General features: G+C 38.9%; 3 protein-coding genes across 3 annotated transcripts in view; 2 read left to right on the forward strand and 1 right to left on the reverse strand.

Moving 5' to 3' along the window:
• Window positions 1–7,966, reverse strand: part of tma7 (translation machinery associated 7 homolog) — an 8,165-nt gene extending 199 nt beyond the window's left edge. Inside the window, exons 1-4 of the mRNA XM_061977598.1 lie at window positions 7,803–7,966; window positions 7,515–7,570; window positions 4,154–4,241; window positions 1–139 (exon numbers count right to left, since the gene is read on the reverse strand). The exon at window positions 1–139 is cut by the window's left edge and continues 199 nt beyond it. Coding sequence (XP_061833582.1) covers window positions 105–139; window positions 4,154–4,241; window positions 7,515–7,570; window positions 7,803–7,818 — 195 coding nt within the window. The 5' untranslated portion in view covers window positions 7,819–7,966 and the 3' untranslated portion in view covers window positions 1–104. The remainder of the gene's footprint in view (window positions 140–4,153; window positions 4,242–7,514; window positions 7,571–7,802) is intronic.
• A 4,798-nt stretch (window positions 7,967–12,764) lies between these two features.
• Window positions 12,765–28,630, forward strand: ccdc51 (coiled-coil domain containing 51). The gene is made up of 7 exons (XM_061977599.1): window positions 12,765–12,916; window positions 16,252–16,305; window positions 16,392–16,566; window positions 18,450–18,587; window positions 18,705–18,869; window positions 24,841–25,047; window positions 28,017–28,630. The coding sequence occupies exons 2-7, from the start codon at window positions 16,301–16,303 to the stop codon at window positions 28,506–28,508; spliced, it is 1,182 nt and encodes a 393-aa protein (XP_061833583.1). The 5' UTR covers window positions 12,765–12,916; window positions 16,252–16,300; the 3' UTR covers window positions 28,509–28,630.
• A 35,442-nt stretch (window positions 28,631–64,072) lies between these two features.
• osgn1 (oxidative stress induced growth inhibitor 1) overlaps window positions 64,073–72,089 on the forward strand; it is a 30,585-nt gene continuing 22,568 nt past the window's right edge. Inside the window, exon 1 of the mRNA XM_061977601.1 lies at window positions 64,073–64,251. The gene's annotated coding sequence lies outside the window, so the exon portion shown is untranslated. The remainder of the gene's footprint in view (window positions 64,252–72,089) is intronic.

The raw sequence follows: 72,089 nt of genomic DNA on the forward strand, positions 1-72,089 counted from the left end.
AATGACCTTTGACTTGTGGAAAAAGCTAACTGGGAACTGTGGCAAAACAAAGAGGTGGCTCAAGGAGCAAAGATACACGGCAGTCATGGGGAACAAAAGCAGGGTCACTTCTTGCCGGATTTCTTGATGCCGCTGCCACCTGCAGGAGAACACAGATACTGTTCATAAGAAATGTAAAGTATAGTGGTCCCATGTGCTGAAACGTGTTGAGCACTATAATAAGGACTCTTTCACCATTGTTCAGAGCCAAAGTTGGTAGCAAACATGGCGTCCTGTAGTCACTTGAGCAGCTTTTGGCCATAGGCTCTCCTAAATGATTGGTTGAAAGAACAAACCATTTAACTACAGGGCGCCATGTTTGCTACCAACTTTGAAAACAAGTTGGCTATACTCTGTAATATAAAAATATCTGTTTCTCAGCAGTAGGTTGTCTGGGCTGCAGTTGTAATACCATTTTCCTAAAGTAACGGTAGAGTGGAAAAACAAGTTGCCTGTATAGTGAAGCTATTATCATACAGTATATATCTGATGTATGACACCAAAAGAGTTCAAAGTTTGTGAATAAATAGATATGATCAAAATAGTATCAATCTCACGGAGATTACCGAGGCATTTAGAGAGCTTATGAGCAAGCTAGTCACGTGATCTGCGACGTGGAGGAGGAACCACGGATCCCTTCCCCATCAACAACAATGTTAATCAAGCAGACTTTGTGAGAGCCAACGATTACTTTGGGACAAATGATGACCCAGAACCTTCTATTTTTGAGCCTGAACACAAAGAGGATGAGTAATAAGTTTTAGAAGCCGAGTGCTAAACAAATGTAGCTTTATTGTGACACTATAGCATTAGCAGCATTATTAGGTGCTAAACATACAAACTAGAGGTGTAACGGTACTCAAACATTTGGGTTCGGTTCGTACCTCGGTTTAGAGGTTAGGGTTTGGTTCATTTTCGGTACAGTAAGAAAACAACAAAATATACATTTTTGGGTTATTTATTTACCAAATTTGCAAAATCTTGCACCAAAAATATTTATGTTAGTGCAATATTTGATGTGAAGTAATGGGAACCTTGGATAGGTCAATCATTCATAATACCGTATTTTCCGCACTATAAGGCGCACCGGATTATTAGCCGCACCTTCAATGAATTACATATTTCATAACTTTGTCCACCAATAAGCCGCCCCGGATTATAAGCCGCGCCTACGCTGCGCTAAAGGGAATGTCAAAAAAACAGTCAGATAGTTCAGTCAAACTTTAATAATATATTGAAAACCAGCGTTCTAACAACTCTGTCCCAAAATGTACGCAAATGTGCAATCACAAACATAGTAAAATTCAAAATGGTGTAGAGCAATAGCAACATAATGTTGCTCGAACGTTAATGTCACAACACACAAAATAAACATAGCGCTCACCTTCTGAAGTTATTCTTCATTCGTAAATCCTTCGAATTCTTCGTCTTCGGTGTCCGAATTGAAAAGTTGCGCAAGCGTGGGATCCAAAATGGCCGGTTCCGTCTCGTCGAAGTCATCGGAGTCAGTGTCGCTGTTGTTGTCCAGTAGTTCTGTGAATCCTGCCTTCCGGAAAGCTCGGACCACAGTTGTGACCGAAATATCTGCCCAGGCATTTACGATCCACTGGCAAATGTTGGCGTATGTCGTCCGGCGCTGTCTGCCCGTCTTAGTGAAGGTGTGTTCGCCTTCGGAGCTGTGTGAAAAAAGCCACCCGGCCTCTTCGCGTAAACTTCCCTTAACCACTCGCTCATCTTTTCTTCATCCATCCATCCCTTCGAGTTAGCTTTTATGATGACGCCGGCTGGAAAGGTCTCTTTTGGCAAGGTCTTCCTTTTGAATATCACCATGGGTGGAAGTTAGCATGGCAAGCTAGAACCACAGTGAAGGATGACTTCTCATTCCCTGTGGTGCGAATATTCACCGTACGTGCTCCCGTTCCACAGTGCGGTTCACAGGAATATCAGTTGCTGTGAAATACGGTAGTAATCCGTGTGCGGATGGAGAGATTGCGTCTTTTTATGAACCGGATCCTTGTCGCTTAGTAGGAGCCATTTTGTGGTCTTTACAGATGTAAACAGGAAATGAAACGTACGGTGATATCCGCGCGTTTTTTCTTCTTCTTCCGGGGGCGGGTGGTTGCTTACAGTAGAAGAAGAAGCGCTTCCTGTTCTATGGGGGCGGGTGCTTTCCTTGGCGGTTGCTTGCGTAGAAGAAGAAGCGCTTCCTGTTCTACCGGGAAAAAAGATGGCGGCTGTTTACCGAAGTTGCGAGATCGAAACTTTATGAAAATGAATCGTAATAAAGCGCACCGGGTTATAAGGCGCACTGTCAGCTTTTGAGAAAATTTGTGGTTTTTAGGTGCGCCTTATAGTGCGGAAAATACGGTAACATTGATTTTGATTCAATATTATGTTTTGAGCAATGACAGTTTGAAAGAAAAAAACAAACAGCTTTGTTTTATTAGTCAACATTGCAACTTTTTCTAAATGACATTTAACCTTTAAACTTTTTTATTTCACTTTTTGTTTATTTGAATAGTATTTTTAGAATGTGCCGTGGGCCTTTAAATCATTAGCTGTGGGCCGCAAATGGCACACTTTTGACACCCCTGCTATAGATAATAAAACATTCAATCTGATATATCTCTCGAATGCTGCTGCGCGCACAATTTGTTTTGTTTTTAACCCCTTCTTAACCCTGAACGTACATTGAAAATACACGCAACCCTAACTCAAAATGCCGGACATTTGAGGCATTTAAGAAACTCCGCCCTGACAGCTCTGCAAAAGAGGACATGTCCGGTGAAAAGAGGACGTATGGTCAGTCTATCCTAGCCCGTTAGCTGCTAGCATGCCGTGTGTTGTGCCTCGGTGTGCATTGTTTACACAACGTGCGTTACGCTACTTAATATGTCCGTGTGGAAACTCGTTCAGTACACCTCCGAACCGAACCGGAACACCCGTACCGAAACGGTTGGATACAAATACACGCACCGTTACACCCCTAATACAAACTAACCATAATAAAACAAACACTGACTGTAATATTTGCAGTCTTGCTGGGATGCCGACCAACAAGACGCTCACAAAATTCTGTTTAGATGAACAATCAATCACAATCTTCAAGAAGGGATAAAAAAAGTTGCTGCAACTAGCGTCTTTTTTGTCTTTTGCCATCTCGGGGGATGTGAAAGTGGTCCATGGCCACATTTGTCTACTAGCAGGTGAGAGATGCATGAATTATGATCTAGAATTTAGAAGCAGCTGTTGGCTCTGTGTGTATAAAATAGCAGCGTAAGCTAGCATTAGCTCACTGCTATCAATGTTGGCACTCATATTTGGTTCAATTTTCAGGTCACGACATGTAAATGGAGTATTGTTGGCACTTTCTGGATGTTTTTAGAGGGTTCCATGAGCACAACAGAGGACCCTCCATATGTTGACTCAATTGCTAGCTATTTATTTACAATTTGGAATGCATTAAAAAGCCAAGCATATGTGTTCTTGTCTTACATAAGGATGGTGAATGACAAACAGCACATCTCTTTACAATGTTTGCGTATTTCCAGTATGACTGATCTGATAATATGGTCAGAGTGCAGAAGTGTTACTACAGTGACGTAAAATCTACTGAAATGAAGGAAGGTAGTGGGAGTAGAATATTCAAAATGGCAGACTGAATTTGTGGCATTTTGTGATGTTGAGACAATATTTTCACTTACTTTGCTGATTGTAAATACAATGAAACATAATTAAGTCAACTAGTTTTTCCACTTGACTGGTACTTTAAGTTAAGTGCAAAAATGATGATTTAAGTGGTGAAGCTGTATTTTCCTTTACCCTTTAATTTTATTGACTCTTTAGGTAAGAAAAAATAATTATTAAATTACATAATTCAATGTAAATAAATGTTTTGTCAGTTATTTATGACTCCTTTTTACACAGTATATTTGGTTGGTACTTATATTTGTAATCAGTCTGACCGAAGCCTAAGGTTTGTGTTAAATAAATAATATTTGTGATTAACACAGATATAATTATTGAATACGATTACAATGAGTAATTCAGTGTTGATATTTGAGTGGAAAAGTTGGGCCTTGAGGTCAGAAAGGTTAAGAAGCCCTGTTCATACCTAGCGGTCCTTTTCCAGATGCTTTGGCCTTCAATAATTCCATGGCTTTCTGCTCCTCCTTCTGCTTCTGCTTGAAGGCCACGTCGTCCTGCACACATTGTTACATGTTTTAAAACACAAAAGCAGTGAAGTTGTCACGTTGTGTAAATGGTAAATAAAAAGAGAATACAACAAATCATTTTCAACTTATATTCAATTGAATAGACTGCAAAGACAAGATATTTCATGTTCACACTGAGAAACTTTCTTCTTTTTTGCAAATATTAGCTCATTTGGAATTAGATGCCTGCAACATGTTTCAAAAAAGCTGGCACAAGTGGCAAAAAAGAGTGAGAAAGTTGAGGAATGCTCTTATTTGGAACATCCCACAGGTGAACAGGCTAATTGGGAACAGGTGGGTGCCATGATTGGGTATAAAAGCAGCTTCCATGAAATGCTCAGTCATTCACAAACAAGGACGGGGCGAGGGTCACCACTTTGTCAACAAATGCCTGAGCAAATTGTTTAAGAACAACATTTCTCAACAAGGAATTTAGGGATTTCACCATCTACGCTCCGTAATATCATCAAAAGGTTCAGAGAATCTGGAGAAATCACTGCACGTAAGCCATGATATTACACACCTTCAATCCCTCAGGCAGTACTGCATCAAAAATCGACATCAGTGTGTAAAGGATATCACCACATGGGCCCACAGAAACCCACTGTCAGTAACTACAGTTGGGTCGCTACATCTGTAAGTGCAAGTTAAAACTCTACTATGGAAAGCCATTTATCAACAACACCCAGAAACGCTTCGCTGGGCCCGAGCTCATCTAAAATGGACTGATGCAAAGTGGAAAAGTGTTCTGTGGTCTGATAAGTCCACATTTTAAATTGTTTTTGGAAACTTTGGACCAAAGAGGAAAAGAACCATCCGGACTGTTCTAGGGTGAAAGTGTAAAAGGCAGCATGTGTGATGGTATGGGGGTGTATTAGTGCCCAAGACATGGGTAACTTACACATCTGTGAAGGCACCATTAATGCTGAAAGGTACATACAGCAACATATGTTGCCATCCAAGCAACGTTATCATGGACGCCCCTGCTTATTTCAGCAAGACAATGCCAAGCCACGTGTTACAACAGCATGGCTTCATAGTAAAAGAGTGTGGGTACTAGACTGGCCTGCCTGTAGTCCAGACCTGTCTCCCATTGAAAATTTAAAATTATACAATGTGCCAACTTCGCTGGTTTTGTGTTTTGTATATAATATTTCTGTGAAAAAAACAGATTAATGTAGCATTTAAAATGTATGTCATGCAAACAGATGCTGAGTTTCAAATTACTTCTTGGTGAAATTGGATGGTTGATAGTTGGTAGACGCAGCATAAAATGGGAGTTTTTTTGCAATTATTTGTTAGTACAGCTAGTTAATTAATCTGATTAATCTGCATGACAGCTGGCTGCACATATGTTCATTAAAGGTGTAGTTTATTCACCTGCATGACACCTGGCTGCACATATGTTCATTAAAGGTGTAGTTTATTCACCTGCATGACACCTGGCTGCACATATGTTCATAAAGGTGTAGTTCATTCATCTGCATCACACCTGGCTGCACATATGTTGATTAAAGGTGTAGTTCATTCATCTGCATCACACCTGGCTGCACATATGTTCATTAAAGGTGTAGTTTATTCACCTGCATGACACCTGGCTGCACATATGTTCATTAAAGGTGTAGTTTATTCACCTGCATGACACCTGGCTTTTCATTAAAGGTGTAGTTCATTCATCTGCATGACACCTGGCTGCACATATGTTCATTAAAGGTGTAGTTTATTCACCTGCATGACACCTGGCTGCACATATGTTCATTAAAGGTGTAGTTTATTCACCTGCATGACACCTGGCTGCACATATGTTCATAAAGGTGTAGTTTATTCACCTGCATGACACCTGGCTGCACATATGTTCATTAAAGGTGTAGTTTATTCACCTGCATGACACCTGGCTGCACATATGTTCATTAAAAGTGTAGTTTATTCACCTGCATGACACCTGGCTGCACATATGTTCATTAAAGGTGTAGTTGATTCACCTGCATGACAGCTGGCTGCACATATGTTCATTAAAGGTGTAGTTTATTCACCTGCATGACACCTGGCTGCACATATGTTCATTAAAGGTGTAGTTTATTCACCTGCATGACACCTGGCTGCACATATGTTCATTAAAGGTGTAGTTTATTCACCTGCATGACACCTGGCTGCACATGTGTTCATTAAAGGTGTAGTTTATTCACCTGCATGACACCTGGCTGCACATGTGTTCATTAAAGGTGTAGTTTATTCACCTGCATGACACCTGGCTGCACGTGTGTTCATTAAAGGTGTAGTTTATTCACCTGCATGACACCTGGCTGCACATATGTTCATTAAAGGTGTAGTTTATTCACCTGCATGACACCTGGCTGCACATATGTTCATTAAAGGTGTAGTTTATTCACCTGCATGACACCTGGCTGCACATATGTTCATAAAGGTGTAGTTTATTCACCTGCATGACACCTGGCTGCACATATGTTCATTAAAGGTGTAGTTTATTCACCTGCATGACACCTGGCTGCACATATGTTCATTAAAGGTGTAGTTTATTCACCTGCATGACACCTGGCTGCACATATGTTCATAAAGGTGTAGTTTATTCACCTGCATGACACCTGGCTGCACATATGTTCATTAAAGGTGTAGTTTATTCACCTGCATGACACCTGGCTGCACATATGTTCATTAAAGGTGTAGTTTATTCACCTGCATGACACCTGGCTGCACATATGTTCATTAAAGGTGTACTTTATTCACCTGCATGACACCTGGCTGCACATATGTTCATTAATGGTGTAGTTTATTCACCTGCATGACACCTGGCTGCACATATGTTCATTAAAGGTGTAGTTTATTCACCTGCATGACACCTGGCTGCACATATGTTCATTAAAGGTGTAGTTTATTCACCTGCATGACACCTGGCTGCACATATGTTCATTAAAGGTGTAGTTTATTCACCTGCATGACACCTGGCTGCACATGTGTTCATTAAAGGTGTAGTTTATTCACCTGCATGACACCTGGCTGCACGTGTGTTCATTAAAGGTGTAGTTTATTCACCTGCATGACACCTGGCTGCACATATGTTCATTAAAGGTGTAGTTTATTCACCTGCATGACACCTGGCTGCACATATGTTCATTAATGGTGTAGTTTATTCACCTGCATGACACCTGGCTGCACATATGTTCATTAAAGGTGTAGTTTATTCACCTGCATGACACCTGGCTGCACGTGTGTTCATAAAGGTCTTGGAAGGTGGACTCTTACCTCATCCATGTCCTTGCCCTGTTTCTTAGGAGCCTTCAGCGGTTTCTTTTTGCCTCCTGATGATGACATTACATGTTTTGGTGATTTTCGGCACAGACTACAATTTAGGATATGATGCCCTTTTTTATATAAGCCGGTGATTAATCGATGATTAAAATAACACACATGCAACATATAATACTTTAGCATGTTAGCTTACTAATACGCATTTACGTGGAGTTTTTTGACTCTAGCGTTTACACCCATTATAATGACACACATTTGTAGAGATTCAGAACAAGGTCTCACCCTCCCTGCCGGACATGGTGCGATGCTAAATAAGGTGAATTGAGGAGAAATACTTGAATGTTCGGATAAGAAAACCGCACATTTGCTTTGGCGGAGCCGCGCTGTAAGGACCCAGGAAGTAGAATCCTGAACCGGAAATAGCAAGATGAATATATGCCGGAACAAAAATCTCGTGACCTGCCGGGGCTACTTTGTTTCATTTGACATTCGAATGATGACTCGGCGGCCAAAATACTGTCATGGTGACATGTCTATTTTTAAAAACAAAGTGGAATATAGTTATGTGTTCCGTTTATTGTTATATAGACAGCTTTTAAACAATATAGCGCCCAGGAACGTGGTGCTAAATGCTAACTAGACATTTAAAGTGCATTGTAATTAATGTGAATGTTTATTGACTGAATATAATGACACACATTTGTAGATATTCAAAACAACGTCTCACCCTCCCTGCCGGACATGGTGCGATGCAAAATAACGTGGATTGAGGAGAAATATTTGTGTGTTCGGATAAGAAAACAACACATTTGCTTTGGCGCAGCCGCGCTGTAAGGACCCAGGAACATTTTCTATACTGCCTACTGGCGCGGACGAGACGCGGGGCCGCCATCTTGGAGTGGTGATCCGCTCCACTCAGTGCATTTCATTTGGCAGGAGCAATGAACTGTCAGCGCATTTAATTCATCTTACCTCACTGAATACCACTGCTTTTCACGCGCGTTCTTTGTCATACGTGTAGCTATGATAAAGGACACACGTTTTGGCGTGTTTTATTATTCATAGTTTGCTCAACTGTAATAGAATATTATTATACCTGTATGCTATAAGCAGAGGTGTGGACTCAAGTCACATGACTTGGACTGGAGTCAGACTCGAGTCATGAATTTGATGACTTTAGACTCAACTTGACAAAATGTAAGGAGACTTGCAACGAGACTTAGACTTTAACATCAATGGCTTGTGACTTCAGAATCAGAATACCTTTATTGTCATTGTATGGAAACAACGAAATTGGACAGCACTCCAGCTCAGTGCTTTTAAAACAAACCTACATGATATAGTGTTAAGACAACAACAATAATAAAACAATTTAAAATTTAAAAACATAATAAAATGTTAAAAAAACATATTGCACAGTAGATCTTTATCAGAGGTAAGCAAGTAATAAAGTGGTGAGTGTTCAGGTAAGTGCAGAGTTTAGGGCAATAACAGCTCTTGGATAAAAACTGTTTTTCAGTCTATTTGTGCTTGCTTTGATGGTCTTATAGCGTCTCTCTGAGGGCAAGAGTTCAAGCCAGTGGTGACCTGGGTGGGATGAGTCCTTGAGGATGCTGTTTGCTCTCCTGTTGCAGTGTCTCTTATGCAGGTCCTCGAGAGATGTAGAGGACATGCAGTGATCTTCTGGGCCGCATTTATGACCCCCTGTAATCTCTTTCTCTCTGCCACCGTGCAGCTAGAAAACCACACGGAAATGCCGTAGGTCAGTATTGACTCATTGGAGCAGCGATAGAAGGACAGGAGCAGGTTATCAGCCAGATCTATTTTCCTCAGCCTTCTCAGAAAATACAGTCTTTGCTGACCTTTTTTCTGGAGTGCAGTGGTGTTGCTTTTCCAGGTCATGTTGCTTGAGATGTTCACGCCCAGGAACTTGCACTCTGAGACCCTTTCCAGACATGTTTTATTATTCATAGTTTGCTTAACAGTAATAGAATATTCTTATATGCTATAAGTCAGTGGTCCCCAACCTTTTTTGCACCACAGACCGGTTTAATGTAGGCATTATTTTCAGCGACCGGCTTCCCACTTGTGAAAACTACAACTCATTATAATGCTGAATTAGTGGGAGCCCTAGACTTATTTCTTTGCAATGAAATGCTGATGGAAATCAGCCTTTGGCTACAATCTGTCACATTTGTCTCATTACCATGAATTGATTTACGTGGACCCCGACTTAAACAAGTTGAAAAACTTATTCGGCTGTTACCATTTAGTGGTCAATTGTACGGAATATATACTGAGCTGTGCAATCTACTTATAAAAGTTTCAATCAATCAATCAAAATGTATATTTGATATGTTCATTAATGTGCATTGCATCATGTCACAAAGTTACAACAAATGGCAAATTCCTATGAGGAGTTTTATTGTACATCATTGGTGTGTCTAGTGCACAGGTGTCAAACCCAAGGCCCGCGGGCTAGATCTGCCCCTCCACGTCCTTTTAAATGGCTGCAAAAGCTTAGAAATAATATGTGTCAATATAATACCATATATTTTCTTTCTCTACTTTCTTATTTTCTTACTGAAGGTATTAGGTTTTTTTCTTAGTTTGACAGGAGAAAAAAGATAGTGTCCAATATTGCAACAAATATTATAGTATCTAACTTGTATGGTCAAAATCCAAATAAATACTTAAATATCTGCTTAACTTATGGTTTCGAAGCAAGTTATCCATCAAATTGTACACTATAAAAATGACCAATGGATTTCACTGTAAAATGTAGGGAGTTTTTTTTACAGCATATTACTGTAAATTGAAAAAAAAAAAAGACCAATATTTGTTTTTCTACAGTAAAATTATGTCGACTGAGCTGTCATTTTGTTGTTGTTTTTAAATCCACGGTTGAGGTTTTTATGGTACCACATTTTATCTTGGTAAAAATCTGGCAACTGAGTTGCCAAAATAAAATCAAACAGCGGTACTGTATTTCTATTTACAGTAATAAGTTGTAAAAAAAAAAAATAATACAATAACACCATATATTTTACAGTAAAAGTCTGGCAACTAAGCTACCAGTTTTTCTCTGTAAAAAACAGTGGTCAAATCCACAGATTTTTTTACTCTTTACGTAAAAAAAAAGTAAAATATTTAAATTTGGAGGCAAATTCATTAATAATTTACTGTTACAAGCGGCCATCTATTGGCAGCCATGACTGCGATGTGGCCCTCAATGAAAACAAGTTTGACACCCCTGGTCTAGTGGGACAGGCCTAAGTTAAGTCGGAGAAAATGCAGTCCTTTATAAATTATTTAATGTTTCTCTCCGGCCCGGTAGAAAATGCTTCATGCTATAAGTGACCAGACGTCCCAGATCAAAACTGGGAATATAATCCCAGAGAAGAGGGAAAAAACGGTCAGCTATTTTTAAATTGAAGAAACAATATGATGAGGTTATATATACATGCTACATAAACAATGTATGAATACATTAGATATCTATATATCTTATAAACTGTATCTCTGTTGCTGCAGCAGCAGAGAGTTTATTCTGTCTTGACACTTTGTATTGATATTTTCTATTACATTCTCCCCTTAAATGATCATGTTTACACTGATTGTTTTTTATGTATGTCGCTTTGGATAAAAGCGTCTGCCAAATACTTAAACATAAACATATATAAACACCTGAAAGTCTTTATATCAGCTAAAACCACCAATCTGTTTCACTGGATTCAGAATAAAACCAAATTCTGTCTTAATTCTGTGTTGGCTTTTACAATCTTTATCTTCATCATTTATTTCAACTTTATGTTATTCAAGTATGACATTTTTAAATGTAATTAATTTCACTGACAAGCAATTCTATTATGGTCATACTCTTGTTTGCCAGCGGCTACGATTGAAGATCTTTGCTCCTTCTCAACTCTGTGCTAATATTATATAATAATACTTGTGAAAAGTAATCCCCCGATTCCTATTTTCAACAGTCCGCTCATTTGAGCAGAACACTGCAAAAAGTCAGTGTTTAAAAACAAGAAAAAAAAAGAAAAAAAAATGAGGGGTATTTAACTTGAACTAAGCAAAAGTATCTGCCAATAGAACAAGAACATTTGGCTTGTCAAAACTTTTCAAAACAAGTCAAATTAGCTAACTTCAATGAACCCAAAAATACTTTAAAATAAGTATATTCTCACTAATAACAAGTGCACTTTTCTTGGTAGAAAAAAAAGAGACCTTTTTGCCCAATATGTTGAAAAATATTCTTAAATGAAGTAAATGCTAGTGCCATTATCTTGACATAATGATATGCGCTCGGCATTACATTTCTTGAAAGCAGCAAACTTATACTAAAAACTAATTTATTGTTCTTAATGGAAAGGCAACAAGGCAAGCGCTTGTTACTCTCGGGGTCTCCTAGCCGCTCAGGCAAATCATATTGTCTAAAAATGCATTTTTCCATCGACAACATGACATCATCGCGCCAAGTGCGTGCTCTTTCAGTCAATTAGTGCGCATATATACAGCCCGGCCCCTGGCCAAAAAATGTTTAATTGTCATTTTGAAGAATTCATCTGAATGTGTATGAACTATTTCTGTTCAAAATGGTTAGAAATGTCACATGTTAAATGTTTAAATATTAACTGTCAGTTTACTGTACTGTGCCAACTGTACTACTATATGAGTACACATTTTCTATTGTTTCATTGAAAATAAAACAGCAAAGTCCATTTGGCTGTCATCCGTTTTAATTATGAGACAAAATTGTGTCAAAGTCATGATTTTTAATTTCATGCTTGAAATAAGAAATTATGACTTTAAAAAAGTAGTTTTATACTTGTGAGTGTTGATGACACAGCTTTGCAACACTTGATATTCTAGTTTCAAGCATGTTTTACTCAATATAGGTCATCACATCTCAGCAACAAGCTGTAATATCTTACTAAGATCATTTAGAAGCAAAACACTTAAAACAAGTAAAACACTCTAACATAAAATCTGCTTAGTGAGAAGAATGATCTTATCAGACAGAAAATAAGCAAATATCACCCTTATTTGACATATTTCATCTTACTTAGATTTCACTTTTTGCAGTGTGAACACCATCTTTGTTTTCCACCTGTCAACTGTCAGTTTAGGCTGCTCATCACCACTTCAAGATGGCGGCCCAATTTCTCGCGTCACAGCAGCCATGCTGCGTTTACTTATAACATGTCTATGGTAAGGACCCTCACCCCCGGAAGTAGAATCCTGATCCGGAAATAGGAGAATGAATATATGCCGGAACAAAAATCTCGTGACCTGGCTAGGCTACTTGCTTCATTTGACTGATGACTCTTGGCGGCCAAAATACTGTCAAGGTGACATGTCTGTTTTGAAAACAAAGTGGAATATAGGTATGTGTTCCGTTTATTGTTATATAGACAGCTTTTAAACAATATCACGCCCAGGAACGTGGTGCTAAATGCTAACTAGCCATGGTAATGTGTGAGGCATTAGCAGCTAGCAAGCTAATCGTGTATTTAAAGTTTATTGTATTTAATGTGAGTGTTTATTTACTGAATATATTCATGGAACTTACATGTTTAAAGTTGTAGCTAATGTGGGATTTTTGATGAGGTTTATGAAAGTCGACCGGTTGATTCATTTGTAATCTTCTTAATCGCACAATATTTATTAGTTTTTATTTTAATTTTATGTATTGGACAGCAAACATACATTTATAATTCACTCAACAGTCAAGGCACTTTCAACAACAAGGACAGAACACAAAAGCAAATACAGATGGAGCATTAAATGTTAATAAATAATAATAAGACAAAAAGGGTTACCGAAATCACTTTAAATGTTTTTAACAAACAATTACATTTTGCTGGGAAACATGGCGGGGTTCATAAAGGAAACAATCCACTCATGGTGGTGTTTTCAATTTGATGTACCAGAAAAAAGAGATGATATTTTGCAGCAGATAATATGGATCAACTCTAATATTGTAATAGATGGAAAGCCTTTCTTTTGGAAAAATATTTTTGAAAGAGGAATCCTTTTTGTCAATGACATTATCAATGAGAATGGTAAAATGATGAAGTATGATGAATTTACAACTATGTATGGTGATGCTTGTTCAAGCTTTTCATTTCATCAACTAACTCAGTGGTTCTCAAACTTTTTTTGTCATCCCCCACTTTGGACAAGGGGGAGTTTTCAAGCCCCACCTGCCCCCATCGCCCCAACAGAGCGCTAATGCCAAGCTTTAACATTTTCAAATTTATTGAACATCAAGTTGTATACATTCGAACTCAATAACATAAAATAACATTAAGTTCAATAATAAATAAAATAACTGTGCAGCTGTGGTATAACTTGCATCAAGTTCAATAATAAATAAAATAACTTCCATCAAGTTCAATAATAAATCAAAAAAAGTGTTATAACTTGCATCACGTTCAATAATAAATCAAAAAAACTGTTGTAACTTGCATCAAGTTCAATAATAAATCAAAAAAAGTGTTATAACTTGCATCACGTTCAATAATAAATCAAAAAAAGTGTTATAACTTGCATCAAGTTCAATAATAAATCAAATAAAAGTGTTATAACTTGCATCAAGTTCAATAATAAATCAAAAAAGTGTTATAACTTGCATCAAGTTCAATAATAAATCAAAAAAGTGTTATAACTTGCATCAAGTTCAATAATAAATCAAAAAGTGTTATAACTTGCATCACGTTCAATAATAAATCAAAAAGTGTTATAACTTGCATCACGTTCAATAATAAATAAATAAAAAGTGTTATAACTTGCATCAAGTTCAATAATAAATAAAACAAAAGTGTTATAACTTGCATCAAGTTCAATAAAAAAAAAAAAAAAAGTGTTATAACTTGCATCAAGTTCAATAATAAATAAAACAAAAGTGTTATAACTTGCATCAAGTTCAATAATAAATCAAATAACTTGCATCAAGTTCAATAATAAATACAATAAAAGTGCCACCTTCCTCCCGTTCCTCGCGCCCCACCTGTCATGTCTCTATTCCCCACCAGTGGGGCGCGCCCCACACTTTGAGAAACGCTGAACTAACTGGAGTCATTGGGAAGAGATGGAAAAAAATAATTAATTATGGAACTACTAAATCATTAGTTTGTAAACCCCTAATAAGAAATTCTAGTTGGCAAAAAGGAACTCAAATAAATAGAAAAATATATAATTTTTATTTAATAAAGAAATCATACAACACATATGGAAAATGGGAGGACTTTTTTGACTGCCCGTTGCCGTGGAATGCCATATTCAAACTAATCTACAAAACTACTATCGATATGCAAAATCGCTATTTTCAAATTAAAATTATTTATACTTTCTAACCACGGGAAAAATGTTAAAACTATGGAAGATGGCAGTCAGATGATTGCCGATTTTGTTGTCAGGAGCCTGAATCCACCCTACATTTGTTTTGGTATTGTCATATTGTGTCTTCGTTTTGGGTGGAAGTTGAAAAAATGTGTTTAAAGATTGGTTTGTTTATGAAGCTTGATGTGGTTTCCGTTATTTTAGGAGAGTTCATTGACAGTCATGATTTAGTAAGTAAGTAAATTATAGTACTCGGTAAAAGGTTTATTTTTAAGGCCAAAAACAGATATTCACTTAGTATTTCTTTCTTTAAAACATTTATTCAGTATTTTTTAACTTTAGAAAATTATATGGTTGAAAACGATAATGATGCTAAAAAACATAAAAAAAAGATGGGAAGTCCTCAAAGGCTTATTTTGAAAATTTAATTTTGTTTATATATGATATGCAATCTGTTGTAGTGTTTCCTATTTTAAGTGTACATAAATGAGGGTATGTGTTGCTGAGTCTGACTTGGATGTGATCTGGACTGTACATGGGTGCTTAATTTGAAAATGTATTTTTGTTTGTGGATTGTATGCAACCTGTTGTGTTCCCTGGTTTTCAGTGTACATGGGTGAAGGTGTGTGTTGTTGAGCCCGATCTGGACATAATCTGAACTGGGCCTGGTTTTAAGAACCCTTTTAAACAATCTGATTTCATTGACAACCCGGTCTGGTGAAGATAAGGTCCTTTATTTATTTATTTATTTATTTATTTTTAGATAAAATAGAATGAGATAAATAAATTAAAAAAACCAAAAAAAACTTTTTCTTGAATAAAAAAGAAAGTAAAACAATATAAAAACAATTACATAAAAAAATAGTAATTAATGAATATGTTAGTAGACCAGTAGCACACACAATCATGTGTGCTTTAAAGACTGTATCCCTTGCAGACTATATTATTCTATAGTGTAGGAACCAGAAGTTTTTAATAACAGAAAGAGACAGCCCCTTTTGTGTCATTGAGTGTGGATGGGGGAGGGAGGGTTTTTTGGGTTGATGCACTAATGGTAAGTGTATCTTGTGTTTTTTATGTTGTTTAAAATAATAATTTAAAAAAAAGTTCAATTTAAGGGCTTTTGTACTCTTAATCATTCTCCGAGATTTGATTGCTAATTGTAAACCATTAAGCCAATTAGAAAATGTAGGCCTTACTTTCATAAATTGACATTTATGTAGAACATCTTTTGCCTGGAGCATAATAATGTTGACAAACATTTCTATGTTACAGTCGTTTATAAAAATACCAAATTTGATATCTTCTGTAGTGAATGAGGACATTGCCACATCCTTGTTTCTCAGCCAATCTCTGATCTCCTCCATCTTTATTACAGTTGCTGGGGAGACTTTGCGGCTTAGACAGTTTTCCTATTGCGTGTCTCGATGAGGTACCGTTTTTCACTGAATTTAGTTGTCTGTAATTCATCACAATCACGTCATCAGTGCTGACTAACATTTGTGTTCATTGTGTCAGGTACAGAGGTCATGGCTCGTGTTGTCTGTCCCGCCTCTTCCTGCTTGGACCTCGGCCAGACCGGATGTGTGTGGTCCGCAGCTACAGTGCCCAACACCGGCCGAGTGGCCCGGGGCGTCCTGACGGGAAGGATGGACCCGAGAGTGCGAAGGAACGTGCGGTGTCAGCCTTACAAGTAGGACTACGAATCATACGACAACTGACGATTCGATTCAGATTCATCAGGCGACACTTACATTCAGAATTGATTCTCGATTCACTCACTGTATTATTTGGTATCAAATTGTAACGAAGCCCTTTCAAAAGTCTACAGGTTTAGAAGCTCATCTTGGCTGCTGACATGACGTACACACAGAGCGATTAAGCACCAAGATTGCCTAAAAAAAGATTTGAAAAAACAAAACAAAACATTTTTTAGACCGATTCCAGAAAATTAGGAATCGATTTAAAATCGAAATAAAAAAGAACTACGTTTTGGATTTTTGCACCTTTTTTTTTAGCACCCCTGTGGAGTGAATATACTGCCAAAACTCCACAAACACACACAAATATTACAGCACCAGTTACTCACTCTGTAATATAACGATTCGCAGGTAAAAAAAAAAAAAAAAAAAAATTTTCAGGCAAAAAAACAATTTTCTGCAAGTAAAAAAACATTTTGCACGTATAAAAACAATTTTCTGCAGGTTAAAAAAACGATTTGCAAGTATAAAACACGTTTCTGCAATTTAAATTAATGTTAAAAAAAAATGTTTCTGCATGTAAAAAAAAAAGATTCACAAGAAGAAAAATAATTTTCTGCAAGTAAAAAAAATAGTTTGCAAGTATTAAAAACACATTTCTGCAATTATTAAAACAATTTTCTGCAAGTATGATTTGCAGGTATGAAAAAAAAAATCAAGTTAAGTTAAAACTTTTGGCAGTAATATTCCACCCTGCGCAATCCACACACTTGCACTCAGCGCACCCGTAATTCGCTCTCTACAACGACAAGTGGTGCTGCTGAGACAATTTAACTGCTAGCAACTTTAAATAATTTTACTGTTATTTGCGCATGGTGCCATCCGTCAAAAACAGAAAAGAAGAAGTAGAGTGGGGAGTAAAATGGCGGACAGAAGAGAGGGGAAACAAGCTCAAAGTGTCCCTCTCTTCTGGCCCCACCTTGCTTATTCTTCTTTATTTTTGGCGGACAGGACCATGAGCAAATAACAGTAGCAGTGTATGAATGGCACAGGTTGGAATATTACTGCAAAAAGTTTTAACTTGAAAAACATGTTTTTAATACTTGTGAATCATTTTTTAATTGAAGAAAAAATGTTTTTATACTTGTGAACCTTTTTTTTTTTGTAGAAGAAAATGTTTTTTTTACTTGTGAGTCAATTATTAATTCAAGAAAAAAAATGTTTATACTTGCGAGGCATTTTCTTACTTGAAAAAAATTGCTTTTATACTTGTGAATCATTTTTTTAATTGTAAAACATTTTTTTATACTTGTGGATCATATTTTTAATTGAAAAAAATGTTTTTTATACTTGGAAATCATTTTTTAATTGAAAAAAAAGTTTTTATACTTGCGAGTCATTTTTTTTCTTGAAAAAAAATGTTTTTATACTTGCAAATCATTCTTTTAATTGAAGAAAATGTTTTTTATACTTGGGAATCATTTTCTTAACTGAAGAAAGATGTTTTTATACTTGAGTCAAATGTTTTTATACTTGTGAGTAATGTTTTTAATTGAAGAAAATGTTTTTTTGTTAACTTGCAAATTGTTTTTTAATTGGAGAAAATAGTTGTATTTACTTGCAAATTGTTGGGCCTGACTAAAAGCATTTTTGTGTATTTGTGGAGTTTTTTCAGTAATTTCACTCCATACGAATAAGAACCATCTCAGGTCAAACACAAGCACTTACCTGCTGGTTGACCTCTAATTCGTTCTTGTCCCATAAGAAAATAATGTCAGTAGAAATAATGTGTTCCAGGGTCAAAGTGTTTTGCTGCAAAAGAGAAAAAATAATCCAGTAACAGCGACATCATAACGGCTCCCTTTCTCTCCTCCAGCATGCAGGTCAGTTGGGGCATCAGTGGGGTCAAAGGTCGGCACAGATGGCCACTGCCGCCATGAACCGTTGGTGGGAGAGGTATGAGGAGTTTGTCGGCCTCAACGAGGTCCGCGGCGCTCAGGCAAATGTCACAGAGGTCAGTAGACGAGTCCGCTTTGCTTCCAACTGTGATACCCGAACTGCCGCCACACAAGACCAAGCAAGCCGGTTTTATCCGGATCTGATTCAGATTTGCCCTCGATTTGTTTCTTAGGCTGAGGCGGCGTTCATGGTTTCCAGGGGGATGGTGCGCGAGGCTCACGGCAGCCTGGAGACCCTGCAGGCCCGGCTGAAGGAGGTCAGGGACAGGCTGGACAGAGTCTCCAGGGAGGAGGCGCACTACCTGGAGCTGGCCACGCTGGAGCACAAACTGCTGCAGGTGAGCTGAGGCCTCACAACGTCGAGAGCGCCACAAAACAAAACATTCACAGCTGCTTGTCATGACACGAGGTACGGGAATGCAAAACCACTTCCAACTCCTTGGAATCCCTTGCCATTCTCCCAAATGATTCCTTGGAATGGCGTAATTACGCAACGTCACAGCAACATGGCGCCCCGGCCACGTATACACTAAAGTTTAGCTACATTTTACCAGAAAACATTGCAACAGCGCTACTTGTAATACCTGCAAGGCTGCTATTTCATCAAGAGGACATAGGAGCAAAATGCTGAAACACAGCATGCAATAACTCAAAACCAACGTCACATTTTTATATCATGCTGATGTCATCCTCTGGCCTAAACACAACAGCTACTAACCAACACGCTGATAATGCTAGGGCTATTATTTGTTGAATTGAAATGAATGTCTTCTCACCCAAATGAACATGACGAGAGACAGATTCTGACTGGCTCCGAGGGGGGGCAGTTAGTACCTCGCTCCTTTTACACTCAGGCCAGGACAGACGAAATTCACCGAGCAGTGACTAAGTTTGTGGTCAAACGCTTGCACCAATTTGCCAAAGTGCTCCTTATTTTCGGTAGGTAAATGTTCAATTGTAGTCAAAGAAAAGGTTCATGTTTTCCTTATCATATTAAACAGGTGGAACATTAGACATTAGAATATTGTGTCAAAGTTCATTAATGTTTGCAATTCAACTTCAAATGTGAAACTAATATGTGATATAAACTCATTACATGCAAAATATGTCAAGCCTTTATATATATATATATATATATATATATATATATATATATATATATATATATAAGTTTGATTAACATAGCTTACAATTTTTGAAAACTCAAACATTTTCTGACATTTTCAATTCAAGGTTTTCATTCATAAACTGTAAGCCATAATCATCCAAATTGAATTGAGAAGTCTTAAAATATTGTGAGTTGCATGTTAGGAGCCTGTGTCATATATTAGTTTCACCTCTTAAATCTAAACAAACATCCATCCATCCATCCATTTCTACCGCTTATTCCCTTTGGGGTCGCGGGGGGCGCTGGAGCCTATCTCAGCTACAATCGGGCGGAAGGCGGGGTACACCCTGGACAAGTCGCCACCTCATCGCAGGGCCAACACAGATAGACAGACAACACTCACATTCTTAAATTGCATGTTAGGAGCCTGTGTCATATATTAGTTTCACCTCTTAAATCTTTGCACCATATTCAATTTTTTTTAGGTTCACCAGTATATTTTCTAGGGAAATGACAATGATTCTCAAAAGTTTTATAAATGTTACTAAATGTTACATTCTTGTGTAATTGCCACATATTTGTTTTAATTGGTAAATTCTACCGAATAATATTTATTTCTTATATTTATTTTCAAGAAAAAATATATTTTCCTAATAAAGGGGAACTGCTCTTTTTTTTAATGTTGCCTATCGTTCACAATCATTATGAGACACAAAAAAGTTTTTTTTTTTTTTTTTTTGCATTCTAACATGTAAAACTCGGCTTGTTCTTGGTGGCCAGCAATGCAGCTAATAGAAGCAATCAATTCTACCTCTAAATCACTTAAAAAATGCATTCAAAAACCGTCAACAATACTTCGGTGTTATCCGTAAAAGCTAACTGCTGCCAGCGATAAGCCAGCTTCTACGTTAGCACGGAACACATTTGAGTTTGTCATGGACAACAATGTGATAAGTCACTAATCTGTACTGAGTGACAAACATGAACAATCATATTATTAAAGTATTATTTCAAGTTTTGTTTGTACACAGCTAGCCAGACAGTGTATGTAGTGTAGTTGTAATAACATGCATGATGTGCTGCGTGTATCATGAGCAATATAAAGTGTGACTCACTCCATGGACACTTGTCTGTTTGGTCCAGCTGGCAGGGGACATTTGTTTCCAGTTCATTTGGGTAAGCACTCCGTTTATGTTGAAATAGGTAGGCTTCAAATCCCACATTTTGCAGCTTCAGAGTCACTTTCACCTCACTCGGCTTCCGTCTGCTCCAAGGTCTCACCCTTCCTTCATGCTCGCTTCTTGAAGCAGTAGTTCAACCTCAGTATATTCAACTTCAAAAAGATAAGGTTGTGAATTCTCATTTGTCCAAAAATAGTTGTCTTCGTTGTTTGTTACCAAGTCTGCCATGATTAAAACACACTAATTTTTTTTCCGTAAATAGGAACACTCATTTGATGCTAGAAGTCTGATGTGCGCTGCTATGGAAACGGAAATAAATGCGCCGAGGAATTAGTTCAGGCAATGATTACAATGATCAAATTAAGATAAATATTGAAAATATTACATATTGTTATGAAGGTGTCTGTTACTACATTATATATATACTTGCAGTGTGTATATTGCACATATTACATATTGTTATGAAAGTGTCTGTTACTACATTATATATATACTTGCAGTGTGTATATTGTACATATTACATATTGTTATGAAAGTGTCTGTTACTACATTATATATATACTTGCAGTGTGTATATTGTACATATTACATATTGTTATGAAGGTGTGTGTTACTACATTATATATATACTTGCAGTGTGTATATTGTACATATTACATGTTGTTATGAAGGTGTCTGTTACTACATTTTATATATACTTGCAGTGTGTATATTGTACATATTACATATTGTTATGAAGGTATCTGTTACTACATTATATACGTATATACTTGCAGTGTGTATATTGTACATATTACATATTGTTATGAAAGTGTCTGTTACTACATTATATATATACTTGCAGTGTGTATATTGTACATATTACATATTGTTATGAAGGTGTGTGTTACTACATTATATATATACTTGCAGTGTGTATATTGTACATATTACATGTTGTTATGAAGGTGTCTGTTACTACATTTTATATATACTTGCAGTGTGTATATTGTACATATTACATATTGTTATGAAGGTATCTGTTACTACATTATATACGTATATACTTGCAGTGTGTATATTGTACATATTACATATTGTTATGAAGGTGTCTGTTACTACATTGTATATATACTTGCAGTGTGTATATAAAACATTACATGTTGTTATGAAGGTGTCTGTTACTACAGTATATATATACTTGCAGTGTGTATATTGTACATATTACATATTGTTATGAAGGTGTCTGTTACTACATTATATATATACTTGCAGTGTGTATATTGTACATATTACATATTGTTATGAAGGTGTCTGTTACTACATTATATATATATATACTTGCAGTGTGTATATTGTACATATTACATATTGTTATGAAAGTGTCTGTTACTACATTATATATATACTTGCAGTGTGTATATTGTACATATTGTTATGAAAGTGTCTGTTACTACATTATATATATACTTGCAGTGTGTATATTGTACATATTACATATTGTTATGAAGGTGTGTGTTACTACATTATATATATACTTGCAGTGTGTATATTGTACATATTACATGTTGTTATGAAGGTGTCTGTTACTACATTTTATATATACTTGCAGTGTGTATATTGTACATATTACATATTGTTATGAAGGTATCTGTTACTACATTATATACGTATATACTTGCAGTGTGTATATTGTACATATTACATATTGTTATGAAGGTGTCTGTTACTACATTGTATATATACTTGCAGTGTGTATATAAAACATTACATGTTGTTATGAAGGTGTCTGTTACTACAGTATATATATACTTGCAGTGTGTATATTGTACATATTACATATTGTTATGAAGGTGTCTGTTACTACATTTTATATATACTTGCAGTGTGTATATTGTACATATTACATATTGTTATGAAGGTATCTGTTACTACATTATATACGTATATACTTGCAGTGTGTATATTGTACATATTACATATTGTTATGAAGGTGTCTGTTACTACATTGTATATATACTTGCAGTGTGTATATAAAACATTACATGTTGTTATGAAGGTGTCTGTTACTACAGTATATATATACTTGCAGTGTGTATATTGTACATATTACATATTGTTATGAAGGTGTCTGTTACTACATTATATATATACTTGCAGTGTGTATATTGTACATATTACATATTGTTATGAAAGTGTCTGTTACTACATTATATATATACTTGCAGTGTGTATATTGTACATATTACATATTGTTATGAAAGTGTCTGTTACTACATTATATATATACTTGCAGTGTGTATATTGTACATATTACATATTGTTATGAAGGTGTGTGTTACTACATTATATATATACTTGCAGTGTGTATATTGTACATATTACATGTTGTTATGAAGGTGTGTGTTACTACATTATATATATACTTGCAGTGTGTATATTGTACATATTACATGTTGTTATGAAGGTGTCTGTTACTACATTTTATATATACTTGCAGTGTGTATATTGTACATATTACATATTGTTATGAAGGTATCTGTTACTACATTATATACGTATATACTTGCAGTGTGTATATTGTACATATTACATATTGTTATGAAGGTGTCTGTTACTACATTGTATATATACTTGCAGTGTGTATATAAAACATTACATGTTGTTATGAAGGTGTCTGTTACTACAGTATATATATATACTTGCAGTGTGTATATTGTACATATTACATATTGTTATGAAGGTGTCTGTTACTACATTATATATATACTTGCAGTGTGTATATTGTACATATTACATATTGTTATGAAGGTGTCTGTTACTACATTATATATATATACTTGCAGTGTGTATATTGTACATATTACATGTTGTTATGAAGGTGTCTGTTACTACATTTTATATATACTTGCAGTGTGTATATTGTACATATTACATATTGTTATGAAGGTGTGTGTTACTACATTATATATATACTTGCAGTGTGTATATTGTACATATTACATGTTGTTATGAAGGTGTCTGTTACTACATTTTATATATACTTGCAGTGTGTATATTGTACATATTACATATTGTTATGAAGGTATCTGTTACTACATTATATACGTATATACTTGCAGTGTGTATATTGTACATATTACATATTGTTATGAAGGTGTCTGTTACTACATTGTATATATACTTGCAGTGTGTATATAAAACATTACATGTTGTTATGAAGGTGTCTGTTACTACAGTATATATATACTTGCAGTGTGTATATTGTACATATTACATATTGTTATGAAGGTGTCTGTTACTACATTATATATATACTTGCAGTGTGTATATTGTACATATTACATATTGTTATGAAGGTGTCTGTTACTACATTATATATATATACTTGCAGTGTGTATATTGTACATATTACATATTGTTATGAAGGTGTCTGTTACTACAGTATATAAATACTTGCAGTGTGTATATAAAACGTTAATGGAGGGTTTTGAAATTGTTTTAGAGACTTTGAAGGCTGCAACAGTGACTCCTATTAGCCGCATCTTCCAAGCGTTTTTTTTAATCATATTTAAAATCCTTAAAACGCATGTTCTTGATTGGGAATGATGGGCAAAAAAAAAAAAAAGTGCAGTTCCCCTTAAAGATGTCACTTTAGGCTTTGTACGGTCATGTGACCTCTAAACTATGCACAATTGATGCTAATCCACCTGTTTGCTCTTTTTTTCCCCCAAATAAGAATGGATAAGAGAACCAAATGGTAAAGTGGAATCATCAGTAGCCATCCCTTCATGGGGCAGTGTGTAACCGGACCATACAGTCCACTCACTAATGAGCAGAACTTGTTGACTTTCATCAAATACATTTCCTCTTATGGATAATACGATCATAAGCTTGCAGTGTTTGCCGTCAAAATCTCCAAATCTATTTGTGGCGCCCAAAATGAATCCCTGGTGGTGCCGCCATGGAGTCATTAATAAATGGTAAAGACCGTCTGAAGCCATAAAATGAGCTGAGGCCCGTGTGGCGTCCTGACCGCAGGAGGAGCGCCGCTTGAGAATGGCCTACGAGCACGCCGAGGGCTCGGAGAGAGAGAAGTTCGCCTCGTTCTCGGCCGCCGTCAGGGAGAGTCACGAGAAGGAGAGGACGCGAGCCGAGCGCACCAAGAACTGGTCCGTGATTGGCTCGGTGCTGGGAGCCCTGATCGGGGTCATGGGGTCCACATACGTCAACCGCGTCCGACTGCAGGTGAGAAAAGTGCTTTAGTTTTGTGCCTGCAAATGATTATTAGCCATGCAACAATTACCCTTATAGACCGCTGTAAGTATTACCATTTCATAAAGCGATGATTGATTACCGCATTTTGAAACACTCACAGGGATACTGCTCATTTCCTGGAGCTAATCGCTTGAATGCTATCATGAATACATTAACGTCTTCCTCCATCACAAACAACACCTGTTAAAATAAACATATCGACACTCTCAAATATGAATAACATGAAGAAGCCAGAATAATATTTAATGTTTCTTCTGCCAAGGAAAGTATATTGTGTTGCATAATCATTTTGAAGTAAAACTTGGTTCAAATATTTCAGTGTGTGTTTAAGTACTTTTTGAGCACAATTCACAACACCATGATGAACTCAGTGGCCTAGTGTCCGCCCTGAGATGGCTAGGTTGTGAGGAGCACTCTATTGCGCCCATAACACCCTCTTAAAAACCAACAACAATGCTCCGTTTACGTTTTGTGACTTGAATATTAACCAAGTATTAGCGCTATTGTTATTATAAGCGCTAAAACACTTTTAGTGGCGCATTGATCACAGAGAGCTAACTAGCTTATGCTGCCATATTGACATGTTTCATCACCTCTAAGTGGGTACAAGTTCATTCCAGATGATAAACCACGCCTCTCACCTGGATAGTAGAAGGTTTTGGACATAAACCGAGGTGTTGGTCAACTTTGACATCCAACTTACCGTATTTTCCGCACTATAAGGCGCACCGGATTATTAGCCGCACCTTCAATGAATGGCATATTTCATAACTTTGTCCACCAATAAGCCGCCCCGGACTATAAGCCGCGCCTACGCTGCGCTAAAGGGAATGTCAAAAAAACAGTCAGATAGGTCAGTCAAACTTTAATAATATATTAAAAACCAGCGTTCTAACAACTCTGTTCACTCCCAAAATGTACGCAAATGTGCAATCACAAACATAGTAAAATTCAAAATAGTGCAGAGCAATAGCAACATAATGTTGCTCGAACGTTAATGTCACAACACACAAAATAAACATAGCGCTCACTTTCTGAAGTTATTCTTCATTCGTAAATCCTTCGTCTTCGGTGTCCGAAGTGAAAAGTTGGGCAAATTTACGATCCACTGGCAGATGTTGGCGTCGTCTGGCGCTGCCTCCTCGTCTTAGTGAAGGTGTGTTTGCCTTCTGTCATCCACTGTTCCCACGCAGTTAGCAGTCTAGCTTCGAATGCCCTGTTGACACCAATATCTAGCGGCTGTTATGAGCTAGCAAATATAACAACTACACTACCCAGCATGCAACGATAGTTACGAGCATGCGCGGTAGCCCTGAGAAGCGTTGTATGCTGGGAGTTAGAATGTGGTTATGAGCACGCTGAGAACTCAGTTAACACGCCTCGTCTGCATTATTTATAATTAGACAGACAACACACTTAATAGGAGCCATTTTGGGGTCTTTACATAAACACACAAATGGAAATGAAACGTCACATATCCCAGCATGCACCGCGCGCTTCTTCTACGGGGAAAAAAGATGGCGGCTGTTTACCGTAGTTGCGAGACCTAAACTTTATGAAAATGAATCTTAATATTTATCCATATATAAAGCGCACCGGGTTATAAGGCGCACTGTCAGCTTTTGAGAAAATTTGTGGTTTTTAGGTGCGCCTTACAGTGCGGAAAATACGGTACACCTGGAGTAAAAAACAAAACAAAACAACTTACACCTGGAGATGGAGAGAAAGACAGAAAAAGCTGCTTGTTTTTAAAATTTTATTTTTTACATCTGGCAAGATTATGATTATTTCTTCATCTAAACGGGAAGCTATAAACATCCCATCCGTCGGCATCCCAGCGAGAGCAGACATTGTACAGTAAGTGATTGTTTTCCTATGTTGGTAGTTTCTATGTCTTGTTTAGCACTTAGTAATACTGCTACATAATGCTTAGTCCATCCATCCATCCATCTTCTTCCGCTTATCCGAGGTCGGGTCGCGGGGGAAACAGCCTAAGCAGGGAAGCCCAGACTTCCCTCTCCCCAGCCACTTCGTCCAGCTCTTCCTGTGGGACCCCGAGGCGTTCCCAGGCCAGCCGGGAGACATAGTCTTCCCAACGTGTCCTGGGTCTTCCCCGTGGCCTCCTACCGGTCGGACGTGCCCTAAACACCTCCCTCGGGAGGCGTTCGGGTGGCATCCTGACCAGATGCCCGAACCACCTCATCTGGCTCCTCTCCATGTGGAGGAGCAGCGGCTTTACTTTGAGCTCCCCCCGGATGGCAGAGCTTCTCACCCTATCTCTAAGGGAGAGCCGCGCCACCCGGCGGAGGGAACTCATTTCGGCCGCTTGTACCCGTGATCTTGTCCTTTCGGTCATAACCCAAAGCTCATGACCATAATGCTTAGTGTTTCACTAAAGTTTAGCACACAGTTTCTACAACTTGTAGATCGTCCTCCTTATATTCAGGCTCAAAAACATACGTTTCTGGGTCATCATTTGTCCCAAAGTAGGGTTTGTTGTCTCTCATGAAGTCTGTGTTGTTACAGGAAAAAGCAACCGTTGTAATGTGTTTAAAAATGAGCAAACTACGTAAATATTAGGTGTTGTTATGAATGTTACTGCATTACATATGTACTTACAGCATGTCTAGAAAACGTTGGCTGTGTTTAGATGTTTTTTAGCGTGCTTTATAGGTGGAATAGATCGAATCCCCATTACGCTAGCTCCACTGTTAGCTGACTTTTGCTAACATCTATTTCTGTTAAAAACAGTATAATTCCCCTTTAAGGTAATCTTCTAAATGAAGGACGACGAGCTCAACACTCAGATAGCAGTGGAAGTTGGAGCCATAGGACATATTGATGAATGACCAGCATGAAAACATCAAAGTGGCTACTATGCACACTTTGTCAGTGTTAGCACCTCCCTGTGGTAAAGCTGTGTAATGTGGTCTCCATAGGAGCTCAAAAGTCTGCTGCTGGAGGCCCAGAAGGGGCCAGAAAGCCTGCAGGAAGCCCTGAAAGTCCAAGCAGGGAACCATCGCTCGCAGCAGGACGAGCTCCGGGCGCTCATCGACAGCCTCAGGGTCACCCTGAAGGCTCCTCTCCTGACCCGCTCCTCGGCCGTCAGCCCTTCTCCGTCCTCGGGCGAGGTCCAAAGGACAGAGTCCCCCCTGCAGTCCCAAGTGGGGCAGCTGCAGCAAGGACTGGGCAAGGTCCAGAGTGATCTTTCCCTGGTGAGGAGCCTGCTTGAAACCGCACCGCAGAGGCCGGTCCGAATCCAGACAGCGGACCGGCCGGGGTTGGAGTCGATGGTTCAGACTTTTGAGGACACCCAGAGGACGTTGGGCGAACGTGTCAGCCGGAGCACGCTCTATAACGCCGCCTTCACGTACACGGCCGCCGCCATCACGGTCTCTGCTGTGTACGCTCTACTCCGGGGGGGTGCATAGCGACGAGCCATCACACTTGTTTTGATCATTCCAAGGAGACTGATGACTCTCTCACTTTTAATTCCGATACAAGTGACATACTTGAACATGTGATCATGCATTAAAAACAAGATGTGATTCTCCACCTGCCTGTGTGGTAGTTCCAGCAGTGGCCAGACGAGGGCAGCAGCCATTGCAATGAACCGCACACTGCTGCCACGTCTTCATCTTTAGTCTTGTCAATCATTGTCAATATGTCAACCATTGCCAAAACAACCATCTTGAGAATCAGTAGATGTGTGCCACAGGTTAGACATTCTTTGTTTCTTCTTGATCATGTGATGGTGCCTCCAGCAGTGGGAGGATCACAGATGAAGAGTGCACACTGTGGAGAAACAGGATGTTGCTACAGGCAACATCCAGCTTTCTTCAAACATGTTCAAGTAGTTTGTTGTTGTGTTCAGGCCTGCCTTATACTGTACTCTAATAAGGTTTCCTTATACTGTTCTCTTAATAAGTTTTCCTTATACTGTTCTCTAATATGGTCTCCTTATACTGCTCTCTAATAAGGTTCCCTTATACTATTCTCTAATATGGTCTCCTTATACTGTACTCTAATAAGGTTTCCTTATACTGTTTTCTAATAAGGTTTCCTAATACTGTTTTCTAATAAGGTTTCCTAATACTGTACTCTATGGTTTCCTTATATTGTTCTTTAATACTCCTTATGCTGTACTCTAATAAGGTTTACTTACACTGTACTCTAATAAGGTTTCCTTATACTGTTCTCTTAATAAGTTTTCCTTATACTGTTCTCTAATATGGTCTCCTTATACTGTTCTCTAATAAGGTTCCCTTATACTGTTTTCTAATAAGGTTTCCTAATACTGTTTTCTAATAAGGTTTCCTAATACTGTACTCTATGGTTTCCTTATATTGTTCTTTAATACTCCTTATGCTGTACTCTAATAAGGTTTACTTTCACTGTACTCTAATAAGGTTTCCTTATACTGTTCTCTTAATAAGTTTTCCTTATACTGTTCTCTAATATGGTCTCCTTATACTGTTCTCTAATAAGGTTCCCTTATACTATTCTCTAATATGGTCTCCTTATACTGTTTTCTAATAAGGTTTCCTAATACTGTTTTCTAATAAGGTTTCCTAATACTGTACTCTATGGTTTCCTTATATTGTTCTTTAATACTCCTTATGCTGTACTCTAATAAGGTTTACTTTCACTGTACTCTAATAAGGTTTACTTACACTGTACTCTAATAAGGTTTCCTTATACTGTACTCTAATAAGGTTTCCTTATACTGTTCTCTTAATAAGTTTTCCTTATACTGTTCTCTAATATGGTCTCCTTATACTGTTCTCTAATAAGGTTCCCTTATACTATTCTCTAATATGGTCTCCTTATACTGTACTCTAATAAGGTTTCCTTATACTGTTTTCTAATAAGGTTTCCTAATACTGTTTTCTAATAAGGTTTCCTAATACTGTACTCTATGGTTTCCTTATATTGTTCTTTAATACTCCTTATGCTGTACTCTAATAAGGTTTACTTACACTGTACTCTAATAAGGTTTCCTTATACTGTACTCTAATAAGGTTTACTTTCACTGTACTCTAATAAGGTTTACTTACACTGTACTCTAATAAGGTTTCCTTATACTGTACTCTAATAAGGTTTGGTATTTCTGTGTGCAAGCTGCTAAATCCTGTGCAGCAGCTGCTGAGTCTTTTCTTAGTCAATCATTCCACGCTCATCATCTCTTCTCGGGGTTCCAGCGTGCTGCAAGGGAGCGTTTAACTCTAAACGGTATAGCTCGGTTGGTAGAGTGTGCCGTGCCAGCAACTTGAAGGTTCCAGGTTCAATCCCCGCTTCCGCCATCCTAGTCACTGCCGTTGTGTCCTTGGGCAAGACACTTGACCCACCTGCTCCCAGTGCCACCCACACTGCTTTAAATGTAACTTAGATATTGGCTTTCACTATGTAAAAGCACTTTGAGTCACTAGAGAAAAACACTTTATAAATATAATTCACTTCACTACATATCATGGAGAAAAACACAAACGTGTAAGGTCTAGAGGTGGGAAAGTTTGAGCACCTCACGATTGTATTACGATTCAAACATCAAGTAATAAAATCATGTATCTATATTGATGCGATTTTACAATTCTTTTCCATCCATCTTCCTTCGCTTATCCGAACCGGGGTGGCGGGGGCAGCAGCCTAAGCAGAGAAGCCCAGATTCCCCCCCCCAGCTACTTCATCCAGCTCCTCCCGGGGGATCCCGAGGCATTAGCATTTATCACTCGCAACTTTTAAAAACAGTGCATTTGTAAGTAGAAACACTTCAATTAATTCCTAGTACATTTATTACATTCACAGAAATGTGTGCAAAACTGGAACATAAGTGCCCTATGGTAAAGGAGCTGGTCGGATCTCTCAGTAAGGCGCCTCTCTGCAGTCAGCCACATTTTAGAACTGTCTTGCATTACGTTATTTATAATACATTGATGATCAATTGTTGACGTCTACTAATTGATTCTATAATCGTCCGTGTCCAAAAATGGATTATTTCCCCCACCAAAAAGTTGAAACATTGACACAAACGACAAAGCCTGCCTCTTTTTGTCTTTAAATTGTCAAAGTTATCACAATAACGTATGTGATTATTTATTGTACAAAATAATAATCATACATCCATCATCAATGTTTACTTATATAGCCCTAAATCACAAGTGTCTCAAAGGGCTGCACAAGCCACAACCACATCCTCGGCTCAGATCCCCTCCGGGCGACCGGTGCAATGGACCTCGAGTGGATCTAACATAATAGTGTGGGAGTCCAGTCCATAATGGATCTAACATAATAGTGTGAGAGTCCAGTCCATAGTGGATCTAACATAATAGTGTGAGAGTCCAGTCCATAGTGGATCTAACATAATAGTGTGGGAGTCCAGTCCATAGTGGATCTAACATAATAGTGAGAGTCCAGTCCATAGTGGATCTAACATAATAGTGTGAGAGTCCAGTCCATAGTGGATCTAACATAATAGTGAGAGTCCAGTCCATAGTGGATCTAACATAATAGTGAGAGTCCAGTCCAGAGTGGATCTAACATAATAGTGTGAGAGTCCAGTCCATAGTGGATCTAACATAATAGTGTGAGAGTCCAGTCCATAGTGGATCTAACATAATAGTGTGAGAGTCCAGTCCATAGTGGATCTAACATAATAGTGTGAGAGTCCAGTCCATAGTGGATCTAACATAATAGTGTGAGAGTCCAGTCCATAGTGGATCTAACATAATAGTGTGAGAGTCCAGTCCATAGTGGATCTAACATAATAGTGTGAGAGTCCAGTCCATAGTGGATCTAACATAATAGTGTGAGAGTCCAGTCCATAGTGGATCTAACATAATAGTGTGAGAGTCCAGTCCATAGTGGATCTAACATAATAGTGAGAGTCCAGTCCATAGTGGATCTAACATAATAGTGAGAGTCCAGTCCATAGTGGATCTAACATAATAGTGAGAGTCCAGTCCAGAGTGGATCTAACATAATAGTGTGAGAGTCCAGTCCATAGTGGATCTAACATAATAGTGAGAGTCCAGTCCAGAGTGGATCTAACATAATAGTGTGAGAGTCCAGTCCATAGTGGATCTAACATAATAGTGAGAGTCCAGTCCATAGTGGATCCAACATAATAGTGTGAGTCCAGTCCATAGTGGATCTAACATAATAGTGAGAGTCCAGTCCATAGTGGATCTAACATAATAGCGTGAGAGTCCAGTCCATAGTGGATCTAACATAATAGTGTGAGAGTCCAGTCCATAGTGGATCTAACATAATAGTGTGGGAGTCCAGTCCATAGTGGATCTAACATAATAGTGTGAGAGTCCAGTCCATAGTGGATCTAACATAATAGTGTGAGAGTCCAGTCCATAGTGGATCTAACATAATAGTGAGAGAGTCCAGTCCATAGTGGATCTAACATAATAGTGAGAGTCCAGTCCATAGTGGATCTAACATAATAGTGTGAGAGTCCAGTCCATAGTGGATCTAACATAATAGTGAGAGTCCAGTCCATAGTGGATCTAACATAATAGTGTGAGAGTCCAGTCCATAGTGGAACTAACATAATAGTGTGAGAGTCCAGTCCATAGTGGATCTAGCATAATAGTGAGAGTCCAGTCCATAGTGGATCTAACATAATAGTGTGAGAGTCCAGTCCATAGTGGATCTAACATAATAGTGTGAGAGTCCAGTCCATAGTGGATCTAACATAATAGTGTGAGAGTCCAGTCCATAGTGGATCTAACATAATAGTGTGAGAGTCCAGTCCATAGTGGATCCAACATAATAGTGAGAGTCCAGTCCATAGTGGATCTAACATAATAGTGAGAGTCCAGTCCATAGTGGATCTAACATAATAGCGTGAGAGTCCAGTCCATAGTGGATCTAACATAATAGTGTGAGAGTCCAGTCCATAGTGGATATAACATAATAGTGTGAGAGTCCAGTCCATAGTGGATCTAACATAATAGTGTGAGAGTCCAGTCCATAGTGGATCTAACATAATAGTGTGAGAGTCCAGTCCATAGTGGATCTAACATAATAGTGAGAGTCCAGTCCAGAGTGGATCTAACATAATAGTGTGAGAGTCCAGTCCATAGTGGATCTAACATAATAGTGAGAGTCCAGTCCATAGTGGATCTAACATAATAGTGAGAGTCCAGTCCAGAGTGGATCTAACATAATAGTGTGAGAGTCCAGTCCATAGTGGATCTAACATAATAGTGAGAGTCCAGTCCATAGTGGATCTAACATAATAGTGAGAGTCCAGTCCATAGTGGATCTAACATAATAGTGTGAGAGTCCAGTCCATAGTGGATCTAACATAATAGTGTGAGAGTCCAGTCCATAGTGGATCTAACATAATAGTGTGAGAGTCCAGTCCATAGTGGATCTAACATAATAGTGAGAGTCCAGTCCATAGTGGATCTAACATAATAGTGAGAGTCCAGTCCATAGTGGATCTAACATAATAGTGTGAGAGTCCAGTCCATAGTGGATCTAACATAATAGTGAGAGTCCAGTCCATAGTGGATCTAACATATTAGCGTGAGAGTCCAGTCCATAGTGGATCTAACATAATAGTGTGAGAGTCCAGTCCATAGTGGATCTAACATAATAGTGTGGGAGTCCAGTCCATAGTGGATCTAACATAATAGTGTGAGAGTCCAGTCCATAGTGGATCTAACATAATAGTGTGAGAGTCCAGTCCATAGTGGATCTAACATAATAGTGAGAGAGTCCAGTCCATAGTGGATCTAACATAATAGTGAGAGTCCAGTCCATAGTGGATCTAACATAATAGTGTGAGAGTCCAGTCCATAGTGGATCTAACATAATAGTGAGAGTCCAGTCCATAGTGGATCTAACATAATAGCGTGAGAGTCCAGTCCATAGTGGATCTAACATAATAGTGTGAGAGTCCAGTCCATAGTGGATCTAACATAATAGTGTGAGAGTCCAGTCCATAGTGGATCTAACATAATAGTGAGAGTCCAGTCCATAGTGGATCTAACATAATAGTGTGAGAGTCCAGTCCATAGTGGATCTAACATAATAGTGTGAGTCCAGTCCATAGTGGATCTAACATAATAGCGTGAGAGTCCAGTCCATAGTGGATCTAACATAATAGTGTGAGAGTCCAGTCCAGAGTGGATCTAACATAATAGTGTGAGAGTCCAGTCCATAGTGGATCTAACATAATAGTGTGAGAGTCCAGTCCATAGTGGATCTAACATAATAGTGAGAGTCCAGTCCATAGTGGATCTAACATAATAGTGTGAGAGTCCAGTCCATAGTGGATCTAACATAATAGTGAGAGTCCAGTCCAGAGTGGATCTAACATAATAGTGTGAGAGTCCAGTCCATAGTGGATCTAACATAATAGTGTGAGAGTCCAGTCCATAGTGGATCTAACATAATAGTGAGAGTCCAGTCCATAGTGGATCTAACATAATAGTGTGAGAGTCCAGTCCATAGCTTTCCCATATTTTCATGGATAAATGATTCAGATGGCATTTTAACATTCTGGCTGAGCGTGAGACTGAATGTGCTTCAGTACCTAACTAATATTGCTACTCCACTTCCACAAGAATTTAGTCTGGATGCAAAAAAAATGAGTTGGATTTTTCAGAGGATTCATTGGCTATTTTTGTGTGTTGTTTTCCCCCAGTTGGTGTGAGAAGCAGGACAATCAAGAAGGAGTTTTACAAAAAAGGTGCGTCGCGTCACATGACAAAGTAATTCAGGTCACTTTCTTGTTTTTATAACCCCGACAATCACCCCAGGGCCATGTTTTTGTCGGCACACTTGTAAACATGGGTGTCCTGTCCTTGAAGGAGAAGATGACTGGCTAGTTCACGTGGAAGCCGAGGTTCACCTGCCAACAATCTGCTCCCTACTTTGTTGTGTTTCCATGACGGGGACAAAAACCACCGGGGGGCATTTTCTAAAATAGGAAAATGTATCACAGTAAAGTCCTCAACCGCAGAAACACACCACAGACTCTCCAAGTAGCACCGTAAAGACCAACATCCAAATACAGTAGCATAGTAGGCCCAAGGATGCATTAAAAACAAGGCAGAGGTGTTATTTAACAAGTATATTTATATTTTTTTGGGCCACTGTAACAGTACACACCGTTTGAACGGTAACACTGTGTTTGAATATAGGAAAATAAAACACTGTACGTTAACTAAGGGATTCTTTGACGTACCACCAGATGGAGCCCGGAGGTGCATTAATATTGCTAAATATGATTTAAATATGGTACATTAAAGGTAGAGCGTTAATTATAGTGTAAATATGGTACATTAGAGGTAGAGCGTTAATTATAATGTAAATATGGTACATTAGAGGCACATTAAATATAAAGTAAATATAGCACATACCTCTCATATAAGTAGATCATTGATGATATAAAATAGGTACAATAAAATTAGAGGTACATGGAATGTTTATAAATTAGGTACAGTAACAGAGGTACATCAAATAAAATGTAAATATGGTAAGATAGAGGGAGACTACTACATATGTTTAAGGTACATTAAAGGTAGAGCTTTAACTATGGTGTCAATATGGTACACGAGTAGTACATTGAATATCAAGTACAGTAAAATAGTACATTAGAGGTATAGGTCACCCATTAATGATGTAAATATTGTACAGTAACAGAGGTACAATCATGTAAATATGGTACATGAGTTGTACATTGAATATAAAGTACAGTAAATATAGTACATTAGAGGTATAGGTCACCCAATAATGATGTAAATATTGTACAGTAACATCAGAGGTACAATAGATACAATGTAAATATGGTACATTAGAGTTATAGGTCCAACATTAATGATGTAATTATTTAACGTTAACATTAGAGGTACAATCAATATAATCCCAGCAGACATTGATACAATGTTAATTATACGTACATGTCCTTTAAAACTGACTTCAAAACATCATTGAAAAATAGTCGTATTAGTCAATTGAGACAATGTTGATGTACAATTTTGGATCCACGTTGTTGGTTGGGAAATGACCACATTTCAATGTCGAATCAAGGTCACAAACTGACATGTTGTTTTTGTCTTGCTTGAAGTCATGCAGGACCTTCTCAACATTGTTTCCATGTCTCCTGTCTGCTGGGATGTAATTATGGTACATTAGCAGTAAATCACAGTAGAGATATAGCTATGACATTACATGATACAGTAACATTAAGGTACATTAAATATAGTGTAAATATGGTACATTAGTAGTACATTAAGATACATAGATTACATTGGCGATATAGGACAATAATGATATAAATATACAGTAGTACAGTAACATTAAGGTACATTAAATATAATGTAAATATGGTGCATTAGTAGTACATTAAGATAAATAGATTACATTGGCGATATAGTAGGACATTAATAGTATAAATATACAGTAGTACAGTAACATTAAGGTACATTAAATATAATGTTAGTATCACATTAAAATAAATAGATTACATTAGAGATATAGTAGGACATTAATAGTATAAATATAGTACAGTAACATTAAAGTACATTAAATATAATTTAAATATGGTACATTAGTAGCACATTAAAATAAGTAAATTACATAAGAGATATAGGTAGGACATTAATGATATACATATACAGTAGTACAGTAACATTAAGGTACATTAAATATCATTTAAATATGATACATTAGTAGCACATTAAAATAGATTACATAAGAGATATAGCAGGACATTAATGATATAAATATACAGTAGTACAGTAACATTAAGGTACATTAAATATGTAAATATGGTACATTAGTAGCACATTAAAATACATACATTACAGTAGAGATATAGTTGGACATTAATAGTATAAATATACAGTAGTACAGTAACATCAAGCTACATTAAATACAATTTAAATATGATACATTAGTAGCACATTAAAATAAATAGATTGTGTTAGAGATATAGTAGTACATTAATGGTATAAATATACAGTAGTACAGTAATATTAAGGTACATTAAATATGTAAATATGGTACATTAGTAACACATTAAACAAATAGATTACATAAGAGATATAGTAGGACATTAATAGTATAAATATACAGTAGTACAGTAACATCAAGGTACATTAAATATAATTTAAATATGATACATTAGTAGCACATTAAAATAAATAGATTCTATTAGAGATATAGTAGGACATTAATGGTGTAAATATACAGTAGTACAGTAACATTAAGGTACATTAAATAAAATGTAAATATGGTACATTAGTAGCACATTCAATTAAATAGATTACATTGGCAATATAGGACAATAATGATATAAATATACAGTAGTACAGTAACATCAAGGTACATTAAATATAATGTAAATATGGTGCATTAGTAGCACATTCAATTAAATAGATTACAGTAGAGATATAGCAGGACATTAATGGTATAGATATACAGTAGTACAGTAACATCAAGGTATATTAAATATAGTGTGAATATGATACTTTAGGTCTACAGTACGTACGTTACTTACATTTTGTGCGAGTATGTTCAATGTTTTAGTGTGCATGTTGCTCCTTTGAAGGTGTTCAGTAAATATAAAGTGTAATATCAGATATGGACGATCTGGAAAGTACAAGTACAGTGAGATGGACTTGCACTGTTGGACCTCTGAGGTCAGCAAGTTCAGATGAGGGAAGGATTAGTGGTGTGTGTGTGTGTGTGTGTGTGTGTGTGTGCGTGTGTGTGTGTGTGTGTGTGTTTGACCTTACTGCTGACACAGGGTCACGGGATCAAACATGTGAGTCAGCATGTCTAGACGTGTGTGTGTGTGTGTGTGTGTGTGTGTGTGTGTTCCTGTACAGTACCTCTATCTTTGTGAGGGCGAGTGTCGGGGATTCCTCTGTGGAAATTGGGGGGCCATTTTGTCCTGAGAGCAGCTTAAGGGCCCCATGAATTTGCGTCAGGCCTTTGAGCGGGGGCAGTGAGTTGACACAGTGGGGGAAGGGAAGGTGGTGTGACACAACGCAACATGGCCTAAACTACTCCACCGGCTCCTGAACGTCATCAAACTGCAATTTGCATTGGAATAAAGAGCGCCATGCAGAGGGCCACGCTCCAACTTGGATGAAGCCCGTTTAGGAGCACGCAACTTTACACCAAAACCTGCACTTATTTTTGCCTCAAAATATAACTTTTTTTTAAATGAAATATAAATAAAAATATGAAAACATATGTAAATTGAAACTTGAACTTCAAAATTAAAATAAACAGTTACATTATTTGTTATGAGGTGCATCTTTTCTCTGTATTAGAGATGCGCGGATAGGCAATTATTTCATCCGCAACCGCGTCAGAAAGTCGTCAACCATCCGCCATCCACCCGATGTAACGTTTGAGCAGAACTGCACCCGCCCACCATCCGCCCGTTGTTATATATCTAATATTAATAAAAAAATTTAAAAAAAGGGTGAAAACTACGCGAATTGCACCTTGTGCAGACAAGATTTTTCGATCGGACACGGAGGAATTAGCGATGTAAAAGACCACGTTGGGACAAAAAAACACAAGTCTAATGCCGTTGCTAGCGATACAAGTGGAAAACTTTCAACGTTTTTCGTCGCCCAAACAGATTCTTTGGATGTGATAAATGCCGAAGTTTTATTTACGGAGGCAATAATTGAGCATGGACTTCCAATCGCACTGGCTGATCACATGGGACAGTTAATAATGTAATGCAACCTTTAAAAATCATTACGCGGTGATCGCGATCCCAAAAATAAACTTTTCTTGCATGATAATGTCCAGAAAAATTCGCTTTATATTACTATAGAGTCCTTTTAACGAATGAGTTTGATGGTTTATCACAAACCTTAAATGAAAGAAGTCCTTTGTTCTCCTGCACCATGCATGCGCAATCCTGTCGGCTGTATTTCACAGCACGACATACTGTTAAAAGTGTTTATACTATTTATACTTTCAATTAACAAATTGAAGTCTTGTGAAAGGTTGACAGGATAACTGGCATTAACTGTCAAAATAATTTCAAACTATTGAAGTTAGCTTACAGAATAAACATGTCAATCAACCCATATGATTTTTGCTGTAATATTTTTGTTTTGAAAAGTCACTGTGACTGATAGAAAAGTGATGGTTTTAGCAACATTTTAACCTGTCTGAATGCTAATAGTCATTTTGCGTCGGGGGGCGAAGCCCTGAACCCCCCACCAGGACTTTGTCCTGGACCTACCGGGGCCTGCGGCCCTTGGACCCTGGCTACTAGGTTTTTCTGATTTAAAAGTTGGCAGGTATGGTGAGGTTATAAAGCTTTTGCCTGTTAAAGAAAGGAGACTGATCCAATGCACAGACATTCGCGTGCCACGCTGTCACGACCCAGACGCACACCAGTGCGCAATCATATGGGAGCCGCGCTGAGCGCACCTCCAAGCGCGTCTCGCTGCCGGCGACGGCCAGATATGGGCCCACGCTCCAGCGCCATCCATTTTCAGGGCTAGTTGATTCGGCAGGTGGGTTGTTACACACTCCTTAGCGGGTTCCAACTTCCATGGCCACCGTCCTGCTCTCTATATCAACCAGGGTGAGCCCCACCCCTTTCATGAGCGCACTACGCGCGGAGTGACCCCTGTTACGTGCCCCCGGCAACAGGGGTGGCAAGCAGGTAAGCTGCGCGGGCGGAGCGCGCGGAGTGACCCATGTTACGAGCCCCCGGCCACGGGGGTGGCGGGCAGGTAAGCTGCTTACCTGCTGCGCGTGACGCCGGCCGCGGCGAAAGCGGACGAGGCGGGGTGTCGGTGCGGTGGGCACGGTAGTGACCCTGGACGTGCGTCGGGCCCTTCTCGCGGATCGCCTCAGCTACGGCTCCCGGTGGGGCCCTCTCGAGGGAAGGGGCCTCGGTCCCGGACCCCGGCGAGGCGTCCCTTCTCCGCTCCGTAAAAGTGTCCATCTCTTTTCTTTTTTTTTCTTCTGTTGTGGCATATGCAGCAGGTGCCTGCTCGTTTTTCGTATGTGGGTAACAACATTTAACTATGTATATATATTTCCGAATTGGTTTAACTGCCACCCGCAAAAAAAAAAAAAAAAAAAAAAAATTAATCCGCCCGACCCGACCCGCGAGCGGATAAAATCTTAGTTTTTTTAATTTCATCCGCCCGATCCGCGGATAATCCGCGGACTCCGCGGTTGTGTCCGCAAACCGCGCATCTCTACTCTGTATATCAAATCAAACAACACTTTTCATACACAGGCAAGTGGCAACCACAATGGGCTGTACAAAACAAATAGAAGAAAACACACACACACACACACACACACACACACACACACACACACACACACACACACACACACACACACACACACACACACACACACACACAACACTATTGACTATAATGAAAGAAAACATGGCATAGCACTGAGGATTTGAGGAAAAACGCCACACTGGAGAACAACTCAAATTAACGGCATTTAAAAATAGGACAAAATAAATGATCAAATATGCAGCACGGTGGTAGAGGGGTTAGTGCGTCTGCCTCACAATACGAAGGTCCTGAGTAGTCATGAGTTCAATCCAAGCCTCGGGGTCTTTCTGTGTGGAGTTTGCATGTTCTCCCCGTGACTGCGTGGGTTCCCTCCGGCTTCCTCCCACCTTCAAAGACATGCACCTGGGGATAGGCTCCTCCCACCTCCAAAGACATGCACCTGGGGATAGGCCCCTCCCACCTCCAAAGACATGCACCTGGGGATAGGCCCCTCCCACCTCCAAAGACATGCACCTGGGGATAGGCCCCTCCCACCTCCAAAGACATGCACCTGGGGATAGGCCCCTCCCACCTCCAAAGACATGCACCTGGGGATAGGCCCCTCCCACCTTCAAAGACATGCACCTGGGGATAGGCCCCTCCCACCTCCAAAGACATGCACCTGGGGATAGGCCCCTCCCACCTCCAAAGACATGCACCTGGGGATAGGCCCCTCCCACCTCCAAAGACATGCACCTGGGGATAGGCCCCTCCCACCTTCAAAGACATGCACCTGGGGATAGGCCCCTCCCACCTCCAAAGACATGCACCTGGGGATAGGCCCCTCCCACCTTCAAAGACATGCACCTGGGGATAGGCTCCTCCCACCTCCAAAGACATGCACCTGGGGATAGGCCCCTCCCACCTCCAAAGACATGCACCTGGGGATAGGCCCCTCCCACCTCCAAAGACATGCACCTGGGGATAGGTTCATTGGCAACACTAAATGGTCCCTAGTGGGTGAATGTTGTCTGTCTATCTGTGTTGGCCCTGCGATAAGGTGGCGACTTGTCCAGGGTGTACCCCACCTTCCGCCCGATTGTAGCTGAGATAGGCTCCAGTGACCCCCGCGACCCCAAAGGGAATAAGCGGTAGAAAATGGATGGATGGATATATATATATATATATATATATATATAGTCGAGGTTTCTGTGGTTTATCCGTTATACCGTGCTCAATACCGGGGTAGAGCGGAATATACGTAATAGCCACTCTTTGCTTTGTCCAGGGTGTACGCCGCCTTCCGCCCAATTGTAGCTGAGTTAGGCTCCAGCGCCCCCCCGCGACCCCGAAGGGAATAAGCGGTAGAAAATGGATGGATGGATGCTCTGATTACTTTTTCGCGCACACTTGGCATTCTCTAGATGAGCATCAAGAGTTAGTCACTGCACAGGGTTTTCACTTCACAGGTGTCATAGTTTTGATGTGACAATCTACAATGTAAATAGTCATGAACATAAAGAAAATGCATTGAAATGAGAAGGTGTGTCCAAACTTTTGGCCTGTCCTGTATACAGTTGTGCTCATAAGTTGACATACCCTGGGATAATTGATGATTTCTTGGCCATTCTTCAGAGAATATGAATGATAACACAAAAACCTTTCTTCCACTCATGCTTAATGGTTGTGTGAAGCTATTTATTGGCAAACAACTGTGTTTACTCTTTTTAAATCAAAATGACAAAAGAAAGTACTCAAATGACCCTGATCGAAAGTTGACATACCCCAGTGACTTTGACTTGATTACATGCACAAAAGTTGACAAAAATAGGTTTGAATGGCTAATCAAGGTTCCAATCCTCACCTGTGACATGTTTGTTTGTAATGAATGTGTGTGTATAAAAGGTCAGTGAGTTTCTGGGCTTCTGACAGACCATTGCATCTTTCATCCAGTGCTGCACACATGTTTCTGGATTCTGAGTCATGGGGAAGGCTAAATAATTGTCAAAGGATCTGCGAGAAAAGGTAATTGAACTGCATAAAACAGGAAAGGGGTATAAAAAGATATCCAGGGAATTGAGAATGCCAATCAGCAGTGTTCAAACGCTGATTAAGAAGTGGAAAATGAGGGATTCAGGTAGACCAGCAAAGATTTCAGCCACAACTGCAGTTGAACACTGCTGATTGGCATTCCCGATTCCTTGGATAGCTTTTTATACCCCTAATGCTGAAAGGTACCTACAGGTTTTGGAGCAACATATGTTGCCATCCAAGCAACGTTACCATGGACGCCCCTGCTTATTTCAGCAAGATAATGCCAAGCCACGTGTTACATCAACATGGCTTCATAGTAAAAGAGTGTGGGTACTAGACTGGCCTGCCTGTAGTCCAGACCTGTCTCCCATTGAAAATGTGTGGCGCATTATGAAGCCTAAAATAGCACAACGGAGACCCCCGGACTGTTGAACAACTTAAGCTGTACATCAAGCAAGAATGGGAAAGAATTCCACTTCAAAAATGTGTCTCCTCAGTTCCCAAACCTTTACTGAGTGTTGTTAAAAGGAAAGGCCATGTAACACAGTGGTGAACATGCCCTTTCCCAACTACTTTGGCACGTGTTGCACCCATGAAAATCTAAGTTAATTATTATTTGCAAATAAAAAATAAGTTTATGAGTTTGAACATCAAATATGTTGTCTTTGTAGCATATTCAACTGAATATGGCTTGAAAAGGATTTGCAAATCATTGTATTCCGTTTATATTTACATCCAACACAATTTCCCAACTCATATGGAAACAGGGTTTGTAAATTCTTGCAGGGTATGTAAACTTATGAGCACGACTGTAAGTATGTATAGGCTATATATATATATATGTATATACGTATAGTTACTTTACATGCAGTCAGCTTTCGGCCCCCCGGCCTTGTTTCTTTGGCCCAATGTGGCCCCCGAGTTTGCAGTAGAGCACAAGTGAGCCTAAGTGGTGCATACAGAGCACAGTTGAAGGGGTGTTGCACAGTCAGATTGCATCCTGCATATTTGACACCAGCATGCCTAAGACATCTGGAGGTCGTTGCTCAGAGCAACATGACAGAAAACTTCTTTGTACCTAAACTTCTTTGAGGTGTAATGCTTAGTGACAAAGGCAGGTGGGCGTCTGCTCGCACGCGGTGTGGCGAAACACACATGCAGAGTGCAGGACTTCGCCTAAACACGCCACGGACCACTCAGGAATATCAGAACAATCCTCCTGTTAACTCTTTTCTTCCATGCGTCACCTCAGTCGTATTTTCAATTCATCTCCGTCCACCTGCTTGATCCTTCAATGCATCGCTTGTCACTGCGCCTTATGCTCGCAGAGGCTCATATCACTTACGTCATTTCTCACAAGCGGACTTATGTAACATGCTGGCTGCTGTACGGAACAGTTGGCCCACTTCCACACCTGCACTCCGTCTTTTGGAGTGCACCAGTGTGTGTGCCACAGACCGCACTGCACTACCCACACCTGATAAGATTAAAAAGGCATTACTGTATTTGTATTTGAAGTAACCTATTTTTCAGTGGCAGTTTTTTTCATAGTTTAACTTATACTCAGGAGCGACTTATGTGTGAAATGATGAACACATTATAATATTATTGATGTCATTCACGTAAGAGACTAGACGTATAAGATTTCATGGGATTTAGTGACAGATTGTTTGGTAAACGTATAGCATGTTCTATATGTTATAGTTATTTGAATGACCAGAGGTGGGACCAAGTCATTGTTTTGCAAGTCACAAGTAAGTCTCAAGTCTTTGCCCTCAAGTCCGAGTCAAGTCCCGAGTCAAAACAGGCAAGCCCCGAGTCAAGTCCAAAGTCAAGACTGGAAAGTCTCAAGTCAAGTCCTAAGTCCTGCATTTTGAGTTTCGAGTCCTTTCAAGTCCTTTTAACCACAGACTAATATATTAACACAGATTGTGTATGCTTTTCAAACGCTGTATTTATTTATTAAAACAAGTGCATTTTAAATTGCAGGAAAGAAAATTGTGCTGACATTGCACTTTATAATAGCACTATTAACCAGTCATTTTAAACATTAACTCATTCCTTTACAGAACAAACACATTGAAAAATAAAGTGCAAATGTACTTATTTGTACAAAAGTGTTAACATTGAAAAAACATGACATATACGTGAACATAACAAAAAAGTTGTACTTTTTATATGTCAGGGCCCTATGCTGCATTGCATTTGCAAAAGACCAAATTAGCCAAGAGTCTGTCAGTCATTTGTGCACGATGGGGGCGTAGTATGATGCCACCATGGCTGAAAACTCGCTCCACTGGAGCACTGGAGGCAGGCACTGCCAAGACTCTCATGGCCACTCGGAACAGTGAAGGAAGAGTCTTCATGTTCAATGCCCAGAACAAAAGGGGGGAGAGAGTTGTTTTGGGTTGGTGCACTACTTGTAAGTGTATCTTGTGTTTTTTATGTTGATTTAATTATCCAGTACCGGGATCAGAAAGCTAGCTAAAACGGTACACATATATATAATATAGTATACATTTTAACTGACCTTTATTTTACTATTTTTGTCTTTTTTAGGTGGCTAAAATACGCGGTGCTGCTGACCGCCGTCTAACGTTACGTGTGATATATTGACTAACGTAACCCTGCTTAAAAAAAATCACTGAACAAAAAGTATGAATAAGGTAGTGAACTGCAACAGATTCCCGTGTTTGCAATAACGTTATAACGTTAGCAGTGAGTTTACAGCCTCACTGATTTAACTACACAGCAAATAAAAGTCACGTTACTTAGCCAATAAACGTTATCTTACATTCAAAACTTACCGTTCTTTGTGCAACTTCAAATGCCGGACGAAGTTGGAAGTTGTTGCCTCTCCATCAGTAATTTTGGAACCGCATGTGTTGCATACTGCAAACCGTTTTGTGTTGACCACCTCGTAATTTTTATACCCAAACAAAATTATTTTAGGTATCATTTTTTGTTCACTGGCGTGTGGTTTGGACATGTCTTCTTCGTTGGTTGTCCTGCAATTTGATTGGATGAATGCTGTGTGATGAAAACAAAGTAGATCTAATTTGATTGGCTGTTGTACTGAGAGCACACCAGCTGACACACGCAACGCTGATAGACAAGTACACAATGAAAAATACGGAGCGCTCCCGAATAACTTTTTCATCTTTGGGTTTTGGGGAAAGTAGCAAGTCATGTCAAGTCATGTCAATTCAAAAGGCTCAAGTCCAAGTGAAGTCACAAGTCATTGATGTTAAAGTCTAAGTCGAGTTGCAAGTCTTTTTACATTTTGTCAAGTCGAGTCTAAAGTCATCAAATTCATGACTCGAGTCTGACTCGAGTCCAAGTCATGTGACTCGAGTCCACACCTCTGTGAATGACTCTTACCATAATATGTTACGTTAACATACCAGTTGGTTATTTATGCCTCATATAACGTACACTTATTCAGCCTGTTGTTCACTATTCTTCATTTATTTGAAATTGCCTTTCAAATGTCTATTCTTGCTGTTGACTTTTATCAAATACATTTCCCCAAAAAATGCCACTTATACTCCAGTGCGACTTATATATGTTTTTTTCCTTCATTATGCATTTTCGGTTGGTGCGACTTATATTACAGAGCGACTTATACTCCGAAAAATACGATACATGCAAACTGAGATGGGTAGGTTGTGAGTTCAAACCCCGGCCCAGTCATACCAAAGACTATAAAAATGGGAGCCATTACCTCCCTGCTTGGCACTCAGCATCAAGGGTTGGAATTGGGGATTAAATCACCAAAAATTATTCCTGGGCGCGGCCACCGCTGCTGCTCACTGCTCCCCTCACCTGTGATCAAGGGTGATGGGTCAAATGCAGATAACAATTTCAATGACTGAGCATTTCATGGAAGCTGCTTTTATACCCAATCATGGCACCCACCTGTTCCCAATTAGCCTGTTCACCTGTGGGATGTTCCAAATAAGAGCATTCCTCAACTTTCTCACTCTTTTTTGCCACTTGTGCCAGCTTTTTTGAAACATGTTGCAGGCATCTAATTCCAAATGAGCTAATATTTGCAAAAAAGAAGAAAGTTTCTCAGTGTGAACATGAAATATCTTGTCTTTGCAGTCTATTCAATTGAATATAAGTTGAAAAGGATTTGTTTATTTACCATTTACACAACGTGACAACTTCACTGCTTTTGGCTTTTGTAAGTTGATAACACATTCTGAGCGATCTAATTGATGACTCCTGTTTTGTAGCTGGTAGCTGTCACCTTGTGTGGTACAATAGTGGTGGTCAACACTAATCAAATAGAGTCATTGAATATTCATGTCTTTACTTAGAACATTTGTGTTTACATTCAGGCAAACAGAAAGGTGACAAAAACCTGTTTTGTGGATGTCCTTGGGTGGAAAAATACTAGAAAATATTGTACTAATCATTAACTGCCAACCACCGGCAGGAATTTTACAAAGCGATTGTAAAAATGATGACATGTGAGCCAAACACTAGCAGGAAAAAAGGTTGGACGCAAGAAGTCGGGAAAATTCAAATCCAGTCCGCTTTATTTTGCATATTAATCAAATATGTGTGAACACACTGACACACACACTCACACACAACCACGCAAACACACACGCACTACAGCCTTGCTGGTCATGTAAACATCATTTTCGACTAAATGCCTCTCAAAACTAAACAATGACATCATCAGAAGCCTCTCCTCAAAATGAGCGTTACATAAGCGTATTTATGCAACGTTTTGATCCACATTAAAGGCAACACAGGGAAGGGAGCGGCTATAAATGTGCGGGGGGGGAAGCAACTCAACTTATAAGGCATCCGCAAAGTAGCTTCACTTTTACCACATTTTGTTATGTTACAGCCTTGTTTCAAAATGGAATACATCTCATTTTTGTTCTCAAAATTCTACAAACAATACCCTACAATGGCTATTTAATTTGTTTTAATTGAATTAAATTAAATAAAAATAATCTCATGTAATAAGGGGTCTGAATACTCATGTGCATGTGATTTGTAAGTTTTCTATTTTTAATAAATTTGGGAAACAGTTCTACATTTCTGTTTTTTATCTGGCGAGACGTGGTGCTGAGTGTACATTATTGAGAAATAAAATAAAATTTTTGAATTTGAGCAAATGGCTGCAATGACACAATGTGTCAAACAATTTAAAGGGGTCTGAAAACATACATATACATGTGTTTATATTTTTTATTTTTTAAATAAATTTGCAATAAAAAAAAACTTTAACCTTTTCACATTGTCATTATGGGGTATTGTGTGTAGGCAATATCCTACAATGACTATGTAATTTATTTTTTGTAATTTATAAATTGAAAAAAAAAACAATCTTATGTAATAAGGGGTCTGAATACTCATGTGCATGTGATTTGTGAGTTTTCTATTTTTAATAAATTTGCGAAAAATTCTACATTTCTGTTTTTTATCTGGCGAGACGTGGTGCTGAGTGTACATTATAGAGAAATAAAATAAACTTTTTGAATTTTAGCAAATGGCTGCAATGACACAATGTGCCAAATAATTTAAAGGGGTCTGAAAACATACTTATACATGTGTTTTTATTTAAAACATTTGTAATACATTTTCAATAAAAAAAACCTTTTCACGTTGTCATTATGCGGTATTGTGTGTAGGCAATACCCTACAATGACTGTTTAATATTTTTTTATTTTTTGTAATTTATTAAAATTGAAAAAAAAAAATCTCATGTAATAAGGGGTCTGAATACTCTTGTGCATGTGATTTGTAAGTTTTCTATGTTTAATAAATTTATGAAAAATTCTACATTTCTGTTTTTTATCTGGCGAGACGTGGTGCTGAGTGTACATTATTGAGAAATAAAATAAACTTTTTGAATTTGAGCAAATGGCTGCAATGACACAATGTGTCAAACAATTTAAAGGGGTCTGAAAACATACATATACATGTGTTTATATTTTTAATTTTTTAAATAAATTTGCAATAAAAAAAAACTTTAACCTTTTCACATTGTCATTATGGGGTATTGTGTGTAGGCAATATCCTACAATGACTATGTAATTTATTTTTTATTTTTTGTAATTTATAAATTGAAAAAAAAAACAATCTTATGTGATAAGGGGTCTGAATACTCATGTGCATGTGATTTGTGAGTTTTCTATTTTTAATAAATTTGCGAAAAATTCTACATTTCTGTTTTTTATCTGGCGAGACGTGGTGCTGAGTGTACATTATAGAGAAATAAAATAAACTTTTTGAATTTTAGCAAATGGCTGCAATGACACAATGTGCCAAATAATTTAAAGGGGTCTGAAAACATACTTATACATGTGTTTTTATTTAAAACATTTGTAATACATTTGCAATAAAAAAAAACCTTTTCACGTTGTCATTATGCGGTATTGTGTGTAGGCAATACCCTACAATGACTGTTTAATATTTTTTAATTTTTTGTAATTTATTAAAATTGAAAAAAAAAAAATCTCATGTAATAAGGGGTCTGAATACTCATGTGCATGTGATTTGTGAGTTTTTAATTTTTAATAAATTTGCAAAAAATTCTGCATTTCTGTTTTTTTTCTGGCGAGACGAGGTGCTGAGTGTACATTATTGAGAAATAAAATAAACTTTTTGAATTTTAGCAAATGGCTGCAATGACACAATGTGCCAAATAATTTAAAGGGGTCTGAAAACATACATATACATGTGTTTTTATTTAAAACATTTTTAATACATTTGCAATAAAAAAAACATTTTCACGTTGTCATTATGCGGTATTGTGTGTAGGCAATACCCTACAATGACTGTTTAATATTTTTTAATTTTTTGTAATTTATTAAAATTGAAAAAAAAAATCTCATGTAATAAGGGGTCTGAATACTCATGTGCATGTGATTTGTGAGTTTTTAATTTTTAATACATTTGCAAAAAATTCTGCATTTCTGTTTTTTTCTGGCGAGACGAGGTGCTGAGTGTACATTATTGAGAAAAAAAACAAACTTTTTTAATTTTAGCAAATGGCTGCAATGACACAATGTGTCAAACAATTTAAAGGGGTCTGAAAACATACATATGCATGTGTTTTTATTTTTAATTTTTAAAATAAATTTGTAATTAAAAAAAAAAACCTTTTCACGTTGTCATTATGGGGTATTGTGTGTAGAATTTTGAGGACAAAAATGATTTTGGAATACGGCTGTTACATAACATTATAATAATTATATAATAATATTCACAGCGTAAAAGCTGTGAATACTCCCCGGATGCATATACATGCATACATGCATATACATGGCCAGTCCACTCGTCTGACTTTATTAGCATGGCAGCATGTGTAAAAACAGTGCAAGTTTTCTTTTTAAAACACATTTTCCCCTTCAAGGGTCGTGTTAAGTAGTCAGTTCCAGGGTCAAGCTGTGACCGTCATAAAATCATCAATAACTCTGCGACAGTGTTTGAAGTCCCATTTGAAACATTCTTAACATGGATGCAGCGTACTCGGGATGTTTGAAGAGTCACTTTTACCATCATATTTCTACATATCCTATTTGCTGATGTTGCTCTATTGTTGTTGTTGTTCTGTTTGCTGTTGATGTTTTTGTCTCTCTGTCTTATCCCCCTCTTGTCCCCACAATTTCCCCCTCTGTCTTCCTTTTTTTCCTCTTTCTATCCCCTCCTGCTTCGGCCCGGCTGCACCAGAATCAGAATCAGAATCAGCTTTATTGTCATTACGCAAGGTAACGAGATTGAGGCCATTCCATACAGTGCGATGTGTGCATGCTAGAAAAACAATGTGCAAATATATAAAAATAAAAAAAAATGTAGAAGTGCAATGAATATGGTGTGAAATGAATATATACATGAAAAAACAAAACAAAAACAGGGTGGTTGGTGGAATGGGTTATTGCACCGAAGAGAAGGCAGTTATGAGGGACAATGGGGCAGTCCGTTCAGGATGGTTATGGCCCTGGGGAAGAAGCTGTTCTTTAGCCTGTTTGTTTTGGTTTTAATGCACCTGTAGCGCTTCCCAGAGGGCAGCAGGTGGAACAGGTCAGAGCCAGGGTGGGTGCTGTCTTTGATGATGGCACTGGCTCTGTTGAGGCAGCGGGAGGTGTAGATGTCCGTCAGAGAGGGGAGAGGGCGGCCGATGATCTTCTGAGCCGTCTTGACCACTCTTTGCAGCCTCTCCCTGTCTGCTGCAGTGCAGCTGCCGTACCATACCGTAATACAGTAGGTCAGCAGGCTCTCGATGGACGAGCGGTAGAAGGTCAGCAGCAGGTCAGGCTTCAGGTTGTACTTCCCGAGGACTCTAAGGAAGTGTAGCCGCTGCTGAGCCTTCTTGATGATTGATGTGGTGTTGACTGTCCAGGAGAAGTCATTAGAGATGTGGACTCCAAGGTACCTGAAGGTGTGGACCCTCTCTACACGCTCGCCGTTGATGTAGAGGGGGGCAGGGTCGGTGCTGCTCCTCCTGAAGTCGACGATGATCTCTCTGGTCTTGCTGGTGTTGAGAGCGAGGTTGTTCTCCGAAGACCAGGCCGTCAGCTTCAGGACCTCCTCTCTGTAGGCAGCCTCGTCACCCCTGGAGATGAGCCCGACCACTGTGGTATCGTCGGCAAACTTGACGGTAAGGTTGTCACTGTGGGCCGGACTGCAGTCATGGGTGTAAAGGCAGTAGAGGAGGGGGCTCAGCACACAGCCCTGTGGGGAGCCGATGCTCAGCGTGCGGGAGGATGAGAGGTGCGGGCCAAGTCTCACATTCTGGGGTCGGTCCGTTAGGAAGTCCCTTATCCAGGTGTTTGTGAGAGGGGGGAGGCCAAGAGTGTCCAGTTTATTGCAGAGTCTGTCCGGGATTATTGTATTGAAGGCAGAGCTATAGTCCACAGAGAGCATCCGGACGTAGCTCTGCTGCTGCTCCAGGTGGTTCAGAGCAGAGTGGAGAGCAACAGCGATGGCGTCCTCTGTGGACCTGTTCGCCCGGTATGCGAACTGGTGGGGGTCGAAGTCTGGAGGGATATGGTCCTTGATGTGCTGGAGAACAAGTCGCTCGAAGCACTTCATGATTACCAAATGATAATATACTGTAAATACAAACCCCGTTTCCATATGAGTTGGGAAATTGTGTTAGATGTAAATATAAACGGAATACAATGATTTGCAAATCCTTTTCAAGCCATATTCAGTTGAATATGCTACAAAGACAACATTTTTTTTTTTTTGCAAATAATAATTAACTTAGAATTTCATGGCTGCAACACGTGCCAAAGTAGTTGGGAAAGGGCATGTTCACCACTGTGTTACATGGCCTTTCCTTTTAACAACGCTCACTAAACGATTGGGAACTGAGGAAAGTAATTGTTGAAACTTTGAAAGTGGAATTCTTTCCCATTCTTGTTTTTTGTAGAGCTTCAGTCGTTCAACAGTCCGGGGTCTCCGCTGTCGTATTTTACGCTTCATAATGCGCCACACATTTTCGATGGGAGACAGGTCTGGACTGCAGGTGGGCCAGGAAAGTACCCGCATTCTTTTTTTACGAAGCCACGCTGTTGCAACACGTGCTGAATGTGGCTTGGCATTGTCTTGCTGAAATAAGCAGGGGCGTCCATGAAAAAGACGGCGCTTAGATGGCAGCATGTGTTGTTCCAAAAGTTGTATGTACCTTTCAGCATTAATGGTGCCTTCACAGATGTGTAAGTTACCCATGCCTTGGGCACTAATGCACCCCCATACCATCACAGATGCTGGCTTTTCAACTTTGCGTCGATAACAGTCTGGGTGGTTCGCTCCCCCTTTGGTCCTGATGACACGATGTCGAATATTTCCAAAAACAATTTGAAATGTGGACTCGTCAGACCACAGAACACTTTTCCACTTTGCATGAGTCCATCTTAGATGATGTCGGGCCCAGAGAAGCCGACGGCGTTTCTGGGTGTTGTTGATAAATGGCTTTTGCTTTGCATAGTAGAGCTTTAACTTGCACTTACAGATGTAGCGACCAACTGTATTTAGTGACAGTGGTTTTCTGAAGTGTTACTGAGCCCTTGTGGTGATATCCTTCAGAGATTGATGTGGGTTTTTGATACAGTGCCGTCTGAGGGATGGAAGGTCACGGTCATTCAATGTTGGTTTCCGGCCATGCCGCTTACGTGGAGTGATTTCTCCAGATTCTCTGAACCTTTTAATGATATTATGGAGCGTAGATGTTGAAATCCCTAAATTTCTTGCAATTGCACTTTAAGAAACGTTGTTCTTAAACTGTTTGACTATTTGCTCACGCAATTGTGGACAAAGGGGTGTACCTCGCCACATCCTTTCTTGTGAAAGACTGAGCATTTTTTGGGAAGCTGTTTTTATACCCAATCATGGCACCCACCTGTTCCCAATTTGCCTGTTCACCTGTGGGATGTTCCAAATAAGTGTTTGATGAGCATTCCTCAACTTTATCAGTATTTATTGCCACCTTTCCCAACTTCTTTGTCACGTGTTGCTGGCATCAAATTCTAAAGTTAATGATTATTTGCAAAAAAAAAATAAAGTTTTTGAGTTTGAACATCAAATATGTTGTCTTTGTAGCATATTCAACTGAATATGGCTTGAAAAGGATTTGCAAATCATTGTATTCTGTTTATATTTACATCTAACACAATTTCCCAACTCATATGGAAACAGGGTTTGTATATTTAATAAAGTCAAATACAAATAAGGCCACAAGAGAAGTATCCCACACTTCTCTTTTGTAAAGTACATTTCTACAGCCGATATGGACATCTACATCAACACTATGATTTGCCCGAGAAGCTGGATAGGACAAAAAAATAAAATAAAAAAATAAAAATAAAAAAACAAAAGAAGATGCTGAGTCTGATCATTCACAAGTGATTGATTGATTGATTGATTGATTGATTGATTGAGACTTTTATTAGTAGGTTGCACAGTGAAGTACATATTCCGTACAATTGACCACTAAATGGTAACACCCCAATAAGTTTTTCCACTTGTTTAAATTCATGGTACAAATATATACTATCATCATAATACAGTCATCACACAAGTTCATCATCAGAGTATATACATTGAATTATTGACATTATTTACAATGCGGGGGGTGGGATGAGGAGGGGGGAGGGAGGGTGTTAGTTTAGGGTTGAAGTTGCCTGGAGGTGAACTTTTAGTGCGGTTTTGAAGGAGGAGAGAGATGCCCTTTCTTTTATACCTGTTAGGAGTGCATTCCATATTGATGTGGCATAGAAAGAGAATGAGTTAAGACCTTTGTTAGATGGGAATCTGGGTTTAACGTGGTTAGTGGAGCTCCCCCTGGTGTTATTTGACATGTACTTCGGTATCAGGGAGGTGTAGCGGATTTTATAGACTAGGCTCAGTGCAAGTTGTTTGACTCTGTCCTCCACCCTGAGCCAGCCCACTTTGGAGAAGTGGGTAGGAGTGAGGTGTGATCTGGTATCGGCTGATACCAATACTGACACATGTATTCCCTTTTTTTTTGTCCTGTCCAGCCACTAAGGCAAATCATATAGTTGATGTAGATGCCCTCACCTGCTGTACACATTCACAAGACAGAGAGACAACCACAATAACAACAGAACTACATCAGCAAAAAGGAAATGTACAAATATGACACGAAAAAAGATAGCAAATCAGTGAAGTAAATATTAATAACACAGAAATGACAATGAACATTATTGCACTACAAATGGAATAAATACAAACACCAATGGATGTCACACTGCAGTGAGGGAAGTCCTGTTTTGGGGTTGTCTGGCGAACTTCCTGTTTTATTTTGAAAGTCTAATCCTCCTCTCATTTCAGGCCACTTGCCTTTGCACTTGCCATCTGATGACTTTCCTGATTGCCTGATTGTGCCCACCTGTTGCCACATTACAGGTATATGGTCTCCCACTGTCTTGTCCAAGTATTGCCTTGCTTTATTCTTTCATTTCTCTGTACCCTCTGAAGAAGAGTGATTTTGATTTGCTCAACTTTTTTCATCAGTTTTTCATAGTGCTCTGCCTTCTTTTTCCCCTCCTCTTGGAGCGCTTTAATTTGAAGTTTTCTTAGGCCTTTATAATGTAGTTCCTGTTTATAGCCTTTTGTATCCTCTTCATGAGCGATTTTCTTTTGTTGGAGATAATCGTAGATTGTTGTTTTTTTGTTATTAGATCCGTGTAGATTTTGCTATCCTACGTTTCCTTTTTACTCTAATGAGTTGATAGTCATTTCTTTATTCACTGTGAGTTCTCAGAAACTTCTGAATGAAAGCCTGCGTCAATCGTTTCCCGTCTGCGACTGAGTCCTCATTCTTGCCAAGACCTAATAACCACAATTACCTCTATTATCAACCATACAATTATATTCAGTACAGGCCACACCTTCTCTTTCAATGCCTTTTCTTTATTTCCATGACTATTTACATTGTAGATTGGCACATCAAAACTAGGAATGAACACATGTGGAGTTATGTACTTAACACAAAAAGATGAAATAACTGAAAACATGTTTTATATTCTAGTTTCTTCAAAATAGCCACCCTTTCCTCTAATCTGCTTTGCACACTCTTGGCATTCTCTCGTAGTTAAGTTAAAGTAGCAATGATAGTCACACACACACACACACACACACACACACACACACACACACACACACACACTAGGTGTGGTGAAATGTGTCCTTTGCATTTGACCCATCACCCTTGTTCACCCCCTGGGAGGTGAGGGGAGCAGTGAGCAGCAGAGGTGGCCACGCCCAGGAAACATTTTTGTTGATTTAACCCCCAATTCCAACCCTTGATACTGAGTGCCAAGCAGGGAGGTAATGGCTCCCATTTTTATAGTCTTTGGTATGACTCGGCCGGGGTTTGAACTCACAACCTACCCATCTCAGGGCGGACACTCTAACCACTAGGCCACTGAGACTGTATGTATGTGTGTGTATATATATATATATGTATGTTTATGTATGTATGTATATATATATATATATATTTGTGTATGTGTGTATGTATGTGTATATATATACATATATATATATGTGTATATATATATATATATACATATATATATATATATGTATATATATAAATGTATATATAAATGTATATATATATGTGTGTATATATAAATATATATATATATATATATATATATATATATATATATATATATATATATATATATATATATATATATATATATATATATATATATATATACATACATACATATATATATATATATATATATATATATATATATATATATATATATATATATATATATATATATATATATATATACATATATATATGTATATACGGCGTGGCGCAGTGGGAGAATGGCCGTGCGTGACCCGAGGGTCCCTGGTTCAATCCCCACCTAGTACCAACCTCGTCATGTCCGTTGTGTCCTGAGCAAGACACTTCACCCTTGCTCCTGATGGGTGCTGGTTAGCGCCTTGCATGGCAGCTCCCTCCATCAGTGTGTGAATGTGTGTGTGAATGGGTAAATGTGGAAGTAGTGTCAAAAGCGCTTTGAGTACCTTGAAGGTAGAAAAGCGCTATACAAGTACAACCCATTTATCATTTATCATTTATATATATATATATATATATATGTTTTTTAATTCATTATTAATATCAACTTGTCATCTTTTTGTAATTACAAAAGATTTTATGTGCCTTTATCTCTATTTTTACATTTTGATACAGGGAGGTATTATTTTTAAGTTATGTACACTTATACGTGCATGTAGATGCTGTATCGGGACAGATCCATTACGAGTTTGAGCAGAAATATGTCATATAAGAATTAACTACACAAAATAAAACATTAACAAAATGCTTTGTCACATAAATGGTTGGAAGTAATACCTTTGTGACATGAAAAAAACACAAGTAATGTAAAAAAAAAAACATGGCGTTTACTTTTTGATATCAAAATAAAACTCAAAGCAGTTTGGGCTAATGAAGACGAAATCTAATAAACAAGCTTTGTTCTTCTCCAACGCCTCCTAGTGGTTCAGTACAACAGTTTGGCCAACACAAATAGAGAGACACCTCTCACATCGAATACACACTCTTCACAGCCTGCGTTCAATTCGATGAGATGACAAAACATTTTAGCTAGTACTGATGTTGTTTGAACACTGATACAGTTTGCAGTTAAATAAAGGAGTGAACATCCCAGTAAACAAAGTAAAGACTTTATTAACAAGTTGTGACAACGTTCACGACACATCGCCTGCTGCATGTTACCACTTGTCATTAATTCTCAGTCACAGTGAGTGTTGAGAAAATAAAAGCAATATCAAATAGTTTTCTCCTTCATTGTAGATGGATAGATAGATAGATAGATAGATAGATAGATAGATAGATAGATAGATAGATAGATAAATAGAGAGATAGATAGGTCTTTATTGTCATTGCACAAGTACAACGAAACTTTGTTTTCAGCACAAACCCGTTCAAGATGAGACAAACAAACAGTGTACAGGGTTACAGAACAGGAACGCTGATGGGTCGCCACAAGGCGCCTCGTAAAAGATGGGGAAAAAGGTAAAACGCTGGGAAAGGATGAGTAAAAAAATACAATCTAGACTGGGCTCCTAAGGGGAAGTACCGTATTTTCCGCACTATAAGGCGCACCTAAAAACCACAATTTTTCTCAAAAGCTGACAGTGCGCCTTATAACCCGGTGCGCTTTATTACGATTCATTTTCATAAAGTTTCGATCTCGCAACTTCGGTAAACAGCCGCCATCTTTTTTCCCGGTAGAACAGGAAGCGCTTCTTCTTCTACGCAAGCAACCGCCAAGGAAAGCACCCGCCCCCATAGAACAGGAAGCGCTTCTTCTTCTACTGTAAGCAACCACCCGCCCCCGGAAGAAGAAGAAAAAACGCGCGGATATCACCGTACGTTTCATTTCCTGTTTACATCTGTAAAGACCACAAAATGGCTCCTACTAAGCGATCCGGTTCATAAAAAGACGCAATCTCTCCATCCGCACACGGATTACTACCGTATTTCACAGCAACTGATATTCCTGTGAACCGCACTGTGGAACGGGAGCACGTACGGTGAATATTCGCACCACAGGGAATGAGAAGTCATCCTTCACTGTGGTTCTAGCTTGCCATGCTAACTTCCACCCATGGTGATATTCAAAAGGAAGACCTTGCCAAAAGAGACCTTTCCAGCCGGCGTCATCATAAAAGCTAACTCGAAGGGATGGATGGATGAAGAAAAGATGAGCGAGTGGTTAAGGGAAGTTTACGCGAAGAGGCCGGGTGGCTTTTTTCACACAGCTCCGAAGGCGAACACACCTTCACTAAGACGGGCAGACAGCCTCGGACGACATACGCCAACATTTGCCAGTGGATCGTAAATGCCTGGGCAGATATTTCGGTCACAACTGTGGTCCGAGCTTTCCGGAAGGCAGGATTCACAGAACAACAGCGACACTGACTCCCGATGACTTCTACGAGACGGAACCGGCCATTTTGGATACCACGCTTGCGCAACTTTTCAATTCGGACACCGAAGACGAAGAATTCGAAGGATTTACGAATGAAGAATAACTTCAGAAGGTGAGCGCTATGTTTATTTTGTGTGTTGTGACATTAACGTTCGAGCAACATTATGTTACTATTGCTCTACACCATTTTGAATTTTACTATGTTTGTGATTGCACATTTGCGTACATTTTGGGACAGAGTTGTTAGAACGCTGGTTTTCAATATATTATTAAAGTTTGACTGAACTATCTGACTGTTTTTTTGACATTCACTTTAGCGCAGCGTTTTTTTGACATTCACTTTAGCGCAGCGTAGGCGCGGCTTATAGTCCGGGGCGGCTTATTGGTGGACAAAATTATGAAATATGTAATTCATAGAAGGTGCGGCTAATAATCCGGTGCGCCTTATAGTGCGGAAAATACGGTAGTAAAATAAAGAAAAGGCAGTGATTGAGGAGCAGGTGCGTCCAAACGTTTGGCCTGTAACTGTACTTTAAATGCTGGTAACTCCAGAAGACTATACTGTCCTGATAAAAGACCATACTTCCAGTGTCCTCCTGTCACAAGCAAGGTTTCTTTAAAAAAAAAAAAAAAAAAGTGCAGTGTCTGCCTATTTCCACACAACTCACATGGCAGCAGTGTCCTTAAGTGTGTGTTTCTTCTGCCCGACGCCGAGGGCAGAACTCTGTACATTCTGTTCTGCCGAGCTATGATTACAATGAAGCTTTCAAATCTATGCGTGACATCTGCATTCCATTATGTCTTTCCAAGCTGATGCAAACGTCCTGCGCTGGTGCTTCCAACCCCAACTCCTAACGATTGGAAAACCCTTGATGGGTTTTCAGACGCAAACACGCTTCTTGGAAGTGGTCTCATGACCGGCTTGTTGACTTATTTCATGGCTGCGTGCGTGTCCTCATGCTTTATTCATGTTGTGTGTTCATTGCAAAGCTCCTGTAGCAGTGTTCATTAACTGGAGAGGTTTCCATGGAGCCAGAAGGCCAGACCGTGGCCAAAGTCAGCCGGACCTAAATTTGAGACACTGCTATGGAGATTGTGTGTTGGAAGTCATTCGCCCAGGGGACAATTGGCTGGTGTCCAACTTACGTGGGTATGAATACACTCGCATATTTGCCCATCCTGTTGTCAGTCATGCATTCAAATCAGCCATTGCATTTCTCTCCTAATCAGATTAACTGTAAAGGAAGTTGCATTGTTTTTCAAATTCTTTGCTTAAAACATGCAAAAAGAGCACAGGCAAGGATCAATCACATATTCATAGGGCTTCACTTTTTACACATGTTATGTTACAGCCTTATTCCAAAATGGAATACATTCATTGTTGTCCTCACAATTCTACACACAACACCCCATTTTTATTTTTTTATTTTGCAAGTTTTATTAAAACTAAAAAACTTTGTTGAGGCACCTTTGGCGGCAATTACAGTCTCAGGTCATTTTGATTAGACTTAGACAAACTTTAATGATCCACAAGGGAAATGTTTCCACACCAGTAGCTCAGTTACCTGCTCAGTGGCCTAGTGGTTAGAGTGTCTGCCCTGAGATTGTCATAACGGGGGAGTTTTCGAGGGTTACTGTGAGGTTTGAATTTCTAGGCGCAGTCAAGGCGTTGAGGGGATCTGGTTTGGTGGCTGCAGGATTAGGTCTCTGCTTTTTAAACATGATGTGGTGCTGATGGCTTCATCTGGCCAGGATCTTCAGCTCTCACTGGATCGGTTCGCAGCCGAGTGTGAAGCGACTGGGATGAGAATCAGCACCTCCAAGTCCGAGTCCATGGTTCTCGCCCGGAAAAGGGTGGAGTGCCATCTCCAGGTTGCGGAGACCCTGCCCCAAGTGAAGGAGTTCAAGTACCTCTGAGTCTTGTTCACAGTGAGGGAAGAGTGGATGGTGAGATGGAGCGGCGTCTTCAGTAATGCGGACGCTGTATCGATCCGTTGTAATGAAGAAGGAGCTGAGCCGGAAGGCAAAGCTCTCAATTTACCGATCTACGTTCCCATCCTCACCTATGGTCATGAGCTTTGGGTTATGACCGAAAGGACAAGATCACGGGTACAGGCGGCCCAAATGAGTTTCCTCCGCCGGATGGCGGGTCTCTCCCTTAGAGATAGGGTGAGAAGCTCTGCCATCCGGGGGGAGCTCAAAGTAAAGCCGCTGCTCCTCCACATGGAGAGGAGCCAGATGAGGTGGTTCGGGCATCTGGTCGGGATGCCACCCGAACGCCTCCCTAGGGAGGTGTTTAGGGCACGTCCGACCGGTAGGAGGCCACGGGGAAGACCCAGGACACGTTGGGAAGACTATGTCTCCCGGCTGGCCTGGGAACACCTTGGGATTCTCCAGGGGGAGCTGGACCAAGTGGCTGGGGAGAGGGAAGTCTGGGCTTCCCTGCTTAGGCTTCTGCCCCCACGACCCGACCTCAGATAAGTGGAAGAAGATGGATGGATGGATGTGAGGTTTGTTCTCCCAGGACGCAAACGGACTATTCCGGACAGGACTTGAAGGTAGGAACATGATTTAATCTTGACTCTCAAATAGGTACAAACAAAAAGACGCACAAGACGAATGCACAACTTAGCGCAGGAAACAAAAGCTAACACTTAGCATAAACTATGGACAGGGCAAAAACTCCCTAACTGTGGCATGAACAAACAAAACTTACTTGGCAAGGCACGAAGCAAACAATCACATGACACAAGCAATGACGCCAGGCTGACTGACAGGCAAAGACAGGCTTAAACACTGGTCTCTTGATTAGAGCAAGTGCGTGTCCCGAACACCAGAGGCAGGTGAAACTAATAGGTCGCCATGGAAACTAAAACAAACAAGGGTGCACAACAACAGGAACTCACGGAGTCTTAAACTAACAGAAAATAACAAAAAACATGATCCAGACCACAGATCATGACAGAGATGGGTAGGTTGTGAGTTCAAACCCCGGCCGAGTCATACCAAAGACTATAAAAATGGGACCCATTACCTCCTCAGCATCAAGGGTTGGAATTGGGGGTTAAATCACCAAAAATGATTCCCGGGCGCGGCCACCGCTGCTGCTCACTGCTCCCCTCACCTCCCAGGGGGTGAACAATGTACCATAGTAGCAATATAAATATAACATATGTGTAATATTTACATATGATATATACAGTATATAATATATATAACAAATATCAATTACCATGTACAATATTACAGTATATGTAACAGCTGCAGCAAAAAAATAAAAAGGGCAGCATAAAAAAAGAGTAGATCCAGCAGAACGTAGCCATTCCTCTTTGCAGCACCTCTCAAGCTCCGTCAGGTTGGATGGGAAGCGTTGCTTTCCACCCGGGATGTCTCTGTGCATTGCTGCATTCATCTTTCCCTCTATCCTGACTAGTTTCCCAGTTCCTGCGGCTGAAAATCAACCCCACAGCATGATGCTGCCACCACCATGCTTGACTGCAGGGATGGTGTTGGCCTGGTGATGAGCGGTGCCTGGTTTCCTCCAAACATGACGCCTGGCATTCACGCCAAAGACTTCAGTCTTTGTCTCATCAGACCAGAGAATTTAGTATCTCATGGTCTGAGAGTCTTTCAGGTGCATTTTGGCAAACGTTTTACTAAGAAATGGCTTCCAACTGGCCACGATACCAGATTGCTGCAGAGATGGTTGTCCTTCTGGAAGGTTCTCCTCTCTCCACAGAGGAATGCCGTATCTCTGACAGAGTGACCATAGGGTTCTTGATTAAACTAAGGTGAATGCATACATTTGCAAAATTTAAAAAAATCAATTTTCCCATCGTCATCATGGAATATTGTGTGTAGAATTTTGAGGACAACAATGTATTTATTATAAGGCTGTAACATAACAAAATGTGGAGAAACTGAAGCGCTGTGAATGGAAGACAATCATGCAAATCAGTGTTGTTTTTATATTCAAATAATGTTGGGGCAATCACTACTCTGCATTAAATATAAAATATGTCTTTGTGAATAGAACTTGTTTTTAACCATGCTTCCCCACTTGCTGCTCATGTTAAATGAACATGTTTTTATTTCATTTAAATTGTATTGTACTGTATTTATGTTATTCACATATGAATAATGTTGTATAATAGACTGTATTTATATTATTCACATATGAATAATGCTGTATAATAGACTGTATTTATATTATTCACATGTGAATAATGCTGTGTAATAGACTGTATTTATATTATTCACATGTGAATAATGCTGTATAATAGACTGTATTTATATTATTCACATGTGAATAATGCTGTATAATAGACTGTATTTATGTTATTCACATGTGAATAATGCTGTAGAATAGACTGTATTTATGTTATTCACATGTGAATAATGCTGTATAATAGACTGTATTTATATTATTCACATGTGAATAATGCTGTATAATAGACTGTATTTATATTATTCGCATGTGAATAATGCTGTATAATAGACCGTATTTATGTTATTCACATGTGAATAATGCTGTATAATAGACTGTATTTATGTTATTCACATGTGAATAATGCTGTATAATAGACTGTATTTGTTATTCACATGTGAATAATGCTGTATAATAGACTGTATTTATATTATTCACATGTGAATAATGCTGTATAATAGACTGTATTTATGTTATTCACATGTGAATAATGCTGTATAATAGACTGTATTTATATTATTCACATGTGAATAATGCTGTATAATAGACTGTATTTATATTATTCACTTGTGAATAATGCTGTATAATAGACCGTATTTATGTTATTCACATGTGAATAATGCTGTATAATAGACCGTATTTTTATTATTCACATGTGAATAATGCTGTATAATAGACTGTATTTATATTATTCACATGTGAATAATGCTGTATAATAGACTGTATTTATGTTATTCACATGTGAATAATGCTGTATAATAGACTATTTATATTATTCACATGTGAATAATGCTGTATAATAGACTGTATTTATGTTATTCACATGTGAATAATGCTGTATAATAGACTGTATTTATATTATTCACATGTGAATAATGCTGTATAATAGACCGTATTTATGTTATTCACATGTGAATAATGCTGTATAATAGACTGTATTTATATTATTCACATGTGAATAATGCTGTATAATAGACTGCATTTATATTATTCACATGTGAATAATACTGTATAGTAGACTGTATTTATGTTATTCACATGTAAATAATGCTGTATAATAGACTGTATTCTGCGATGAGGTGGCGACTTGTCCAGGGTGTACCTCGCCTTCCGTCCGATTGTAGCTGAGATAGGCTCCAGCGCCCCCCGCGACCCCAAAGGGAATAAGCGTTAGAAAATGGATGGATGGAATAGACTGTATTTATGTTATTCGCATGTGAATAATGCTGTATAATAGACTGTATTTATGTTATTCACATGTGAATAATGCTGTATAATAGACTGTATTTATATTATTCATATGTGAATAATGCTGTATAATAGACTGTATTTATATTATTCACATGTGAATAATGCTGTATAATAGACTGTATTTATATTATTCACATGTGAATAATGCTGTATAATAGACCGTATTTATGTTATTCACATGTGAATAATGCTGTATAATAGACTGTATTTATATTATTCACATGTGAATAATGCTGTATAATAGACTGTATTTATGTTATTCACATGTGAATAATGCTGTATAATAGACTGTATTTATATTATTCACATGTGAATAATGCTGTATAATAGACTGTATTTATATTATTCACATGTGAATAATGCTGTATAATACCCTAAGTGTTTATTGTCTATTGTGAGCGAACTGTGGTGCTGAATTTCCCCCAGGGATCATTAAAGTACTTTCTATTCTATTCTATTGCAGCAACAACTTGATTACTCAATAAGAAAACTGTCGCAAAGTAACTTAAAGAAAACATTTTTGTATAATAAATACTTGTTACATACAAAGTACTACTTGCTTACTTTATTTTGAAGGCTAAATCAAAGTATTAATGATTGCGTGTTGAAAGAAAACATTCGCCGTCTCTCCACAGTGTCGTGGACCCTCGGCTTTTTCCACGAGTGTGGCCGATCTTCTTTGCCATGGCAACGCGAGAGGGGGGCGGGAGCCAAGGGGCGGAGCTCCCCGCTGATAGGCCGGCGAGACGACGGCTCGTGCTCGGTATATAATAATTGGTGAGTGTGCGGCGGTGCACCGCCACCTTCACGCCGCCGGTACCGATAGCAGGAAGCTCGGCCGAGCATAAGCGACCGAGAAGCCGGGAGACGACGGGGAAAACGCCCGGCCGTTTCTTCTACGAAAGTGTCCACCTCGACGGGAGCTACGTGACCTGGAAACAAAACGGTAGGCGCTTCGCCTGTACGCTATCATCGCGATTTGCGCATGCGCAGGTAGACTTGGCCGGCGACAATGGAGGCAATGAAGTAATAAACGCTTTATTTCCGTTGCCCGGCTCGTGCACGTACACGCACGCGCAGTGAGTGGACGCCGGCTGCGAGCGAGCGCGCGCGCGTGTACGCTCCTTTTTTACCATTCCCCCCCAACAAATGCATTTACTGTGGGATTTCAAATGATGACGTGACACATTAAAATACACGCGAAGTGTATAAACACAGCTTTTATATGACGTCATGGCAGTATATGGATGTGACTGTCATGATTATGTAACTCCTATATCCCGATACAGACCTGCGTAATGTTGATTTACGATATTGTGCATCGTTGTTGATAAAAAAAAATATATATATATATTTTAGCGTGTACTTTTGTCATTTCCAGAAAAAAGCCACACAAAATCTTTAAAAATGACATCATCTTGACATTATCATCTCTTTTTTTTAAATTTTTTTTTATAAACCTTATAATGTGCAAAATCCACATACAAGCAAATAAATAATTATGAATGAAATAAGTTTATTTCGGTCATATAATCCAGTGTTTTTCAACCACTGTGCCGCGGCATACTAGTGTACCGTGACATATTGTTTGGTGTGCCGTGGGAAATTATGTAATTTCACCTAATTGGGTTACAAATATTCTTTGCAAACCAGTATGTGCTGTCTAGAGCTCGCAGACTAACCGTGTAATACTCTTCCATGTCAGTAGGTGGCAGCAGGTAGCTAATTGCTTTGTAGACACCAGGAACATGGTTTGTCGGGATCACAATATGCAGATGACAGCGGGAGGCAGGGTGAAGGTAAAAAGTTATCTAATGCTTAAACTAAAAATAAACAAAAGGCATTGAAGCTTAGGGAAGGCTATGCAAAACAAAACTAAAACTGAACTGGCTGAGAAGTAAACAAAAACAGAATGCTGGACGACAGCAAAAGCTTACACAGCGCGTGGAGCAGACAGCGTAAAGCAGTAACCGCTTTATTGTTTATTTTAGTTTTATTATAAAACAGTAAACCTAATTGTTTTTTAAATGGAGACATTTACATTTAAAAAATCGAAACATTGCCTGTGCAATTAAGAGATTCATCTTTCATGACGGCCACAGTGTAATGACACTTTACACCCTGAAACTGTTTTGATTTTACAACAACTTAGAAGTCAACCTGCATCACGGAGTAGATTGAGTCGGACTTTTCCAGTGTGTACGTCACACCTGCCTCCCAAGCTCACTGTAAGCCAAAACAGCGGAAACGGTGTAGCGGAACATCAAATGAGTTAATAAGTGAACCCAGAAAACACCAACCTCCTCGTCATTCTCGTGTTTAACGCAATATCTCTTGCACGTCTGAAGTCAAAACAGTCCTTGAGTTGGAAAGAGAAGAACGTCAACAAGAAAGAAGGAAAACTCACAAGGCCTGTTTATACAAAACCCAAAACCATTGAAGTTGGCATCTTGTGTAAATGGTAAATAAAAAGAGAATACAACAAATCCTTTTGAATAGACTGCAAAGACAAGATATTTCATGTTCACACTGACAAACTTCATGTTTTTTTGCAAATAATCATTAACACATTGCAAAAAAGTTGGCACAAGGGCATTTTTACCACTGTGTTACATGGCCTTTCCTTTTAACAACACTCAGTAAAGGTTTGGGAACTGAGGAGACACATTTTTGAAGTGGAATTCTTTCCCATTCTTGCTTGATGTACAGCTTAAGTTGTTCAACAGTCCGGGGGTCATCATTGTGGTATTTTAGGCTTCATAATGCGCCACACATTTTCAATGGGAGACAGGTCTGGACTACAGGCAGGCCAGTCTAGTACCTGCACTCTTTTACTATGAAGCCCCACTGTTGTAACACGTGCAGAATGTGGCTTGGCATTGTCTTGCTGAAATAAGCAGGGGCGTCCATGATAATGTTGCTTGGATGGCAACATATGTTGCTCCAAAAGCTGTATGTACCTTTCAGCATTAATGGCACCTTCACAGATGTGTAAGTTACCCATGTCTTGGGCACTAATACACCCCCATACCATCACACATGCTGCCTTTTACACTTTGCGCCTAGAGCAGTCCGGATGGTTCTTTTCCTCTTTGGTCCGGAGGACACGACGTCCACAGTTTCCAAAAACAATTTGAAATGTGGACTCGTCAGACCACAGAACACTTTTCCACTTTGCATCAGTCCATCTTAGATGAGCTCAGGCCCAGCGAAGCCGGCGGCATTTCTGGGTGTTGTTGATAAAGGGCTTTGGCTTTGCATAGTAGAGTTTTAACTTGCACTTACAGATGTAGCGACCAACTGTAGTTACCGACAGTGGGTTTCTGAAGTGTTCCTGAGCCCATGTGGTGATATCCTTTACACACTGTCGTCGCTTTTTGATGCAGTACCGCCTGACGGATGGAAGGTCACGGGCTTAGCTGCTTACGTGCAGTGATTTCGCCAGATTCTCTGAACCCTTTGATGATATTACGGAGCGTAGATGGTGAAATCTCTAAATTCCTTGCAATAGCTGGTTGCGAAATGTTGTTCTTAAACTGTTGGACAATTTGCTCAGGCATTTGTTGACAAAGTGGTGACCCTCGCCCCATCCTTGTTTGTGAATGACTGAGCATTTCATGGAAGCTGCTTTTATCCCAATCATGGCACCCACCTGTTCCCAATTAGCCTGTTCACCTGTGCGATGTTCCAAATAAGTCTTTGATGAGCATTCCTCAACTTTATCAGTCTTTTTTGACACTTGTGCCAGCTTTTTTGAAACATGTTGCAGGCATCAAATTCCAAATGAGCTAATATTTGCAAGAAAATAACAAAGTTTACCAGTGTGAACGTTAAGCATCTTGTCTTTGCAGTCTATTCAATTGAATATAAGTTGAAAAGGATTTGTTTATTTACCATTTACACAACGTGACAACTTCACTGCTTTTGGCTTTTGTACTTGAATCATGGTTTTTACTGTCATGGGTGGTTGTTTACTTTCATAAGTGGTAGTTTACTGTCCTAAGTGGGCTTCTCTGTAACTATTACCACAATAATGGAGTCCGAGGTCATGGGTGGGTCAGACTGCATGAAGCCAGACAAGCACTGCGTTCATCATGTCCTTTCAATATTAGTTTGAGATTTCCTCTTTATCAGTTATCATCTTAACAGTTTCGGCTTCGGGAGTTTTATTTTGAAAGTTTCCCGGCCCGACGTACTGTGTCTAAACACAGATAACCAGAAAACGGTGACGGCTCTTGACGAAGCCCAGAGCCAGGGCCCAAACTGTGATTAGTAGGGGTGTAACGGTACACACAAATTTGGGTTTGGTACGTACCTCGGTTTAGAGGTCACGATTCGGTTCATTTTCGGTACAGTAAGAAAACAACAAAATATACATTTTTTGGTTATTTATTTACCAAATTTGTAAACAATGGCTTTATCCTTTTAACATTGGGAACACTATAATAATTCTGCCCACGTTAATCAACATTAAACTGCCTCAACTTGTTGCTCAGATTAAATAAAATGACAAAACTTTTCTTCTACATATAAAAAGTGCAACATTAAACAGTTTCAAGTCAACTCATCATGCTTCATTTATTACAGCATTTGGGAAGCCTGTAGTTGATTTTTATCATGTAAATGTTATATATGTATCAACATGTGATAGCAGGGACCCTGCCATTCAAAACTAGGCTGCTGCATTACTAATGATTCATGTAACTATAGCTGAAAAAAATGGTACAATAGCAATAGGAGAGACTATTCATCCCTGAAGACCATGGAGTTCATGTAGGCTTAATGATGCACTTACATTATTATATCAACTATCAGAGACAGAAACTCTTCATTTAACATAATGTCCTTTTTTGCTGCTTCAACACAGCTCAATCAACACAGAAAAAGGTAAAGTGAAATAACAGACAGACAGGGCTTTGCTGTCCGTAACACACACACACACACACACACACACACCGCAAAATGAGCTAACGTTACGCTAAAGGCGAATTAGCCTTCACCTCAAGCCAGGACTGTGAGCGAGCTGAGCTGCCTTTTATATTTCTAGAAGGTCAACGGGCTCATAGTGATGTTACTAGTAGTTGACTGGGAGGTGTTTATTATCATTTGGGGAAAGTCCGTTGCCTGATGATTACTACATGCGCTCTGAATACGCACTGCTGATTGGTTGTTACCGCTCTGTGTGTAACCAATCAGATGGTTGTGTGGGTGGGACAATGCTGGGTGTGTGTAGAGGACTGACAGAAACAGGCAGAAGGAAGCGGAGGCGGCTACTTAATATGTCCGTGTGGAAACTCGTTCGGTACACAACCGAACCGAACCGAAACGGTTCAATACAAATACACGTACCGTTACACCCCTAGTGATTAGGTATGAGAACAAGTTCCTTACAAAAATCAGCATTGCATGGACACATTGAAGAGACAAGTCAGGATGCAGCCAAGGGGTGTTTGCATATCAATCGCTGCTTTACGGCCGCATAATTCCAATCTGGTTATCCGTCTAGATGGCGACAGGTGACTGGGACGTCAACACGTAGCTTGGCCGCGAGCGAGGCAATCGGCTCTTGTTTGTTTCCTGTTCTTTGAAGACAGTTTGTGGAACAAGTTTTGACCGCAAAATAATGTTAGAGGTGCGGCCTTGGCAAGGTCCAAGTGAGTGAAAGGAAGACGCGTATTCTTGACTGGCAACAGAATGTCAGCAGACGGACATTCTGTTGCAGTGACCATTTCATTCTCCATTCCACTCGTAATGATGAATTATAATGCAACCCTTTCAAAACAGCTTGTGAGTTACAAAAGCTCTTCTGAAGTACGCCTTATGCATGCGGTCTTAAGAGGCCTATAAATACGTCTTTGAAATTGTTTTGAATATTTAATTGACAAAAATCAGAGAATGTTCATCAATCTAATTAAACAAGAGAGCAATACCATCGTTATATTTAGCATAGACATTTACAACGCAATTGAGAAGACAAAACAAAAATGTATAAAAGCAACAGTATGAATAATACTAATACATTTAAACAATAATACATCTGTGTATTGTGTTTTTTAATGTAGTTGTCTTTATTTCACCATCAATTTGCCAGACTAGAGATGGACTATTTGACTTTATAAAATGTTTGGGAAGCAATTTTTTTTTTTTTTTTTTTTTTTTTTAAACAAAGCCAGTTTTCTTTTAAGTAATATAGAAATTGATCATAGCTGTTTATGTATTTCATGGAGGAATGAAGTTAATCATAGAACTGGCATCCAATGTTATTAAAAAAGTATAGATTTTGAACCGAGAATCAATTATGAAAGAATCGAATCGCATTAGAGCCCAAAGATTCACAGCCCTAAAAATGTGACTACCGTATTTAAAAAAAAAATGGGAGAAAAAAACAAAACTTTTTTTTTTTTTTTAAATAAATTCTCAAAAATCATGAACCAATTTAGAATCAGAATAAGTAAACATTCAGATGTAGATGTGAATCTTTTTTTTTTAGGACCCCTACTCCGATGTGTCCCTAATGATCTCCTCTGTATTTGTAGTTTTTGCCACTACCGTACATCGGGGATATTCATCTCAATTGTTTTGGGGGCCACATTTCTAGAAAGCTAAGAACCGGGCGGGCTGCACTTCTCTATTCACTATTAGTCTTATTTGATATATTCTCGGAGAACCAGCGTCCTCATTTGTTGTTTGGTCACAGAAGCGTTCTGCTGTTTTTAAGGACCTTCTGTAAAAAAGCTAGTCAAAGACAGTCTAGTGGTTTGAAGAAGCTGCGGCAAAAATGTGAGACTCCAGTTGAATAGTCCAAATGATGAAAAAGAGAGGACCTGAAATGGAACTTTGGGGAACACCACTAGTACAACTAAATATGTTGACTGCATCTAAAGTAAACAAGCTACAGCAACACCTAAGGTAAAGAAATCACAGTCTGAAAAAAAAAAGTTGTCTGCCAACAAGAGAGGACTGAAAGGGTCACAAGTCACAAGTTAAAATGTCAACGCAAGGATCCAAGTTCCTACTGGAACAGAAACACTCTTGTGTTTTTAGGAATTTCCTGCAAAGATCTGGTGTGAACTGAACTCGTGTGATGTCGTTCCTAGCGTTAAATAGCATTGCTCCATATGTTCATCAAAGTGGACCACGGGGTCACTTCTAGGATCCCCTGAGAGAAGTGATTTAATGTCTTGGTCTTTGGACCACAGCCTGCATGGTAACAAATAACAGCCATAATTACATCAATAATAGTATATTAGTACTGCTTCCTATCTGTACTGAAAACAGAACCGCTGCCTTCAAACCCAGGTACCAACTGAACCAAGATTTTTTTCAATAGGCGATAGACATTAAGGAATCATAGCTTGTCCTGTTTTGGACACATTTTCCAGAAAGTTGACCTCCAAACACTTCACTAACAAACCCTTATTTCCATATTTTGGACAAGGTGGTAGAATAGTGGTGAAATGATGTGTTGAGAAAATGATCCCGATTGCGGCTGCAGAGACGGTTGAGGAGGGAGAGGGATTCTGAGGAACATAAAAGCTGATTTAAAGACCACACGCCCAAGAATAAGAAGGGTCAAATGAGAAGGTTCTGGAATGTTGGAGTGCTATCTTCTTCCAGGCCTTTGTTGTTGTTTTTTTTTCCGAGGTCATTTCCATGGTGAAAGCCTCAGGGCAGGACATGACGCGGCGTCCCGTGCTCAGGTGGACTAGTCTTGTATAAATAAAGAAGGCAGGCTCGTAGCTGGAAGGCTGCCAGCGGCTGCGAGCAACCCCCCCCCCCCCCCCCCAGCTTCAAGGCCACGCTTGGGCTGCCTGCCAAGCGCTTATGCAAGTCAACTTCTTTTTCACCCTGCCCAAATCCGGGTCATTAGTTCCTCCTTCGTGAGGAACTTTTTTATTCAATTTCTGCTATTTCAGCTCTTCCACACGTGTGTCCTTTTTTGGCTGAGATCATGTGTGTCAGCATGACTCGGCAGTTTGTCTGAGACAATCACAAGGCCCGGCCCGATAAACCACAACTATTGTCAACATTATTTTGGGACCAAATGAACCACTGATGAAATGATAATACATATTATCAATGTTTATTTATATAGCCCTATTATACCCTTTCAAATGCAACAAACTTGTTTTTCTCCTATATTTTAACATTGTAATTGGAATGTTAACTTTTAAGTAAACAAGTCAAATAAAACGCATAGTAGAAATAAAATATACAGTTGTATAAAGTACAGATTCTAAGCATTGGAATCATTTCTACAGTTTGACAATATATTGAAATGGTAATGATGTTGTATTATGCCCAGGTGGCCCAGTTTACTGCCCTCTTTATGCTGTTTTGCAAGACGCCTGTCACGTGACTTCAAACTTGACACCTCATTGGCTGTTTCTGAGACAGGATCCATTGCTTCAGTCTTAATTTACTGGAAGTGAGTCTTGCTTTTTGAAGCAGCACATTTTTCGACACTGAATTTTTTTACACTTAATATTTTTTATACACTGAATTGTTTTTACCCTTTTTTTTATACAATACATTTTTTATACACTGAAAATTTTTACATCGATTTTTTTTACACTGAATTTTTGAACTTTTTTCTACAAAAAGAATGTCGGAAGCTAGTAATGCTAACACAGACACTCGTAAACGTTAGGAGTGTAACGGTACACAAAAATTTGGGTTCGGTACGTACCTTGGTTTGGAGGTCATGGTTCGGTTCATTTTCGGTACAGTAAGAAAATGACAAAATATAAATGTTTTGGTTATTTATTTACCAAATTTGCAAAA

Source organism: Nerophis lumbriciformis, linkage group LG18 (assembly GCF_033978685.3).
Source record: "Nerophis lumbriciformis linkage group LG18, RoL_Nlum_v2.1, whole genome shotgun sequence".
NCBI lineage: Eukaryota > Metazoa > Chordata > Actinopteri > Syngnathiformes > Syngnathidae > Nerophis > Nerophis lumbriciformis.

What these genes read in the sequence shown, in the direction of transcription:
- ccdc51 (XM_061977599.1), top strand. An exon ending in CTCAGGCAAATGTCACAGAG is followed by an intron (nt 18,588 to 18,704) that starts GTCAGTAGACGA and finishes TTTGTTTCTTAG; the next exon opens with GCTGAGGCGGCGTTCATGGT. An exon ending in TCAACCGCGTCCGACTGCAG is followed by an intron (nt 25,048 to 28,016) that starts GTGAGAAAAGTG and finishes TGGTCTCCATAG; the next exon opens with GAGCTCAAAAGTCTGCTGCT.